At 48.2% G+C, this 71,542-nt stretch overlaps 1 protein-coding gene across 1 annotated transcript; it reads right to left on the bottom strand.

The window, feature by feature from the left end:
- Nucleotides 1–61,149: 61,149 nt before the first annotated feature.
- NRN1 (neuritin 1) lies at nt 61,150–70,414 on the bottom strand. The gene is made up of 3 exons (XM_081144610.1): nt 69,814–70,414; nt 65,396–65,540; nt 61,150–62,342 (listed from the first exon to the last, which is right to left on the bottom strand). The coding sequence occupies exons 1-3, from the start codon at nt 69,866–69,868 to the stop codon at nt 62,114–62,116; spliced, it is 429 nt and encodes a 142-aa protein (XP_081000736.1). The 5' UTR covers nt 69,869–70,414; the 3' UTR covers nt 61,150–62,113.
- Between the last annotated feature and the right edge of the window lie 1,128 nt (nt 70,415–71,542).

Below are 71,542 nucleotides of genomic sequence, written 5' to 3'. Positions count from 1 at the left end.
AGCAGCACCTCCTCAAGGTATCCGAGATGATGGTCCCAGCTCATTGGTGCTCTCAAGCAGCCCCTCCAGGCTCTACCAAGAGGCACCTTATAAGAATGATGAAGTCCCCGGTTGTTCTGAAGGAGCCGGGGCCACATCCGATGATAGCTTCCTAGTGAGCTGAGAGGAGCTAACCAGTGAGGCAGAGGAATAAGTGGGCTTGACCCCGCTCACTCCCCCAAATGGTGTCCCCATTGAAGTAGACCCCGGGGGGGGGGACTTCCCACTTGTACCTGCCACCAATAAACCTATTGCACCACAGATATTTCTACTAATATCATCAAACAAGTAAGAAGGAGCACGTTTATTCATGGGGGTCATTCATCAGGCCACACTTAGACTTCTGCTGTTTGCTATGACCATTTCTTTCTCGCCCTGGAACCTTCCTCCTCTGCTCCAGCCAGTCTGCCTCACAGATAACGTGCCTGCGTCTCACGAGCACTTGAGCTTCCTACAAGGGGCAGCTCCTTGAAAAGCATTTTCCAAGTAAATAGATAGAAGTTGGAGATTTGGCTCTGTATACACGGTATACTTTCTGTGTGACTTGACTCCAATTATTTAACCCCTCTGAGCCTTTACATTGGGGATAAGGATCTCATTTGCACACCTTTGCGAGGGTTAGACAAATATAAGAAACAGCACAGAGTAGGTGCTCAATGAACATTGACCTTCCTTTTGCTCCTTGCATTTCCCTCCTTTTTTCTCTCTCTCCTTTCTCACTTCTCAGGAGCACTCAATAGTTTCATGGACAGGCCTCTAATTGATGGCCTTGCTGAGAGCTGGGCTAAAGTTGCCCAAACAGAGGTCATGAGTAGGCCTATATTCTGTGTAAGGCAAATGAAATTGAGCTTGTCAGAAGAAAAATACCTTATATAGGAGGCAAATGTTGAAGACACTGTGGAAATATAAAGGAAACCAACTCTTCAGGGAGGTACATCGATGCTCAAGTTCTAAAGAACTGTTAGAGGTGACATCCCGGACAGTGCTCTTGACACACTTTCCTGGTTTTCCTTCTTCCCCTGGCTGCTCCTTCCAGGCTCCTTTTACAGCTTCCCCTCCTCCATTCAACTTCAATGGTTCCTGGTCCTCGAGAGCAGCCCCAGGCCCTTTGCATGTCTCACTTTGCGCCCTCTCCCTAGGCAGTCGCGGAGATGCAGGTCACTTCAGTTACCAGGTAGTTCCGATGCCTTTCGCATTCCCCTCCTCGGCCCAGCTGTCCAGCCTGTGAGCTCTAGACCCATACACCCTACTGCCTACATCACAGCTCCGCTCGGAGGCCTCAGAGGAGCTCAGGTGCAACTTGGCCCCACATAGCTAGGGTTATTCCCCCCCTCAAAGCTGGTCTGCTGTGGTGTTTATGAATGTGCCTGCTTCCAGGGAGTTGCCTGGAGGTCACCCTGGACCCCTCCCTCCTCCCTCTCACCACCTTGACCTCAGTCAATCACGAAGCCAGCCACAAATTCCAATTCCCAAGGCGCCATGCTCTCCCTTGGGGCTATGGCCATGGCCCATACTTGATTTCACGTATGCTCAGGCCCCACCCAGTCCATTCTCTGGACTCTAAGTAGAAATGCCTTTAAAATAGTTCCTCTCACGCATCTTCCTCTCACCCTTCTGCAACCACCTTCTGCTGAAAACATTTCATTGCTCTCTTAGGATGAAATTTTGCATCCCTGACACAACTCGCAAGCAGTTGTACAGGAAAGGATAAGCCCTGTCTATCAATTAAATACAGCCCTGCCCCCTCTCCCCTGCCCTGGGCATCAGCCACACTGAGATTTTTCATTTCTGGGAACGCGCCCACTTTCCCCACCTCTGAGCCTGCACACATGCTCCCCCTCTCTTTAGGACACCCCTTCCCTTCACTCCTTTCTTTGCTTAGCTGGTGCTTGAATATCCATAGATCTCATCTTAGAAACTACCATACTTCATTGATTTTAAAACCTGTATTCCACCCTTAACTTCTCTGAAATTGGGGTGCATCAAATCGGGGAGCATTGGCTGTTGGCTGGCAGCAGTTGAGACTCGGCTGTCCATTGCCTGTGCATGAGCACACAGCAAAAGCGCCAGCATCCAAACTTGCAGGATGGGGTGAGAGGCTTGGCATGCTTTTAACCCCTAGGCGCCCAGGGTTGTGCTGTGCGAGTGGGGGAATGCTGGGTCAGGTCTGTTTAGCAGCATTCCCAAGCAGGAGTCAAAAATATGTTAGCTTTACATCATTGCAAATTTGGCTTAAGAGGCAGTAACAATAACTTCGAGTTCTTTTATTGATTCTTTTAGGAAATATCGAATCCCCAGTGCTCTTCATGGCACCCAGAGAGAGAATGTGTGAAAAGGCACAGATAACAACTCTGAGGGGCCTCTGAATATAAAGAATTTTAGGAATTTCTTAAGAACCTGTTTTATTTATATTTTCTGTCTTAGCTGTGCACAAAATGATATGTAATAAAAGTCTATGTCAAATTAAAAATAAATATTCTACTTCACAAGAAAGCCTTGTGTCATATTTAATTGGAAGCATGATTTTTCTTTCTTAGTGTGCATAGAATGGTGTGTCTTGCAATTGGTGGTATCTCAGATTTAATGAAATATAGTAGTTCCTAAGAGCAGCCTTCACTGGCACCCTAAATTAAGCCATTCTTTTATATTCTCTTATATCCCAGTACCTCTTTATATTACCGGTAGGAACTGTAATAAATAGTAAATTGTCTAATTAGTTATTTAAAGTCCATAAGAATGTAAGCTCAACATGAAAAAGAACCGTGTCACTCACATCCACTGCTTCCCCCGGGGAGCCAGCATGGGAGGTTGCTCAGTGTGTTTGAATGAGCCTGGCTGAGAGGGTTCTCCCTTCCTTTGGGTGGCTAGAAATGACTCTTCCAAAGTGCTTATGCCTGCCTAGGCCACAGACGGGTCAGGGAGGAGCGAGGCTGCACGAGCCTCGGCCTTGAGCCCCACTGAGGAGAGATGAGGCCTCCTGCGGGGACAAGAGCTTCTGCAGCAGTGCACCCGCACCCGGGCGCATCACCTCCCAGGGCCTCGGCTCTGGTCTGCTCGCACCGCAGGGCACACTCACAATGTGTCTGGAAATGACACAATTCCTGCCCCTGGGAATTCGGGCTTAAGAGGGCCTGGAGACACAAACAGAGCGACACACTCCATAGCTAGCCTTTTCTTCCCCTTAACCTTTCCGAAGAGGCCCGTTTTGAAGGGGAAGTTTTGGGAAGGAAGGCGAGCCATGTACAGGGCTCCAGCCGCGGCCCTTGGACAGAGGCCCTGCCCTGCTCCTCGACGGCTCGGTCAGGGCTGGGCAGGACGGGGCGCTGCAGCTCTGGCGGGCTCCGAGGCCCCGCTGAGCAGGAAGGGTGCCAGGGGCCTGCAGCTCTGGCTGCTACAGCCTTCCCTTCGTGAAGGCAGCCAGCCTGTCTGCCTTCCATCTCTGCGTATGAGAAGAGAAGTTACTCGAAACTGGGCCCTCGGAGAGTCTCAGTTGGAAACGCGAGTCCAGGGAAGGAAAGAGCAGGACAGCTGGCCCTTGGGTGTACCCCAGTCGAGGCAGGACCCCCGTCTGACATTCAGATGACTAGGCTCAAATCCGCGCCACCCGTGGGGGAGCCCTGTGTTCTCCCAAGCTCTCCTGGACCCGGGCAGGGGCTCACCCTCTCCTCACCACCCTGGGCCCTGCTTCTGCTCCCCTGAATAGTTCCATTAATGGGTTTCGGGCCTGTGAGAGCAGCTCCAACACTGCATGGCTGCTAGACCCAGGCAGCCAGGGGATCTCAGCTCTTCTCTTGATTCCCCACAACCACTCCCCACTCACATAAAGGCTTTTGTTCCGTGTGGGAGCTGGAGGAAAAGTACAGCGACACCCAACCGTGGGCAAGGGAATACCGAGAATTCCTTTTGTTAAAAACTTCAGCCATCTGGACTTCATGCCTCCCTTTACTTACCAAAGGGCCCAGTGCTTCAGAGCACCCCTTTTTCGCCCCACCTGGCTCTGCAAGGCGATAAGGGAGCCCTGAGATTCGTTGCCCTCTGACACACCCTTTGCTCACCTTAGAAGGCAAATTCAGCTCGCAGGAGGTAGGGTTCTGCATATTTTCCCCTCCTGCTTATACACAGATATGCAGACCATCGTTGTCGGAGCTGGGGAGGACCTCGGAGGTTTTCTATACAACCCCTCCGTGTGCAGATGGCAAAACAGAAGCGCGGGTTGTGAAGGTGCCTCGCTCACGCTCCCAGTGGAGTAGGGGCTCGGCCAGCATTAGATGCAGGTGGGCTGACTCGCAGTCTGGTGCTTTTTTGACTTTTCCATGGTACAAAGCAGAGGTCTCAACCCACATGCTTGCCTGGAGCGGGCAGGCAATGGGAATGACTGGGGGGGGGCTCATTCACCCCACTATGTGCAGGCGGGGCTGAGTCAAGCCAGAGAGCAGACACCTTTCCAGGGAGTAGCCTCTGCGTAGCTGCAGCAGCGTTTTGCCATGTGGGATGCGTACCTAGGACTGTAACATCTTTTCTTTTCTCCCCAAGAAAAACTAGAAATCTGGAATTTTAAAAATTATGTAATATCCTTACTAATTCAGATTTAAAATAAACAATGTGCAGGCCCGATATGACACATGTGTAGGCCAAATTGTGGGATGGCCAGTTTGTAATTTCTGGTGTAAAAAGATATTATTGCAAAAGGACTTCCCCGAGGGTCTCTCTCCTGACTGCTTCTGTGCTTTTCTCCTGAGGTCTCCCACTGCTTCCTGCTCCCCTCCCCCTGCCTCCCCACCACTCTGAGCCCACTCCTCATGTTCCTCTCTATAGCCTCCCAGATCCTGCCTCACCCAGCTCACAGGAAAGGGGTCCCCAAAGCTCTAGCCTAAAGCTCCCTATGGTCCTGCCTGGCTTTATTTCCTCCCCAGCTCTCATTCACATTGCTGGTGAGGTTGAAAATGAGTCATTAAATTGTATTTCTAAATTCACTGGGACCACACTAGAGCCAACCACAAGTCAACCAAATGCCTTGGCACAGAGGTGCTGTCTTAAATGGAATCATATGGAAATGATGTTTTCCTTCAGTAGAAGTTGTCTAGATGGTAATCAGAAGTAAACAAAACAAAATTAAACTTATAGTTTGAGAACAGCTTACTTGCATTAAGAAAGCCATGAGTGTATCTGGCATGCTTTGCTACAATACTATGAGAACAATTTCTACATATAACCAGTTTCTTGCAGAATCCTCATTAACTGCTGAAGCTACAGGTGGATGTCACTAGTGTAGCCCCATCTCCTGCAGGCCTTTGTCTGAACCAGGAGTCACACATCCAGATGCCTAACAGGACCAGGCAGGGAAGTTACATGAATCCAGTGGGCCTGGAGGGGCTACGGTAGACTGAGCGTCTACCAGGGGCAGCCATTACTGACATCTAGCTGACGATGATTGCAGGCCCTGAGTGGCCATAGCTTCTGATATTTCATGAGAAGTTGGAAATATGGATGTTTGTGTAAACTCTTTGGATAATTAAAATTTAACAACTAACCTGGCCGGGAGTGGCTCAGCGGTTGAGCTTCGACCTAGGATCCAGGTGATCAGGGTTCGATTCCCGGTCAGGGCACATGCCCGGGTTGCGGGCTGCAGCCGATTGATGACTCTCTCATCATTGATGTTTCTATATCTCTCTCTCCATCTCCTTTCCTCTCTCTGAAATCAATAAAGATATATGAAAAAATAATTTAACAACTAATTAAATAAAAACAAAACGCCTTTCCAACCACATAAAACCCTCTGAGGGTTTGATTCAACCATGAACTGCCAGACAGCAGCATCTAGGTTGAAGGACCAGGCCAAGAAACACTCAAAAGGAATCCAGGTAGCTTAAGATGTGGTTCCCAACTGCTTCTATGGAGTTACTCACCCAGGACTTTAGATTTGCGCATGGTCACAGAAGGCCCAGCTGTTCAAAGGCTTAATCTTCTAAACCTCATTCTAAATAAGGATGCCACGTGCCACCAGCACCCTTTTGTAATATGTGACAAACTCGATTGGACAAACGCAAAGGAAATGGTAAGTCCAGTTAAAGTCCCTGGGCCCCATCACACCTTGCCCCAAATGCACGCTGAAGATTGCCAGCAGCATTCAAATCATCTCCCCGCCTCTTCTGTCTCACCGCCATTCACTTGCTTACAACCAGATTCTTTTCAAAGCTGAAGTCCTTAAACTAGGTCGACAGGTCATGCGACAGAACATGACATGACCCTCTGCCTACATGTGGTCACTGGGCACATCCACTAAAGGCTGAGGTATCTGTGCTTGTGTTTTATAGTTTGGCTTGTGTTTTGTATCCCAATATGCTGTCATGCTGTCAGTCACATGAAGACGGGGCTGGTCCTTGTCCAGGAAAACAGAATGAAAAAGACAAGCCTCTGGTAGCAGGAAAAGAAATTCTGCTCCCCTCTAAAGCAAGTTTCCTTTCATTCAACAGCATTTGTTGAGTGCCTATAACATGCGTCAGGGACCATGTTATACATTGGCCATCACATTCTTGAATTTAGACTTGGGGGCACACTTGTTTTTCGGGCCGCTCTTGGGTGGAGGAGATGGCTATGGCCTTCACAGAAGGAAGAGAAACTGAGAAGGCCCAAAATGGAAGGTGAGGAAACCATAGTTCATAGAATAGATTATCAAATTCTTGTGACTACCTATACTGCTTTCATTTTGTTAAGCTAAAGCCTTCAGTAAAATTCCAGCTCTATCTCAGCCAAGATACTGGGTATTAGTGGCAATGTCAAATTTACTCATTTGAGTGAGGAATTTTTTTACAGGGTGAGCAAGGTCCTTCCCCAAGGTTACGGTGGTGGCTGCAGTAATACGGAGAGGCCCATGGGAAAGGGAATTTTAGGGGACTAAAACCAAGTCTTTGGAATCCAGCTTTCCACTTGTGAATAGATTTTTGCTCTAGTTACTGGCCTTAGGGGATGTAGGTTTATTTTTTATTAAGTCATTTGGAAATTTCCTATGCACAGATGAATCACTCTTGTAGGAAACATCAAAGAATCATTCTCTTTTTTCAGCATCTATGTTTTCATGGCCCAAAGTGAATTTCTCATTTTTAACTCCAGGTCTGCTATGCCTCTCATGTTGCTATCTCAGTTTTGATGTCATCATCCAGTTAATTACTCAGGATAAAAATTTCAGAATTGTGATCAACATCGTCCTCTCTCTCCCTCACCCTTCTCCCTAATTCTTTAATACTGTATTCAAATGTTTGCAGTTTTGTTGAGATAAATTGCCCAAAATGATGCTCCATGAAACACAAGAGGTGCTATTGGAGGCATTATGAGAACAGTATTTGTATTTTTTGGTCAATAAGTTTGGCAACACTACTTATTGTATTCCCCTTTTAGAGATTTTCAGAGAATGTTAGCATATTAAAGGCTCTGAGAAGTTCTGCAATTTAGAAATCGATTTTAACTTTATCAAATGCAGAACGTTCCACATTTCTCAACCATATGGTATTTCTCAGTACTCTTGTTAATATTCTACATAACAATAGGCCATTACTAACTTGGAAAATTCTATTTTGTCTCTGGAATGTCTCTCCCAGAGGTGCCTATTGCTCATTTCTTCTGTGATTTCCCACTTACCTAGACCACCGTACCACCCCCTTACTTATGATCTCTGCTTTCGGTCTCTACCGATTTTAGCCCATTCTTTTCTTTACATTCAGTTATACTTTTGTAAACTACAGTTGTTAAGGTTTTCTCTTACTCAGAAATTATACATGGCCCCTATACTGCCAGAAATATAAAGTTTTAGCTACTTAGTAAGTATCTGCAGCTCTTTTGAGGGGGTCAGGTCAATGCAGATTAAAAACTGGCTGCATTGCCAAATATTGAAAGTGGGCTGGGTAGCAAATTACCAAGAGCAGCTTGAGCCAGAGATAGTTCAATATAATAAACAAAGAGAGAAACCAATTTCAACCTGAAGTCCAGCATTAAAAGTATTGGGAATAATGACCAATATTTTTCCAATAATAATGACAGATACCAAGCCAAAGATTCATAAATCTCAGAAAATGCCCACACACTTAGGAATATTGTACTCAAGCTACTGAAAACAAAATACAAAGGGAAAATCTTGAAGGCAGACAGAGGGAAAAAAAGGACACATTGCTGATAGAGGAACAAAAATAAGTACTACAGCAGACTCCTTGACAGAAACAATGAAAGCCAGAGGCAATGAAATGACACCAGAATTCTATATCCAGTGAAAATATCTTTCAAAAATGCAAGAAAAACTTTCTCCACCAAGCCAAAGCTGAAAGACTTCATTGCCAGAAGATAGTAGCTACGATAAATGTTAAAGGAAGTTCTTGAAGCAGAACTTCCGGACAGCAATTTGGATTTACACTAAGAAATACAGTGTGCTGTCAATGGAATAAATGAAAGTAAAATAAATTCATTTTCCCACTATTTTTAATTGCTTTAAAATATAGCTGTCCAAAAATGCTCCGGGGGGAAAGCAGATAAAGAGCATGTAGCTTTTATTCTTGGAAAAGGCAAGAGATGAAGCATCAGGAAAATAAAGAATAAATAAGGGAGATAAAGTATAAACTTGAAATGGTTTGTAAATTAGGATTTAGGCCTTGAACAATGCAGGGAGATGGGGGCTCCCAGGCCATGGGCGTAGGGCCTAAGAAGGGGTGACTGGTTTATGTCCATAGGGCCATGTTTCTTAATAAAATTCTCCTCTTCTCAATTTCAACCCTTCTTTCCAGCTTTGTTTCTCAGCACTTCTTTCTCTTTACCAACCCAAGTTTTCAGACCTAGGGATGGCTTTCTGGTGCCCACATGCTTTTCTTTTTGTGGCCCCACCCATTACATTATTTCCTTCACTTCTAGTTCTTCCGATTGTATTCTTTTCCTATTTCAACATTCAATTAAAATTATATCTTATCAAGAAGCTTTTTATAGTCCTCCAAATTAGGGTGGCTTTCTCCCATCCCTGTGACCAGGACACTTTTATTATATCTATATAATCTAACTTATATGGCAATTAGTTATTTATGTGATTTTCTCAAGTTCATGATATGCTCCATGAAGGAAGAAAATACAATTTAGTCATTTTTGAATCCCCCTCTTTTCATCCATTCCCCACCCACCCTATGTTCAAGTACATTTAATGAACAGATTCTGACATATACAAGCTCAGCAAAAGTTTCTTCAATAAAATTAAGACTTGGGACTTTGGCTTTTTGTTGCCCATGTTATTTGAAGTAAGGTAAAGAATAAGCCCAATATGAGTGCAGATACAGGGCCTTTTCTGCTCTGAGGTCTGACTTAAGCAGGGTCTGCTCTCCAAAGGCCTTTTAGAACTGGGCAGGGTCTCATGGCCATTCCAACACGGGAACTAGAGTGCTAACAGGCTCATAGCCGTAGTGGATATGGGGCTCCTCATGCGCCCCTCCCCAGACAGTGTGAGCTCAGTCACTTGTCAAGACCAAACCTAGTTGGGGTGGCTCATTCATCAAATATTCATTCCACAACAGGTGGCCAGTGCAGGTGGAGCAATAGCTAACAGAGAAGTGGAACCTCAGTGAGAACTAGAGTCGAGGCAGGAAAGCCTTGAGGACCGAGAACAAGCTTCGTCTTCAAGATTCAGCTTGACTCCCTATTGGCAGAGAGCTCAAGTGTTCCAGGAGCTAGAGCTAACTTTGCAGGTCAATGAGCACAGTGGGTGGACCAGTGAGGAAACCAGGATGACAGGAGCAGCTTTCTGCAGTGGAAGAGTCAGAAAAATATAGTCCTGGGAGTCAACACATTTTGGTGTGAAAGCATTAGATCTTGGTGCTAATGGATCAGACTTGCCATGGAGGGTGGGGTGGTAGCTAAAAGGACATTAGTCCTGAATAAGCTTCACCCTGTGGCTTGAACACTGACTGATGGCTGGAAAAAGTTATGAGGACACATGCCCCTATCAATATGGCTGAATAACACCAGTACCCCCCAGGGCCATGTCTTAGTCCACTCAGGCTGCTATAGCAAAGTACCACAGACTGGGTGGCTTATAAACAACAGGAATTTATTTCACACAGTTCTGAAGTTGGAAGTCTGCCATCAGGGTGCCACTGTGGGTGTGTGAGGGCTCTCTTCTGGTCTTAGATTCTCTTTGTATCCCCGTGTGGAAGGAAGACTGGGGCTCTCTGTGGGGCTCTCTATTGGAAGGCACTGATCTCATTTGTGAGGACTCTACTTTCCTGACTTAAGCGCCTCCCAGAGGCCCGCCCCCCTCCTGATACATAACCTTTGGGAATTATAATCTCAATATGTGAATGTTGTGGGGACCGAAACATTCCAGCTATAGCAGGGCAGGCCGTCATTCTCATAGACTCTTCAGCAACTTGATGCTCAAAATAATACACATCTTACTTGTAAAAAACAATCACAAGTTATTTTCTGCCCTAATTGTTCTAGACTGACTTTCAAACTAAGAAGACTCTAAACGCTTCCAACAATATCACCTCTCCTTTCTCACAAGTATATGGCTCAAATGATTCCTATGTAAAAGAGAATTTCTACTGTAATTATGGGAGCATATGCCCCGCTAGTCCCTATCTTTGCTCCTTTGGCAAGGTGCTCAGTTATCACTGTTTGAATTCAGTTCAGCTGTGGGACCTTCTAATGGTAGTTTGGACCCTGGAGGGGCAGGGCCTTAATGGGGGCTGCCTTCTCCATGTCCTGCAAGGGCTGCAAAGGTCCAGTAAGTCCACTTTTACACAATGCTTGGGGATCCACAAGGTCTATTGGGGCTGTAAAGGTGCCAAAGACAAATCCTCAGTTGTTCATCACTGGTGTGGTGGCTCAAAGTACATCCAATTTTCTACCTTGGTACCTTATTAAAAAGTTAGGAAATCTCTATCAGGGTAAGAAAGACAACTTTTACTTGTTCAGTGGGTGGTTTTTAAAAGCCTTAGAGATTCATTCTTAACACAGGTCTATTCATAAGTGTCAAAAGCACTTATCATTTGCGCACACATGCAGGGAAGGCAGGAGACAAAATATAGAAGAAATGAGAGGCTCCAGGGTGAGAGGAGGAGTTCTTCTCATTTGGCAGTAAGGGGCCCTTCACACACTGCTGGAGCAGCGCCGAGAGAAAGGTTGTAACCCATCTCTCCACACCCACTCGGTGGGGAAAGGAGACAGCCTCAGGGTTGGCAAATGTTCAAGTTCTCAACAAAAGCTTTCTTAACTCAAAGCACTGACGATGGTCTATATGGGGCAGTCATGGTTACAAATCATTTGCCATGCAAAATCAAAAAACTACAAAGCAGTTCAATAACTAGGTAGCTAAGCAGAAGGCCACTTATCTTTAAACATCCACTCTGAGTTTTAACTCATGGGCCAGACAAGATGTCCAGCTCCCATCGATGACATCGATGTCCGAGCATTCACAGTTCTCTGCTAACATGGTGAGGTCATGGAAACTGGTCCTTGACATCACTGGCCAAGTTTTCTCATACTCTCTACCTTGCAGGTGACCCTTCTGGAAAGCATCATTAAACTTTACATCTCCTGGCAAGCTGAGGGGACTGCCCACGACAGCCCCTCCCACCTAATCAACACCTTACGAAACAATCTAGGTTTTGTTCCAGTTTCATCCCCAGTAAACTCCTGATCTTGATTTTTTCTCCACCCTCCTGAAGTTGGTATTTGAACTTTGACTTTTCCTCCTGCACGCTTCTGCTTAGCTAGCTCTTCAACATTCAGCACCCGGCCACCTGTAAAGGTAGAGAATTCCCTGCTTTCACTCTGACCCTACAGAAAACGACCTTGACCTTAGCTGACCAACCTCAGGCCCTATGAGGGGAGGTCAGTGACTATGTATATTGGGGCAACAGAGGCAGACCCTCTCTTTCTTTCTCTTCGATACCCCCTTCTTTTCAACTCACTACTAGACTAATGATAAAATAGACAGGCTGCAAGTACGAAGACCAGCCAGACAGGTGGTCCTCCCAGGGCTCTGGCAATGAGCGCCCCCGAGATTCTAATGTAGGTCATGTTCATGTCCTGTCAGCTGGTATTGCAGCCCATCAAAGGAAAGCAGAACCTGGGAGTGTTACGCTTCCCATACTGATTTACCTCTATGCCAGGGAGAAATCTCATTCCAAAGGGTAATTTATTCAAAAACCTGCAAGTGTCTGGGAAAAGGGACTTCTAATGAAAGTGCCTTTTTAACCATAACTATATATCATGTTCTGACATTTATAATGAAGCCTAGAGCCAGAAATAGATTCTTCAGGAGCACAGATATGTCTAAACAGCTAGATTAAGCCTATTTGCTTAAATCGTGCCTCTGCCTGGGAAGAGTCTAGGGGTTTCCATGTCAGCATGATTCGGGGGGCTTCTGGAATTGCCTTTGGTTTGCCCATGAGCAACAGGCAAACACACACATGTGAGCTCCTTCATGGGCAAAGCAGAAAAGAAGCAATTGCCCCCATTTCTAAGCAAGGCAGAATGTTAGCCTTTCACTACCTGTTCTAGTCTTCCTGCAAATTTTATTGATCTGGTCTCTCACTTTGTACTTAAGAGAAGATTTAGTTAGCAACTGAGATGCGATGCTCTTATATTTATCATTGTTCTTGAGTCCACCTTGAAATCCCTGGGCAGAGAGTTGGAACGTTTCGGAAAATTAATTAGAAGGAGACTTAAAAGATTTTGTAGCTTGAAGAAACCATGACGGGTCACAAAGGGGATCATAGGTCTTTATTCAGCAGGGAAGTAGGGACATTTTCAGAAGGGGAAAAAACACTTGTAAAGTAGGCGTGAAAAAAATCGTTACATAATTTGTCTTAAACATTACGGTTTTCTAAATGTCTTATAGAGAAGACTCGGCATTTAAGAACGTGTTTAATGTAAACTGGAGGCACTAGAGTAGAGAATGACCTTTAGAAACTTGGGTGCTCAATGCAAAACAATTCAACTCGAGCTGAGATTTAGAGGCACACAAAAGGGTGGGTGGTAAAATGGTTGGTGACGGCCAGGGAGATATTTTTCTGATTGAAAGCAGCTACCACAGGCTTTTATGCTGATGCAGGAGAGCAGCCTTCTCACCTAGGAGATATATGGGATGAATTGCAGGACACAGGGAGGGGTGAGGCAGATCAATTTCACTTCTCTTGGCAGGGAGGAAGCTGTGCACAGAGAAAAATTAGAGAGAGGCCATCACTCACGCACAGACGGTACCCATCTTGGGAGCTGGGGTGACACCTGGTTGAAGTGCCTCCAGTGGCCAAGCCAGCTCTGAAAAGGGAAATGGAGGGGCCCGATTGGAGAAAGCAATCCCCCAGCCTGCAGGGGGCAGTGCTGCTCAGCCCCAGCCAGTTGTCATAACCTACAAATGCAGGTCCAGAGTAGCCAGATCTCCCCATGGCTCAAGAAAAGCCAGAAAACTGGATTTTGATTTGAAACCTCACCTCCTATAAAAGGTCAGCTACACAACTAAAACATTTTCCTGAGAACTTTTCTGAGATTGGCACTTTGCCGTCACCTATAAAAAGCTCTCATTAAGGCGATGAAAGAAGGTGATGCCTTTATTATTTAAAGGCAATTGCAAATTGCAAGTCATTGGCAAGGGTTTGTATGAGAAAACTTCTCTAAAGCCTCAATGTTGGAACCAAACACTGAAAACGATGCACAATCGCAGAAGGTTTCTCACCTCAAGCCTGGAAGTTAAAAACTAGAGTTATATTAAGTAGTGATTAATAACAGTCGAATCTGAATATGAAATCACTTCTACACAGCAAGAGGTTAAATATTTATGCTGTTATTTGAATCAGAAGTTACACTCTGGTAGAAAATTTATGAATGACTGAATTATGTGTTTTATGCCTGGTCTCTCTGTGACTTGAGTGCTTAACCATTTGGTCCACATTAACATAAATCAAGCACCACTGCTCACCTGGTAGCAGCTATTGAAATTCTGAACGTAACATCTAGAGAAAAATAACAAGCCTTTTTAGAGCAAGACTTGCAAACTCTAACTTATAAAATGATGGGAATTTTCAGTGGGATTGGAATTTCTTTCCACACTCTGCTGAGTTTGAATATTGCTTCACTCACAGCAATCTTGCTTGAGGTAGTATGTTCATTCCCCCATCTAGCTTCACAAGCTATAACGATGCACCCCGAGGAGTTAAATAGGGAGAAAAACCACTCCTATTATATCATTGCGGTGGATCAGATTATTGTCCAGAAATATTCATTCCCACCCTACCTTCTTCGTGTATGTGACATCCTTACCCGAGCTTTGACTTCGGGCTTGGCCTTGGGATTTCTTTAATCAATATAATGTTAGCCGACATGATGTGACCAAAGGCTTGAAAAACACTTGTGTGACTGGCTTTTTCTCTTGTTTCTGCCATCTCCGTGGGGCATGCTTTCTCAAGGCGACCGCTGGCCCTTCAGCCGGGTGAGTGCACGTGGAGCAGAGCCACGCCAGCCAGGCCCAGTTAAAGCAACAGGCAAAGGGAGCCCAGCTTACAGGAGCTGCCCCAGCCAACCCCAGATCCAAGAGAGCGAATGAATGTTCTTTAAAGAAACTGAGGTTGGCGGGGAGATGGCTTTCCAGCATTATTCTAGCACTAGCTAATTAATTAATGCCTTTTAGTTGGTCCCCACAATTGATTTGCTCAGCTAGAGTGTAAGCATTTCACTTAGGATGTGAGTAGTAGATATTTTAAGGACTGGAAGAACTGGACAATATTCACAGGGTCTAGGTTCAGCTATGGGTCTACTCTGAGGCAGGATCCTTAAGGTCCAACTGCCACCATCAATTAAAAACCAGGTAAAGCAGAACCTGGGTGTACTCTCTTCTTAACCCTCTCTTCCATCTCGCCTATTATCCATCCTCCGACCGTTCCGCCTTTGAATCTTGTCGATTCTGCTTTGTACACACATCTCAGGTCTTTCCAGTGTCCTTTGTTTTCACTGCCAGCAGTCCTGGGCCAGTTCATCATCTCCTGCTCGTCTCCCCTTGCTTCCTCCCTCCCACCAGCTTCCTCACTATGGCTTCCAGGTTCCTTTAGGGTCTGGCTCCCACTTTCCTTGCTAACAGCCCTCACCACCTGTCCCCTAATGGGCCCCGACCCTCGCATTTGGCCTCTAAGATCGAGCCCCATGGAGCTCCTTTTTGCCCCTTAAAGGTGCCACAACCTCTTTGGACTTGCACATTTCCACTCGCATGACTCTTCTCTCTTTCTGTTATTTCAATTCTCACACTCACAATGAGTTTATGGAGTAGCCTGAACTCAGAAAAGTAAAAACATGAATGGATTTTCCCCCATTGCTTCCCCAATTAAGACAAGCTAAATTTCTCTTTCCTACTCCACGTTGAGAAATTGGGGAGATTCCATAACTACTTAAAAAATTCTGTTATCAAAAACTTTATCTAGTTTAAACCTCCAATCTCAAATTTAATTTCAGTTTCCTTCCCTTCAGCAACAGCAGGGTTTCAGCATACAAGTTGGGGTGTGGGAAAGCCTGTGGTCTCACCTTGGAATGGAGGGGTCAGACACCTTTCCCACCCCTCTGGGTTCCACAGTATTGGGCTGAGATAATGGATGAGAAAAAGAACAGTGTCACCCGGCTGGGAGCTGCTCAGAGCTGAGCATTGACCTCGGACCCAGGAGATCGGGGTTTGATTCCTGGTCAGGGCACATGCCCGGGTTGCGGGCTCGATCCCCAGTGGCGGGCATGCAGGAGGCAGGCAATCAGTGACTCTGATCATTAATGCTTCTATCTCTCTCCCCCTCCCTCCTGCTCTCTTAAATCAATATATATATATAAAGAACAGTGTCTCTTCTTTAAACAGCATTAAAGCCAATGCGCTCCGCAGAACAGACATCAAAATACTGATTGTTTTGGGGGTGCATATTGCGAATTTATTGGAGGCTCCTGTAGGGGAAACATCCACCATATGTTTCCTCTAAGGGGTCCACCTCTAGACCTCTCTTCTAAGCCCCTCAGTTCACCCCCTCCTGCAACAGAAAACCCCATTGTTTCTGGGGCAGCTGCTGGGGGGTATTTTCACCAGTGGACTGCCCTCCTGGATGAGGTACCCAAAATTTTAGCTAAATATTTAAGTAACTCTACTGAAGCTGTGTATAAAAGAAAACTGGCCAATGATCTCTTTTTTTAAAAAAATTATGAATAAATTTTGCTAACAAATGGTTTGCTGGTAAGTTTTGTTTCCTATCTAAACTGGCTTATAATAGCAACAATCAAATGGTTAGTAAGACATTTGCCTGATAGTGTTAAAAAAAATAGGGAAGCAATTTTAGAATAATTTGGTTACTCCTTTCTTCCCTTCCCACAGTGCTTAAGTTTTCCTGATTTCAGTTAAAGGGGGTGAGCATTCTGGATTGTTTGTCCCATTAGCAGACATTCGCTAAAAGGCCTGAAGTAGATGGGTCTTAATTGAAGCAGACTCTTTGATCTCCAAGGCCCTGGGAAAGTAGGACAGGGTGTTTAAGCAGCCTTCCAATGAATAGCTACCTAAGTAACAAGAACCCTGGCTGGGGAAATAATGTTCGCCTCTTCTGGCTTCTCACCTCTCAGATGCTGGCAGGTGAAACAAGATACCATGCCTGTCTGGTGTTTGGCTCTATGCGCAATTGGAATTACACCCCTACAAACTGCCGGACCACGAGGCCGGTCCCTCACCTGCAAGCTGAAGATCAGGTTCGTGTAAACCTGTGCGGAAGAGCGTGTCTGAATCCACCTGTCTGAATCACCCCCTCTTTTCTTCATCCTGCCGGGGCACCCACCTCCTAGGGCCCGTGTGCTGAGATGGGTCCCTACCCAAGCAGGTGGCACGGCAGATGTTTCCCAGACCTAACGTATTTTGTCTCTATCCTCTGGTCCCTTTGGTCCTCTCAGGGAGGTAGACTGGTCAGACTTGCTCTGCCACTCACTCCTGGAGCAATCTTGTTGAGCCTCAGTTTCATCATCTGTAAAAGGGGGATAATTATAGTGCCTGTCTTTTAGTGCTGTTGTGAGAATTAAATGATTGAATGAGTGAAAAGCACGTGGATCAGTGCCTGGCTCACAGAAAGAATCACACACGTGTCAGCTGTTCCTGTTTCTGGTCCCTTTCTGGACTTAGTCCCACTCTGTGCTTGGCCCTGATCTGTTTTCTCCTGGCTCTTGACCACCAGTCTGCGTCTCCCGCCTGAATGTCAGGTAAGCCTCCTACTGGCCGAACCCCGTTGAAAGCCAGAAGGCACAGGAACCCAGCGATGTGTCCATTCCCAGGTGAAATTTAGACTTGCCCAAAGTTGCATCGAGCTGGTTAATGGCAGAGCTGCGGCTGGCTTGGGTTGGCTTCTGTGGAGCATTCAGCAGAGCTGCCTCGGTGGAGTTTATCAAGTCCAAAGTGGTCAGGATATCTGTCCCCCACACTTTTTCTTTCTTTCTTTTTTAGGAAATAAAAAATTAATTATTTCAGTATATCCAGCCTTTAAAATTGATCCATGTCTCTCTGGTTGGAGTCTAAATTTGTACAATCTCTAAATGAAGGCAATTTAGCAATATTCATCAAAAGTCAAATGCCTGAACTCTTTGAGCCAACAATTCTGAGTTCTAGGAGTTTATCCTATATAAATACTTGGAAATATGAGAAATGATCGATGTACAAGGTTATTCCTTATTAGAGCATTGCTTGTAACAGCAAGAGGTCATAAGCAATCTAAGTATCCATCAAGAGGAAAATATTAAATAAATTATGGGACATCTGTACAATCGAATTGAATATAGACATTAAGGAGAAAGAGGCATCTCTTTTTGTACTGATACAGACTTATCTTCAAGATGTATTGTTAAGCAAAATGAATAAATAATATGTAATACATATTTTATATAAATATATGTATATATTTTCTTATATGTGCATAATATATCTCTGGAAGGAGACCAAGCAATTCGAAGTTGTCTATGGGGAGGGGAGCTCAGGAGGAAAGTTTTACAACGTGATTTTTACTTTGCAATGTTGGAACATGTGGAACGTGTCCCTTATTCAAAATTAAGTAAATGCATTTACCTCTAGTGAAATCATGTGAGCGTGTGAATGATTGGTAAAGATCGGAGGAGCCTGCTCATGACTCTGGAAGCTGGTTGATAGCTCAGCTGAAGCACCGAGTTACTTTGAGATTCTTGAGCACTGTATGGTTTTGTATGTTTGTAATCTTTGTCAAATATTGTTCAGTTATTTACACAGTGGACCACTAGCTAGACAGAAAGCATAAGAAACTAATGAAGAAATACAACAAATTAATGAGAAGCATAAAAATGACATTAATTCTACAAATTTGCCTCAGGAGAATCAGTACCAGATCTGAAGATGTAGTTCTCTGAGCAAAATTCTTCACAGCACATCAAGGTGTCTCCAAGAACCTCAAACACTAATATTAAACAGACGGCATCTAAATGATGACCTCATCCAATTTAGCTTTTCTTTTATTGGGGCCTGGCTGGGCTTACCATGCTACACGAAAAAATCTGTGTAAGAATTAGATTCTATTAGAATCTGTGGAAGAATTATTCATGAACTAAATAAATTTCTACTACTGGTCACCCAGCAGCAGCCCTGGCTTCCCAAGTGAAGGGGTAGCACCCGTGTGAATTAACTTTAGCAACTGGGTGACTTTTTTCTATTGATTTTTAATTTGGGGCTAATGGCTGAAATCACTGCTTTCCTCTTTTTCCAGTGCAGTTCATCCTAGTACATACAACATGTCACTTCTTCCTGGCGATCAGGGGGGTCCTCTAACTTGACCTGTTTCTGCTACTTAGGAGAATGTCTGGCTCTCTGTCAGTTTTCCTTAGGTGCCCAAATGGAATTTTGTCCATGCCATATGCTTATATTTTAAGTCATGTTATCCCAAACATACCCTCTGAACTTAGTAATAATCTATCTAGTTGTTTTTATATGATATAATAGCAGGCAAACCAAAAATCACAATCTGTATTTACATAGATATCTACCATTTACCACGCAACGAATTATTTCTTTTTTTCTTATAATTTGGAAACAAAGCTAAAAATTACATAAATAAATCTATTTTGTCCACTTTAATGCTATAACACATAGTTAAATTTCAATGTACATGCAGCTCCAAAACATAATGCAGACAATTTTATAGTTTATTTGTTAACAAATAAATTCATTTAAAGACTAAAGCACGAAAGTTCATTTATTAAATGCTTAAAGAGAGGATTTGAAAGGTTGTAGCTAAAATCTCATGATGCATTTTTAGTTAGTTACAAATATATTTTTTAACTTAAAATGATTTTTCCTAATCCTATGGAAATACATGATAAAGTGACGCTAAAACCCTAAAGGAAGTTTCCTGAGCTTATATTTTTCTTGGAAAAAAGTTCATGAGTCAGAAACAAAGGTGCACAGGGGAAAGTGCCTCCTGCAGGAGGGAGAGAGATGTGCCCAGGTTCCGGGTGTCTGGCGACATCCCCGTGGAGTGAAGGCCCCCCTTCCCCCCCTCTCTATCTGCCTTATCTGTGCTGGCCCACAGCCACCAAGACACAGATGTTCCTCCTGCAAAGGCTCTCTTTTCAGTTTGGTGCTCTCTAGAGTTTGTTTCATTCATCCTGGCTATTTATCAATTAAATAACAAGTCTTCCTAAGCACATATTCTGGGTGGATGCTTGTGCAATAACATGAACGACAGCTGTCACTACCATCACCTTCGAAAATCCTGCCCTCTGCTAAATACATAAATAAGCAAATGTGTTCCTTAAGGAGGGAAAGCAGAATTGGTGGCGAAAATGAGCTGGCTGGAACACAATCCTATGGGGACAAGAAGAAAAGTGACAACCGTGTGGCATTTCCACCCTGTCTGCTCAAAGGGAGGCTCTGGCAGGAGCCCAACTCGGGGGCCCCCAGACGTGCCCATCTCTGAATTGAGCCTAGACCTTTGCTTTGGCCCCCTGCTCCGGGATCTCTTCATGAAGGGATGCTACCCAAATGCTCAACCTGTAGAAGTGGACACGTGAGCTCCTCCCTGGAGTCTGCCCACCGTTAGCCCCACAACCCTGGTGTGAGTTTCCAGGAGGCCGCATTCTCGCCCTTGCTAGAGAGAGAAGCTTCCCCCTGCTTCTTCTGGGAAGTGACCCATCCCTCCCCTGCAGGCCTTCCCGGCACTTGTGGACCCCAGGAGTCTGGCCTGGGGAAACCCGAGTGTCCACTGAGACAAGTGAGTTACTGCTGTCTCAGGCCAATGGGAACCGGGAGCAGAAACGCATCTTGCCAATTAAAAAAAAAAAAAAAGAACCTTAAAACCTTTTAGAAATGGCTGTTTGCTAATTATTTAGGCTGTGTGCACAGACATGAGACAAAGAGGAAATGGGGGCCGGTCCTTGGAATTACTAGTCATCATTGTAAACGCTTAGCAATGGCCTCGTGCACTTGCAGTGATTTCCTCTAAGGGAGCAGGGACCTCAAAACAGAGTCCTGAAGTGCAAGGAGGCGCCCTGGAAAAGATCCTGGCTAGTGGCACAACTAGGCAACCAGATAGTCTGAAGTTGAGTTGGTCGTAACGTTCCAATACACCATGGTAACAATTTAAGATGTTACACAGTAAGATCTTAACATCAGGGAAACCGGGCAAGGGATGTACAGAAACTATGGCACTATCTTTGCAACTTTCCGGAAAAACTAAAATTATTCTAAAAGAAGAGGTTTACTTTAAAACACACACAACTTAAGTCTGGAGGTGGCTTCCCCATTTGAAGTGTCCAGAGATGGCCCACTCGCTCTCAATAGGGAAGGGAGTGAGGCGTCTGGAGGCACCCACAGCCAAGGAGAAGTGACAGATGGGCCACTGTGCAGAGAGGTTGACTAAGGTGGACAGCCAGTCCATTTTCCACGGGGTTGACATTTTGAAAGATTTGGCTTTTTAGATCTTCTTTCCCTTCAATTATAAGATTTTGGATTGGGCGACAGCAATTCTAGTTCACGTGGGCATGTCGGTGGGCACAGCGCTGGCGCACAGCAGGCTGCCAGTAGATGCTTGAGGAACACCCGTTTGTAGACCACATGACACACGAGTTGATCGACTTTTCCAGTGGTGACATTTGGTGCACGCGCTTTAGCTGCTTGCGTCTCCGCTGTGCATCCCTCCGCCCTCTGCCTTCACTCTCAGTCCTTTCTTCCCCGCATTTCTTCCCCTTTGCGGCCTGGCCAGCACCGGTTCCTAGTGATTCCGCTGAGGACTGCAGAGGGCTGTTTGTGGGAGAGAAAGGCCTCTGCGGCGCCAGGGACCAGGCTACAGCGCCCTGTTGTGTCACTTACGCATGCCCTCAAAGCAAAGGTTCCCCTCAGACACCAAAGCCACATTGAGAGACCAAAGCAGAGAGCCACACTCACACGGGGACGAGATGAGAGAGAGCCATAAACTCAGTTACAGAGGAGAAAGGGAAGGCGGGTCACCCGAAGCCAGTGACAAGGTCTGCCTGTGCCTGGCTGGGGAGATTCAAGCCTTGTCCCTCCATACGCCCCCCCCCCCCAGGGACAGTTTGAGATGCAGGTCACTGTGAGCGAGGCTTACCCCAGAGGCGGCCTTAGCACCCGGCTAGCAGGCAGGCTACAGGGGCCCAGTGAACGGGAGCCCGCTCAGCGCTGGGCAGGAGATGGGGAAAGTCCCCTGGAGTCCCCAACCTCAGGCCCAGGTCACCAGGAAATGCTTTGGAAGGAAGGGGTCCCCAGCAAGGGGCAGCCACCCCTGCGGGCCACTCTCCTCCCACGTCTCTAGGCTGCTATATGACACTGTCCTTCGCAAACAAATATGCTGCCACTCACCACTTCCGAGGGGGGGGCCGCCGCTGCAGCGAGAAGCGGGCCCTGGGCAGTTAATTAGAGAAGCAGCCGCCGCAGAGGGAGTTCTCAGTTCAGGTCTCACCTTGTCATTGGCAACTTGAAGACTTTATACCCTCACATAACATGAGGGATCTCAATTTCCTCAGCTATGAGCAAGACTCCCTAAGTTGCCTTATCTTCTATTTCTAGCATTTAGTAAATGAATTTGCCGGGTGGGACTGGAAATTCGATATCCTATGTTCCACCTAAGATCCCCCATTAACTTGAGCAAGACATCCGCTTTTCTGACTTCACTTTTTCCTCCCATAAAAATAGCAGTTGAATTTTTAATGTACAAAAATGAATTTCTAGGTTGATTTACCTTTGACTTTCACCTAGGGCAGCAAAAAAGGTTAATCTTGAAGAAAGGGGTATTTTCATTATTTTTTCCTGTTCTTTCTTCCCTCTGGTGCTGTATGAAATTGGGGCAACTAGCTGGTTTTCCAGGTGTGTCTTGAGTATACCATACAGAGAAATAAGTCACAAAAGTCCCCTACACTTATGATTCTAGTATTTAAAGTGCCTCACTCTTTTGGGCCCCACCAGCCTGTTAAGTAACTTCCTTACACACCCTGCATTCCGAGGCTCTGGACAACCTACTGGAGGCTGCCTTCCTGTCTCAGGCCCCAGGCTTTCTTATGCTTGTCTTCAGGTTGAAATATCCTTTCTCCCATCCTCACGCTGCTCATTTTTTCTTCCACGTGGGGCATTCTTTCCAGAACCTTCTCATGTGTCAGTTCCTGAGTAATCTTTTCTCAACCTTCCCCCCCCACCCTCACCCCCAACAGTTAGGAAGAATCAGGTACTTCCTGGCCTGCCCTCCCCTTTCCCATTCTGCGGTCACATCATGATATTTATTATGCCCCGATGCAGCTGGTCACTTCTGGTGCTTCCTCCGACAGGCTGGGGGTCCCTTCTGAGCAGGGCTTTGTGCCCCAACGTTTATCACAGGATCTCGCCAAGCCACTTTGAATTAAGGGCGAGTAAACACAACTTACGGTTCAGTGTGAAACAGTGAAGGTAAGGGTCAGGGCGAGCTGAAACCAGTCTTCCCAAGTTGGCCAAGGCTCCTGCGGTAAGACCGCCCAAACCCAGCCTGCGGAGGTTGTCCCCTCTCCTTTCCGTGCCTCCTAAAAGGGACCAGGGGCCTCCAAACAGTGCGCTTCGGAGCTGAGCGCGGAGCAGATGCACCGCTTCCAAACCCACGTCAGGAGCTCAGAAAGAGGAGGCAGGTGCTGACCACAGCCGAGCACTGAGAGGCAAGCTGGCGCGTGCTGTCCACGTGGTGCAGGCACAGAGAGTGCCACTGCCTGGCTCACGGGTGACATGGCCCTGTCTGTCACACACGGCCCCAAATAGCATGTACGCAATGACAGATGTGTGTGTCAAAGCGCAACAGAGAATAGCCTGGGGGAGTGTGGGGCAGCTTCAGCAGAGCTGAAATAAGACATCAAAGTCGGCCCTGGAAGCCGGAGCATCCCGGCCACCAGGGCCACGCCGGCCTCTGCTCTGTGCCTCCAGCAACCAGCTGGGCTGGCACCACCGGCACGTCAGGGGCGCTCCCCTCCACCCACCGCACGCTGGAGAGGGTGAGGCTGTGGGGCTGGGGCCTGCTAGTCCTGATGGGTGCGAAAGGGGTCCCTGGAGCCTGGTGGGGGGTCAGGATGCCAGATGCCACACCCTCCAATAGCTGGCCTCTTGCCTGGAGTTTCTGAGGGCTGGTCCAAGGGCGAGGGGGTGGAAGAGGGACCGGCTGCTTCGCTGTTGTGCTCACAGCTCTGAGCACCTTCCCTCCAGAAGAGTCACTGTCATCTGTGTGGTAGAGCTCACAAGGACTGAGAGTGTACCGCATGCCAGGGATGAGCTGACTTAATCCGCACACGACTTAGAGGATGGGTGCTATTACTGTGTCTATTTTACAGATGAAATGATTGAGGTCTAAATTTGTGAAGTAACGTGCCCGTGTTCACTCAACTAACAGGCAGGACTGATAAGCCCTCATCTCTACTCAGACCCAGGCTTTCCTGTGATTTTAGCCGCACTGTGCTTTGTCTACCCAAGAGATGGAGAGACAACGGGAAGCAGGGCCAAGTGGAGTCAGGTCAGGCCAGGTGACCCAGAATTTCCTGGGGACGCCAGCTCAGAGGTACCCCTTGTTCGTCCTTGATCCAGACAGCAAAATCCGACTGGGGCAGCTTCTCCACCCGGATGGAGTGTTTGGAGTACAGGGCTCACGTGAATAGGGCTCTCTTGGCTACCGTGGGAAACTACCCAAACTCGAAGAAGGGGCTGTAACCTTAGCAACCGTGATATCCCTCATCTCTACCTCACAGAAAGAAGAGAGTTTGATCTTTAAAAATGACTGCCAGGATAATCTGCCATTGACATTCAACTTGGGTAGCAAAAAGCCAGTGGAGAAACTTGGTGACTGCAGTTCCACCCAGAGTCTAGAGTTGTAAGCAAAGGGGAGCTTGAGATGGGGTAGGCCATTCAGCTCTCCTGCCAGGAGCCATCAGGAGGTTTGAGCCATTAGTGGCTCAGTAGGTTTGGCATCTGTCGGCATCGCCCTCGCCTTGTCATGTCCTGTTGAAAGCGGCAATTTCCTTCCTCTTGCACTGGCTCATTTTCAATGTTAGTAAGCAATTTAAGAAGTGAGTTACACTAATTTTGTTTATCTCTGAAGTGTGAAATTTTAGAGATGGTGCCAAATGAATGATCATGCATATTTCTCAGTTTGTTCGTGCCTTTTTTAAAAAAAATTTGTTCATTAGCTTGTTCATTCTTAAAGATATTTCCCTGCTTTGTAAATTTCACTAAGCAAAATAGAAGGTGAAAACAATTATAAAATTACCTTTAAAAGTACAGGTTTTGAATGCTGATAAGAAGGAAAAACACTCCTAGGATCAATAAATGCAGATACTTTTGTCTACATAAATCCTAGGCTTACTGTTCATTGTGTAAAGAAATCAGCTTGAATATAAGCTCAAACAAATTGGCACAACTTTTACTTATGAAACAAGACTGAAACAACGTTTTCATTGAAGGTAGGATGGAATCTCATACATAAAGTTCAGTCTAAAGCCAATGCATTGATTGTGAAATTGAATGTTGTCAAAGTTATCCTTGAAAAGTCTTTAATTATTCCATAAAAACAGTCTGTATGACATGACGTGTGCAACCTGTATCAAGTAGCTGTAACCACAAATTCACTGCATGACAAACAACCCCATGATCTCCACGGAAAACAACAGTAACATTTATTTATTACTCATGTGCCAGCGGGTCTGTTGCAGTCTTTCTGGTCCATGTGCCTCATTCCGGGACTCAGGCTGGAGAGACACTAGCTCTCTAGGGTACATTCCTCCCATGGTAATGGCAGATGCAGCAGAGAATGAGCCCAAACACATAAGTGCGTTTTAAGCATCTCTTTGTGCTAAGACTTGCTGACACTCCATTGTCCAAAGCAAGTTATGGCCAGGCCAAAATCAAGGTGCAGGAAAGTACACTCCAAACACCATGAGGCCATGGCCAAGTGTGGCCCAGCCAGCCCTACTACTGAAGGGCAAAGAAACAGGACAAGTAATTCAAATGACCACAAACCTTTAAGGTATAATATTTTTAATTATATAAAAGACAGGGTTCTAGTTCCATCAGGGCCAGTTCAATCTGTGCATGAAGCTCTGCACAAAGACAATATATTTCCTCAGCTTTGGGGTCTGTTTCCTTGTTATACATGCCCTCTAATGGCAGAGAAACGTGTCTGTGAGACTGACCAGCGGCCCTCGCAGCCAGCCTCCCCACCCAGGGGCTCTCTGAAAAGATCTTTCTCCCCATTGTTTTTGATGAGCTTCCTGAGCTCCGCTTCTATGTGCCACCCTTGCTCCTTGCTGCCAACCTAACCCTCTGGTTCCCTTCCTGCTCTCCCCCAACTCCACTGGACCACAGGCCTTGGGCCTGCTTGGGTGGGACTCTGTCACCCCACAGGAGCTGGACAGCTCCTCCCCCGCCTCCGAGACTGCCAGAACCCAGGGACTCAGAGTCACCTGGAAGCCAGGTTGGGCAATGCAGACCTAACAATCCCACTTCCCTCTAAAATGTCTAGTAAGGCAAAATGGTCTAATAGTTTAAGATCTATTTAGTAGACACTAAATATTTCAAGTAGAAAAAAATTTAATTCAAAGAAGTACATGAGTGTGGCGTAGGGCTGGGGAAGTCAGCTTCCAGGAAATCTGGAGAAGCAGGAATCCCAGGGGAGCTGCCACCCAGGCTCCAGCTGCCTGAGCACCAAAGTGGGTGGTTCTCAGGGGGCGTCTCAAAGCCAAGGGCAGCTGCTGCGACAATTTCAGTTGCCTGCCTGCAGTGCGTGGTTCTTAGGGAGACCTCCTCTCCCCCTAAAACCACACAGCAAATCATCTCAGGTGCCTGGCAGTTATTTCTACCCACTTGTCATTGGAAAACTTTGACTCTGAACCACACTGGCAAAGAAATTGCAGATTTTTCTCCAACAATGAAAACAATAACACAGAAGGGGATAGAGATGATGCTGGGTTGGCACAGACAGGACAGAAAATTCATCACACCCCTTTCCCACATTAAAACTTCCAAACAGCAACCACCACACCATGCTTCTGCCCAACACGATGCAAGAAAACATGTACTCATAGCGTTTAAAAATCATCCAGATGGCCACATTAGTTCTGGAATTTATATAACACTAGTAGACCCATTTACATATTCATTTATCTAAACTGAATAATAATATTTATAGTTAAGGAGTATTTTACTTGACTTCTATGTATTTTTTTAAATCTATTGGAGTTTTATATTATTTCAACTGAACTCAATAGAATATCACACTGAAATTTTTACGATTTGTGCTAAAACCTGAAAAAACTCTTTCTTCCTAAATGGAGGAAAACTCTTCTGCCATTTATGTTCCTCCTATATGGTGTCTTGCTTTTGTTCACACATTATTTCGCACTAAATAAAGTCATACACTCTAGTAACAAATCCAACTGAAAAATCTTAGTGACCATAAACAAAGCTTCCCATCTCATCCTCTCCAGTATTAGAAGAATCTATAAAACATATAGAATATGTTTGTAATATAAAGGGTATGATTTTATATAGTCCCCAAGGAAATTCAGTGATTCTTATAAAGTGAAAGTTAAGAAATTTGAGTTAAACTCTCTTGGATCCTGGAATGTAACCATCCATTTGTTTACTCATTTCTCCAATGAGCACACTGAGTATTTACCCTGTGCCAGGTAAGACTGTGTATGGGTCCTATCCTCAGGGGGTCCCCGCCTGGCAGAGGAACTCACCTGCTGTAACATCTGCTCACAAAAACTCCCTTCTCAAACTGAATTGGAGGAAATTAGCCACATCACCAAATAATTCTTAACTTTTCCAAAAGAGCCACCAAAGAGCTCTTTCAAACTGGTGATGCGATTTTAATGATCCAAACTGGTTACACTCAAGTTTGCAGAGGAAGCAATATTGCCAGCAGGGGGCTCCAGCAAAGCCATTTGGCGAACTGAAGGACAGGGCGCACTTGGTCATTCGCTGGGGTGTCCCTCCAAGTTGCCTGGGTTTTCAGGGGAACAGGGGGTCAAGTGACTGGATGCCCTTTTTTTCAGAGGATGTATCTGAGTTTTGACGATTTTATTTTTTCAGGAACATCTTACTGAATCAACTTTTAAACAAGAGGTTGATGTTAATAAATGCCATGGGCTGGATTCTGTGAAATAGAGATGAGTTACCATTTTAAAAAGAGGGTAATGTTATATCCAACAACGGCACCGTAAACCATAGAGCCAGGGCACTCCCGAGAGTTGCTAACTACTGCCAGCAGCTGTCCAGAGCGAACCGCAGACGGTTGGGGCTGCAACACATCTTATATTTAGGTCAGGAGGCTGAGACCTGGGAGAGAGAACACTTACTAATGCCCCCACGGGGCGGGAGTCTGAGTGGGCCCGGCTACAGGCTGCTCGGGGGACGGACACCCCTACAGCGCCGCGTGGCCGGGAGAGACTGCCAGCGCCCAAAGATCCTGAGGAGAAACGGCTCCCAGTCATCACTCCTTTGCTCCTTAACCGCCACTGACTACAAATCTATTTGGAACACACCCGTGATGTCATTTTACACATGAGACAGCTACCAGAAATACCGCACTACAGTGTATAGTAAAAATTCTCCGATATACAAGTCTTAAAACAAAGCTCAGAGGAAATGCTGTTAATAGCTGTAATGTGTAAAGTACATTAATGTATAAGTTAATCTATAATTTTTATTATTGAGAGTCCTAATAATATAGTTGAGGGCTATGAACAAGCGTAGTTAATGTTCAGATTAGATAGGTTTAGTTTCAAATGCGGTTTCTATCATACACCAACTTGGATACTTGTACAAGTTAACCTCTCTGAGCCTCAGTTGTCTCATCTATAAAATGGGGGTGTCATAATGAGAGATAATCTATATAAAGTACTTAGCCAAGTATTGCCATATAGTACCCACTAAACGTTAGCCACAAAATATGCACCATAGAGTAAGTAAATGGTCACTGTTTGCAGCTGACAAGGCCTTAAGTGGTTAATTCCAATGATCTCGGCCATCACACCTGGTGGCATTTCCAACGTGTTGATATAGGCTTTCTTAAGGTGCAGGCCCCTGCCTCTGGGTTTCTCTAGGTGTGCAGGGAACCTGTCCTCAGAGCCTAACATAGGAACTTCTGACTGTCACAAAAGTTAGGTTCGTTATTGGTATTATTTTCTAATTTTCTTTTTTTCCTGAGAAAAAAGAAATTATGGGGCTTCAGTACTTTAGCATGTGGAAAACTTAAGAGACCAGGGGATTTTTTTTAGTTCTGAGTAAGTACAAGCTGAAATAATATAAATCAGGGTGATTTTGAGAGGCTGGCCATTCTAGCTGATGTAACCACATGGGCTCTCCTGTTCTCTTGGCCACCAAGACTCTAAGCTGGGCTGGCTGGGAAAGACCAGGATGGACAATCAGGTGAGGCCTGTGGGTGCAGCCACTTCTGAGACTTAATTCAGGAAGACGTGGCTTCTGCTAGGAGGAGGGGCACATGAGCACAATGGGTAGGAAGTGGGAGACGGGGCTAGTTTTAAAGGTTAAGTGAGAAACCTGCATCTATCCAGCTCTACTTCCTACTGGTTATGTGGCCTTGGGCAGGACACATAACCTTGCCAAGCCTGAGCTTTGTTCATGGTAAAGGGAGACAAACTTAGCCACATGCATAGCCCAGAATAAAAGCATAATAAATGTGGGTCATTATTGTGACTAAGAGATAACCCAGTGAAGACCGAAGCCTGCATACAAAAGCGCCCACAAACCAAGCGGCAATGGGCAGAGTGAGCTCCGCACAGAAAGGCCAGGCATCCTGGGGCCGGCTCCCAGCAGAGAAGGTGGGGCCCCTCCTTCCTGCCCCCACACCCAGGCCTCTCTTACTCCCCCGCCTTGTTTCCGGCCCTCATCCTCTCGCACTGGACCCTCAGGGGCCTTCTGGCCTCCTCCAACCATCCCCACTCCAATCTACTCTTCCCAATGCTACCAAACAGTATTTCCTGCAATGAAAACCTGACCGAGTTGCCAGGTTGTCTGTTAAAAACCCTTCGAAGGGTATTTTAGTAAGAACTGCCCCAGAGTCCTTGGCATGGCCATAGCCTTCTATGACCTGGCAAGTCCCTCTATCTCTTGCCTCACCTGCACACAGGAGAATTCTGGAAGCCAGAGAAAAGCAAGCTTTACTCTGTGGCTCCCAGCCGATGAGATACCTGCTCGGGGGCAGAGAAACTGCGTTTACCTAAGTATTTACCCATGTCAGTTCTCACCTCTCGCTGCACTGTCACCTGGGGAGTTTATAAAATACCCCAATGCCCAGGCCACACTCCAGACTACTCATATCAGTCCCTGGGGCGGGACCCAGGCACCAGTATTTTGAAGGTCCTCGGGCCATTCTGACATGCAGTCAAGGTTGAGGGTCGCAGCTATACACTCATTCCCGTCTATTAAAAAAAAAAGAAAAAAGGAGTCTTGTCACTTGTTTGAACTCCAAATATGTCAGCCTCAAATTCTCTTATCAATCACCTGCTAATCATGGCTTACTTTGGGGGAAACATTGATCAATTTGAGAAAGGGGATGTCAGGGAAGTGAAGACGCATGATCAGTTCAGAGAGTGGGAGGCCAGCCCAGGCTCCCGCAAGGCCCGTGGTTTTACAAAAACCCTCCTGAATGTCAGTGAGCATGAGTCCTCGGGGCCTGGGCAGCTCTCCGTGAACAGCCTGGTGCCATCCAACTTGGCACAGCAGGACCAGCGTGGGGAGGGAGGAAGTGACTCAGGGTTGTCCTCTCTCCCACAACAGGGCCAGGCTGTAACCTTTTGTGAAAGGACAGGTAAAAATAGCAGCAGCACTTCAGGAAGAACTCGGAATTTTTAGATCCTGAACCACCTGATTATGTAACTGAGGTTAAGTGATCCAAGGAAGGGCAGGTAATAATTATGCGTCATCTTTTGCATGTCCGGAGTTAGATCCCTCATGTGAGTCTTCTGTCTTAATTCTCACAAGGGCCCTGTGTGGTTGGTGTTGTCATCTCCTTTATATAAATTAGGAGCCAGCGAGGAGGGATGGCACGTTGGCATCACCCAGCTGGCAAATGGCAGAGAGGGGACGAGTACTGGCACCTGTGTGCAGAAGGCACGCTGTGCCTCTTTGATTGCTGGCTCCTCACATCGCCTGTCCAACCACGCACGCTCTGGCCTGCCTCCTGGCTCAGCCTGGGTGCTGACGCTGAGGTGGGCATGGGCATGGGCATGGCATTCTCCAGGAGACAGCACGCTGTGTGGCTGTGCTCCAGTGTTCATGTAAGGATGTGCTGAGGGAGGAGAGCAGGGCCTGACGCAGGTGGCCTTGAGTTCCAGGCTAACCTGAGTGGCTGGTATCCTGTAGGCCGTAAAAGCTCATTAAAAGGTATTAGCAGAGGGAGGACATGTGCCATCCAGGTTTCAGGAAGATGCACCTGGCAAAACTGCCTATGGTGGATCTATGAAGGAGCAAACAAACCTTAGAAAATAAGTTGGAAGACTCTTCAAGTGCTCAGATTGTGGTCTTTAAATACCTTTCAAAAATACTATCAAAAAGAACCAGGGATTCTTATAAAAGTGGCCATTTCCAGGTGTGAGGCGAAAATTGAGACAGAAAGAAAAGAAACAATTAGACCACTGAGGTCATGTCAAAGGACACAGACACAGACTTGAAAATCTCCCACCCGCTAGAGGCGTGACAATTCCAATAAAGAGGGTTAATGACTGAAAATGATTGAAACGTGTCAAATATATAAAAACCCATGAGTTTGTAATAATATACCATCCCTTCCTCCCTCCAAAACCCAGAAACAAAAATAAAAGAAACCCAGGAAATACAGTTGACTGGTTAACTGCTATTGGAAATTGCTGGGGCAGTAATTCTTTATTCCGAAGATTGACAAGTGAAGGGAAAGAATGAAGCCTTCACTCTATTTTTCCTGAGCTAATTCTTTTAGGGCAATGAAGTGATTGAAGAAAAAACGGCTTTCTTTATAGAAAAATCACAATCAGTGATTAATGGGGGAGGAATGTTAGAATTAGGAAACCACCAATTTGCAACTCTTGCTGAAATAATGACTCCAGGCAGCGATCGTCAATGGCCGCGAAAACCACGAAATGAAGGTTGATCGGGTTAGCACGTGAGGCGGGCAGGGCCTCCCAGAGGGTGACAGGCCTCAGCCGGCTCCAGGGACCGGGACCCTAAATAATTGTACAATAAAATCAAGAAATGCCAAAACTGTACACACATTCTGTGGTGATTTTCAAGCATTTACGTTTAACCCTAAGCACCTTATAATACACTCCCACCGTGACTGTATTATAAGGAAATTTGGAGATAACATCCTTCACGTAGGGGGCATCCTACGCCCTTAGCCCAGACCCCATTGCAGACCGCTGGGCCCTCCTCAGAAGACTCCCCGGGGGCAAAGCAAGAGAGCCAATGCCTGCTTCCAACCCTGCCCCGCCCCAGAGTGTAGCTGTAGGGACAGTGAGGGCCAGACAAGTGACGGTTTCCCCGCAGTGATAGCTGCCCCGCATCTACCCACTCTCCTTTCCACCCACGACCTCGGGTGACCTCACCTACGCGGTTATCACAGCCAGTGCCACCACTTCACACCAAATGACATCTTCCCTGGCAAACCCAAGAACGTTATTCCAGAAATTCTTTGACTACATCGTTATTTTCCCTTCTCTACGGGATCATTAACATCAGCAGAAAATCTGCTTATTAACTCTCATTAAAAGTTCCTTTTTCTTGAGCCCACTGCTCCACCGACTTCCACCAAATTTCTTAGCTCCCTTTTCATAGAAAAGCCCCTTCAGAGACTCACCTACACTTGATGCGTCTAAGTCTTCCCCTCCCGCCTTCCTTAAATGCATTCTGCTCCCATCCCATCCTTGCTGACCCCCCTCCTCTCTCCAAGGACAAGTCCAGCCCTCATCTTACTTTATCTGCCAGCAGCAGGCCGTGTAGTTCACTCTCTGCTCACTGAGGCACCTCCTCTAGGCCTCTAGAACCCCACACTCCCCAGGGTTGCCTCTCACTTCACTTGTTGCCCTCCTGAGCCCCTTTTGGTGGTTCCTTCTCTCTTTCCAGCTTCTTAATGATGGGGTGCGATAGCCTGAATATTATGATTTATAGTTTGACTGTATAACTAGTCATACTTATTTCATAGTATGATGTATGATATATTGTTACAAGCTTTTCTTTTCCAGACCCTTGGTGTTCCCTTTGAATTCAGCAGACCGGTTTATGGTTGGACGCAAACCCACAGGGCAATAAGAAAAACAAAGCCATAAATCTAGAGGCACAGAACAGTCAGAGGCATGTGCTGACCACGAGACTCAGACACTGTTTTGTGCCTGCGTAGCCAGATTGGCCAAGAACAACAGCTGACGTCTGCGGACCTCCGGGGCTGCACGTAGCTGCGCTCTGTTCCCAGCCTCAGCTTGCCCCATTCCCCTTTGTAATTCCATTCCTTGCGCCATGCTGTGAGACAGGTTTGGGATGTTTGTATGCCCCGTCTTCTTGGTTGCTGGCCTTCTGAATAAACGCCTTGTCTGATTCAACCCTGCCTCTGCAGAACTGCATACAGCGACGGGCAGCCAGAACCCACCCGAGGTTTCCTGGTCACATTAACATGGTGCACTGGGGCTCAGTCTTTGAACCTTTTCTTGGTCTAGGCATTTTCTTGACTCTCAATCATAGACTGATTCTCCCAACTTTAAACCTGAGCCCAGACCCCTTGAACCCCAGCCTGTGTAAGGCCCACTCCCCGTCTCCCTGGGTATCTAATAAGCCTGCTGAACAACCTGTGGAAAGCTGAAGTCTTGATCTCTCCAAAACCTTTTCCACCTGCAGCCTTCCCTGTCTTAGTTGGAGGCAATTCCATTCTTACGGTTGCTCAGGCTCAGTAGTGTGGACCCCTCTTTTTTTCACAATCCACATCCAGTCTTTCAGGAAATTCCATTGGCTCTACCATGAAAAAATTTCCAGAACTGACAACTTCTCAAAACTTCCACTATGAACGCTCTGCTATTTCCGTTCATCAGTTCACGCCTGAGTCACTGCACGCCTTTTGTGGCAGAGCCTGGCCAGATGTTCACAGAATCCGTTTTCTCTCCTTCCTGGGCACACATGTAGACCACGTTCTCCAGCCACCACCTCCAGGCTGGCGTAAAACCTCCCACCAGCGTGATGCAGACTGGTCCACCTGCTTCTGGCCTAACCCCAATGCAGCAGCCAGAGTGATCCTTTTAGAGCATAAGTCAGGTCATATCACTTCCAAACCTTTTTCAACGGTCCCCATTTCCCTCCAGAAAAAGCCAGAGTCCACCAATGGCCACAAGGGCCTCTATGATGGGCTGCTCTGACCTTAACCCCTCTCCCTCCATCCCACCACCTTGGCCACACTGACCTTGTGCCCCCACACGCCAGGCCCGCTTCCACCTAGGCCTTGCCTGGCTGATTCCCCGGCCTGAAATTCTCTCTGCACTAGCTTCCTCCCCTCCTTCAAGTGTGTGCTCAGATATACTCTTTGTGATGGGATCGATCCTGATTAGTCTGTCAGAACTCACCACCCTCATGCTCCAGTATGCTGATCTTCCTTTTCCCACTCTATTTTCCCTTTCCGTGGCACAGAAGTGACCACTTTCTAATATACTATATAAGTTATTTTTTGTTTGTTATCTTTCTTCTTGCTGCTCTACCAGTCCTTCTAGAAGGCAAACTCCATGGAGGTCTTTGGTTCAATGATGTATCTCAACCACTTAGAAAAGTGTGTGGCCCACAGTAGGTATTTAATAAGTATTTGTAGACTAAATTAATTAATCCCATAAGTATTATTATAGGATTATTTCTATTTTATATGATTACATGTATTATTCATATAATTGTTTTTATAAGATAATTACTTAGCACTTACTACGTGTTTAGCACTATGGGGATACAATAAAGGACATATTCACATTCGCTGTGTCCATTTTCTCACTTTTAAAAAAAGTTTTTTATTGATTTTAAAGAGAGAAGAAGGAAGAGAGGGAGAAACATCAATGTGAGGGCAAAACATCGATCGGCTGCCTCCTGCATGGGCATGGGCCCTCACTAAGAATCGGACCGGCAAGCTTTCGGTGCATGGGACGACCCCCAACCAACCGAGCCACACCGGCCAGGGCCCTCACTTCTAATTCATTCCCTCACTCATTCCCCATCATGAACAGAAATTATTCTTATCAAGGTCACCAGTGACCTTCAGGTTGCTGGATCTAATGAGCATTTTCAAGTTATCATCCTAATTAGACATTTTAGCAACATTTGCCTGAACACTCAGCCTCATACTTAGAAGCACTGGGGCTCTTTCAACAACACGTGCCATCCAGCACCACCGTCTCAGGGGAACACGCTGGCCTTGGCTTCTTCTGAATCGCCATGCTCTCCCAGTTTCCCTCCTACCTCCAGGCTGCGTCGCCTCAGCCCCTCAGAACACACGCTCCTCTACCCAGCCCTTAAATTATGGTTTTCCCAAAGATCAGTTTGAAGCACTTAATGCTTTCCAATGACTTAATCTGTACTCACGGCTTTAACTGACATCCTTTGCTTATAACCCTCAGGTGTATCTTCACTGGGCTTGGGACTCACATGCAACTGACCCTGTCAGCATTTCCACTTGGATGTCTCCAAGTCACTGTGTCCAAAGTTGACCTCCCCCCCTGTCTTCCACACCATCCATCCAAAGCCCAGACCAGAGACCTGGGAGGGAGTGTGACATTCACCCCTCGCTCCCGCTGCACTTCACCCTGCACAGCAAGCCACCGTGTCTCCCCTAGTCCATTCTTGCATCTCCTATTCTGCTCTAATCCACTTTTCACAATCAAAAAAATCTTTTTAAAACTCAAAAAATATGACTGTCTTTTCTGTATTTAAAGTTCAACGTCATTGCTTTTTTTTTTTGGTTTGGTTTTTGGGTTTGTATTTTTTTTAGAAACTGTGTATTTTCTGTCAACCTTATTTCCACTTTAAGAGTCTGTGGGAGCAATTTAAGAGCGCTCCCTGTAGTTGTTTCTACCCATTCGGTGGCCTGAGCAGCAGGGGCTGAGCAACAGTCCTCAGCGGCAGGCTGAGCGCCCCGTCTTCGGTAGGAAACTGCCGAATGGGCAGAGGGCACCGCACTTCCAGACCAGCCGGCGACCTCGGGCTGAGCAGCAGTGAACTCGGGGGCTGGCACAGCCCATTCACCCTGAAGCTCCTCCTCGGCCACAGCCTTCCCAGCGGCGGCCTGCTCTTCCTTTTGGGTCCCTGTAGAAGTAAAGAGCAGGCATGACCGCCCGTGGGTGCTCGGAGGAGCTGGGCGTGAGCACATGTGCGGAGCTTCCTGGGCCAGCAGCCACGACAGCAGGCCGCTGAGTGGGCCCCGCCTGCTGCCGGCCTCGCAGCGTCCACACAGCGCAGAGGAGCATCTGTGTTACACGGAGCAGCGGTGGCAGGTTCCCATAAGACTCGCCCATGGGAGGCCGGGGTCAGCCCGGGCGTCGGTCACCCCGGGAGGCCGCCCGGGCCTGGCTGGGGAAGGTTCCAGGAGTGCCGTGGCCGGCGGTGGCTGCAGCAAACCCCGGCACAGCTCGAGGGCCAGTATTCCTGGAGGACGTGTCGCTGTCATCAGTGGCTTCTCAATGGCAACAATGCGCGAGCTGCCGGCGGCAGCTTCTCCCAGGGTCTCTTCAGGTTTCTGACGCACAGGCCATCCCTCTTCCCTTTGTAGGTGAACCGTTCCATTTGCAAGTCAAGGTTGGTGCCACCTAAGTGGGTTCCTGCTACAAGGAGTTTGAGGACACCCTCCTCCGTCTGCAGGACATCAAGGGCTCTGGACATTGTGGAAGTTCCCCTTTAAGTTACGTGGGAACCGAGAACAACACCACATGGGGCCTCTGGGTATTGCAGAAGGCTTCCTTTGTTTTGTTTTGTGTTTTTTTTTTGGAAGGGGGGGATAAAGACTGAACGTTTCACATGGTCTGCAAAGAATATGGCCTTGGGCCCAGGCCACTCACCTCCTTGAGTTTCCTGCAACCACTTCTTCCCTCCCCCCGCCACCCAGGACTCTCTTAGGTCCTCAAACGCTCCTAGCTCAGGACCCTCACAAGCTGTTCGCTCCTGGCTGGCCCCACTCCTGCTTCATCGCCCTTCGTAGTGTAGCTTAAGCATTGCTTCCTTAGAGCGCTTCCCCTGTCCTTCCAGAGAAGTCCTCGGTCCCCGTCTTAGTTCAGGCTGCTACAGCAGAGTTCAACAGACCAGGAGGGTTAAGTCACAGGAACTGATTTCTCACAATTGTGGAGGCTGGAAGCCCATGACCCACATACACAACATGGTTATAATCTAAGTATAGATTTATTTTAAAAATCGAAACATTAAATTTAGCAGTTGGGTTTACCAGACAATGTCTAACAAGCTAGCAAATCAAAGTATTTACAAATGCAGCTACCAACTGCTCAACTTAGATAATTTAACATCTCTTAGTCTGGGCCAGGCAAAACACTCAAGTACACAAGAAAAGATCAACAGTTGAGAAACACAAATAAAATTATGTTTTCTAGAATCTGTGTTCTTCCTTCCATTCAACAAATAAAATTATGTTTTCTAGAATCTATTTTCTTCCTTCCATTCAACAAAAGGCATAAAATGGTTCCACATTTTGGTCTGCGAGAACGTTGAATGGCACTTGGGGAATGTCATGGCATCTAAGCTTCAGACCAAATAGAATTCTTTTTTCAGCAGAGCTTCTATTTAAAAAGTTAGTCTTCTGACAAAAAAAGCAGTGGGACCTAACCTCTGTGTGGACAGAGACATCTGGAACAGGAACATTCAAACACAGGATTGCTGAGACCCCATGAAGAGAGAGAAGTCCTTGTTTGTGACCTGGTCAGAGGCAAATGCAGGGCCACCATCTCCCTTGAATTCTGCCTTTGAATCAAGACTCCTAGAACCAAGCAGTAGCATCAGTTGACCCACAATTAAATTTCTTCAGCTCTAAATGATGCCTTTTACTTCAAGACATCCATATTGGTATGTAAAAATTCCAAGTTTCAAATATTTGATTTTATCTGGGCCTACTTAGTAAAGAATATCTGATAAAAGTTGTGGTTGTTTTCTATTGTTTCCATAGCAAATTAACACAACATAAATTTATCTCCCAATTCTACAGCTCAGAAGACCTAGATGGGTCTCACTGGGCTAAAAATAAGGTGTTGGTCGACTGCCTTCGTTTCTGGAGGTTCATTTGGATTCTTAGAAGAATTCAGTTCCTTACAGTTATAAAAGTAGGTCCTGGTTTCCTTGCTGGCTGTCAGCTGAGGGCCATTCCCAGGTTTTAAAAGCCACTGTGTTCTTGGCTTGTGGCCCCCTTATTACATATATATTTTTTTACATTAGCAAATTTTATTTCTTAAATCTATATCAAATCTTCCCTGCTTGCTTCCCTCTCTACTAGCTGATGCATCCATATCTTTAAAACCTACAGTGGTGGGCTGAGTCTCTCTTATGCTTTCAATCTCAATTCCTTTCCCCCTCTCATCTCCTTGACTGCAGCTGGGAAATGTTCTTCATTTCTGAGGCCTCATGTGATTAGAATTGGTCCACTGGGATCATCCAGGATAACTCAAAGCCCTTAACCTCATCTGCAAAGCGAGGGATCATATTCCAGGGAGGTAAACATCGTTGGGGGCCCACTATTTCGCCTATCTCAAAAGTGTTCGTTTGATTTAGGTGTGGTGGGTGCTGAGGAGATTCTCTTTAGAACTTTGAGTGAGCTTCTCTGTGAACCAAAAAGATACCCTCATAAAGCCTCTAGCATTATCCTCCTGATGGGTAAGAGCTCAGCTATTCCCATTTCTTGGAAGAAGACTTTATATTTTAGTAAACTCTCAAAGGACAGTTTTACACAGAGCCTCAATATCATCATTTTAGTCCTCAAAATCCCTGTTTTGCCTTAGTCAACTATAACATGAGCTGTGTTTCTTTGTTGTATCTATTTATTTTAGTTCTTAGGTCTTTTGGAAAGGGCCCAGATCATAAATTTTCCCTGTTTTATCCAGAAGGGAAAAGAAGTGTCCAGGGGAGGGGAGTGTTTTCTCACTTGCCCTCCATTTCACTTTGCTAGACTTTCGAATTTTTACACAGTCCTTGCATCCTGATTTTTCCATAAGAACACTTTTAAACAAAACCATTTGTATAATTTCCTTGCATCTTCACTTCGTATTGTGAGTATAACCATAAATTTTTAGAAAATATCCAAGAATATGTGTTTCCCTTTATATTCACTGAATTCTTGCCGTCGATACAATTCAGCCATTAAGACACTGAAATAACAGGACTCAAAACAGCTGAGTTAAGAAATACATCAATAACCTGATCAATATTTCAGTTGTGTGATGTCCGGATGTTTTAAGATGTGACATTAAAGAAAGAAAAAAAAATGTTTGCCACATTTATCAGTTTATTTAATTAATAGACCCCAAATTTTAGTTCCCATTTGTCATGTTCTGCATTCACCCATGGTGTTGTCTCTTTTATATCTGAGGAAAAAGTGAAGGAAAGCATTTAAAGTATAATGCCAGGTGAAAATTACTCATACAATGTGATTTTTAAAATATATATATTTCACAATATAATTTTTCTATGTATATAACAATTAAAATATGGAATAGGTGTGTGTATTATATGTACACACACACCTGAACGATACTGCGTCAAGATGACAACCCGAACTCAATCTTCCACCTTCCCTCCAATCCTGAATCTACTGAATTAAAAAAGTTACATTTTCAAAAGCATGAATTTACAACAACCCAGGAAAACACAAAGTGAAGCTGTCATCAAAAAACCAGAAATGTCGAGACATTCCTGGGGCAAAATATCGAAAACAGATAACATTTATAAAGGCTGTGACCAGAAGGCCACAGCCCGAAGCACTTCTAAGAGAGGAAGGAATCCAGGAACATTCCAGGCTTGGAGAGAACAGTGGGAAGGGAAGGAAGAGCCCGGGGCCAGTCCTTAAGGAGGGCCAAGTAAGTGCATTAGAACCGAGAGGGCCCAGGGCACCCACCCTCTCTCGGGTTATGCAGACAAAGCGTGTGTCTGAGTCTGTGCTGAAAGCCGGGAACCTCACTCCAAAGAGAAGAAAGTGCCTTCCGAGGAGCCGGGAGGATGGAAAGGGGAGCCCTGCGGGCTGCAAGCGGGCGGGAAGAATCAGAAGGGCGGCTCGGTGGGAGGGAGCCCCATCGCAGGCTCACCCCAGGGAGGGAGCCCCATCGCAGCCTTCACCCCAGGGAGGGAGCCCCATCGCAGGCTCACCCGCAGGGAGGGAGCCCCATCGCAGGCTCACCCGCAGGGAGGGAGCCCCATCGCAGGCTCACCCGCAGGGAGGGAGCCCCGTCGCAGGCTCACCCGCAGGGAGGGAGCCCCGTCGCAGGCTCACCCGCAGGGAGGGAGCCCCGTCGCAGGCTCACCCACAGGGGGGGAGCCCCGTCGCAGGCTCACCCCAGGGAGGGAGCCCCGTCGCGGCCTTCACCCCAGGGAGAGAGCCCCATCGCAGCCTTCACCCCAGGGAGGGAGCCCCATCTCAGCCTTCACCCCAGGGAGGGAGCCCCATCTCAGCCTTCACCCCAGGGAGGGAGCCCCATCACAGCCTTCACCCCAGGGAGGGAGCCCCATCACAGCCTTCACCCGCAGCAGGATGAAAACATTGCCAGGGCGTCTTGTGGCAACAGCGTGGCCATGGAAAATATGGTACCTGTTTGTTTCTCTTTTTATTAAAATTTTATAAAAATATATCTTTATTGATTTCAGAGAGAGGAAAGGAGAGGGAGAGAGAGATAGAAACATCAGTGAGAGAGTAGTTGATCGGCTGCCTCCTGCTTGCCCCCAACTGAGGATCGAGCCCGCAACCCGGGCATGTGCCCTGACCGGGAATCATACCCCTATCGCCTGGATCCTGGGTCGATGCTCAACCGCTGAGCCATGCACGGCTGGGCTCTCTTTTTATAAATATAGCTGGCTTTCTTCTCTTTGGAGAATTCACTAGAAAGGTTCTTTCAATCTGACAACTCATGCTTTTCTTCAGCTAGGGAAATTTTCTTCTCTTATGTCTTTAATGATTTCCCCTCTTCTCGCTACTCTCCTGGAGCTCTCATAGATGAATATGTGTGCTCCTGAATGAAGACTCCACGTCTTTTAATTTTCTATCATATTTTTCTTTAGACTGATTTGTTTTTTGTTCTCTTTTCCTGGCTCCCTGCAAGAGCAAGTTTTGAATTTTGTCACCTTTGAGAGCCAGTGCATTTCAATGCTGCTGGGACGTTTGAGAAACTCTGTAGAATGTGTCTTCGAATTGTCCACCCAAGGAAGGGAAGAGGGGAGTATTTAACTCACCAGCTTTCTGCTTTCCACTCATAGAGAGACTATATATGTGTGAGTGCTGGGTGGGATTTTCCCAAACATCCCTCACTTTGCAGTCAGAGAAGCCCTAGAGCAGAAGGAGAGATGTGGTGCTTGCCCACTTACACCTGCGTAAAGGTGATTGCCCCGGCATTGCTGGAATAAGGCTGGCCGAGGGATGTGGGGAGGGCTTGTGAGGAGCTGAATACACCATGTGAACATGTTGCTAGGGGTTCCCAGCTAGCTCCCAAGTAGGGTTCCTAGCTTAAATTCTCTTAGCTTCACAATAAACCCACCTCTGACAGACACATTGTACATGCATGAAAATTTGCTACAACCTCCATCTTAACCAAAATCTGTAATTTGGCTTTGGCCTTGGCCTTCAGAAGGCCAAATAATTGAATGTCAACCTCTGTGTCATTTCTGACATTCCTGTCCTTGTGCATGATCAATAAGCATGTGAGTACCTAGGTTGTCACATGTAATCTGCATAACAACACAAGTAGGCTGGATAAGACATCCTTGCCTATATTGTTAATACCTGAGTAGCCAAGAAGAGGTAAGCATTCTGGATACGACTCCAGCTGAAAAGTCTTCTTATGTGCTTTATATGTTGAAGTTCCATTATCAGTTGATGCATAAATAAATATTATTATAAGAGTAAAATAGTGCATTACTAATGATTCCTTTGGAAACTCTTAATTTTACATGCAAAAATGATTTTAAAAATCTTTCCAATGAACCCAGCTGATGCGCCTTGAGAGTGCAATTACAGCAAGTCCTCACTTAACGTCGAGAGGTTCTGTGACCTTAAGCAAAGTGATGTGCTGTATAACAAAACCAATTCTATCATAAGCTGCTTGATAAAAACAAGACTTAAGTCCCTACAGCATCTCATCAGCATTAAACAAATGGCATTGAATGAAACAAAGTTATTCAAGGACCTGTTGTATTTGAGATTAGAGGAGACTAAGGAGACATGACACCAGATGTAGTACATGATCCCACGTTGCATCCTGGCTTAGGGCGAAATGCTATGAGAGACATTATTGAGACAATTTGCAAAACTGTTTTCACTCTTGTCTTTAAGTCCTCACCTGAAGCTGTTGGCTTTTTCTTTGCTGAAACTTCCAAGGTGACTATAATTCTTAATTACAGACTTGCTAATCATGCAAAGGTTTATCACAATGAAAAAAAAAAATAAGGCTGAATTACCACCCACAGGAGAGGAATTGGGGAACTACAGGAAGATAATAATGCTTGACACTGATCAGCACTCTGGAAAGGAAGTTTATAAAGTCTTAACTGCTCTTAAATACAACATGTTAGATTCCACTAAAAAAACTGCTAGAACTGAAATATTAGTTCAGTAAAGTAGCAGGACACAAAATAAATATTCAGAAGTTGGTTGCAGTTTTATACTCCAATAATAAACCATCAAGGAAAGAAATTAAGAAAACAATCCCATTTACATTTGTATAAAAAAATACCTAAGAATAAATTTAACCAAGGAGGTAAAAGACCTGTACTTGAAAAATTATAAGACATTGAAGAAGGAAACTGAAGAAAATACAAATAAATGGAAGCATTTACTGTACTCATATAAAAGGTTTACATTCTTAAAATGTCCATACTTCCCAAAGCAATCTGTAGATTCAGTGCAATCCCTCTCAAAATGCTATTGGTGTTTCTCACTGAACTAGAAAAAATAATTCAAAGATTTATATGAAACCACAAAAGACCCCTAATAGTCACAGCAATCTTGAGAAAGAAGAACAATGTTAGAGGTGTCATGCTACCTGATATCAAACTATACTACAAGGCTACAGTAGTCAAACCAGCATGGGCTGGGTCGGTGTGGCTCAGTGGTTGAGCATCAACCCATGAACCAGGAGGTCATAGTTCAATTCCTGGTCAGGGCACATGCCCAGGTTGCGACCTCAATCCAGTAGGGGACATGCAAGAGGCAGCTAATCAATGACTCTCAACATTGATGTTTCAATCTCTCTATCCCTCTTCCTCCTCTCTCTGAAATCAATAAAAACATGTTAAAAAAACAACAGCCAAGCATGGTACTAGCATAAAAACAGACGCATAGACCAATGAAACAGAATAGAGAATCCACAAATAAACCAGCACCTATATGGCAATTAATATATGACAAAGGAAGCAAGACCATACTGTGGAGTAAAGAATCTATTCAATAAATGATGTTGGGAAAATTGGACAAATACATGCAAAACAATGAAACTAGACCACCTTCTTACACCATATAGAAGAATAAACTCAAAATAATAAATGTAAGACTCAAGACCATAAAACTCCAAGAAGAAAACAGGCAGTAAACTCTCCAACATTTTTCTTAGCAATCCTTTTTTCTGATATATCTTGTCAGGCAAGGTAAACCAAAGAAAAAATAAACAAATAAAACTACATCAAGCACAAAAGTTTATGCACAGCAAAGAAAACCATCCACAAAACGAAAAGACAACTTATTGAATGGGAGAACATATTTATTCACCAATGATACATCCAATAAAGGGTCAATATTCAAAATTCACAGACAACTCAACACCAAAAACAAACAAACAAACCAACTAAGAAATGGGCAAAGAACCTGAATAGACACTCCTCCAAAGAGGACATACAGATGGCAGACAGACATATGAAAAGGTGATCAACATAACCAGTCATCAGAGAGATGCAAATTAAAACCATAATGATTTATCACCTCACACCTGTCAGCATGGCTGTCATCAATAAATCAATAAACAAGTGTTGGCAAGGATGTGGAGAAAAGGGGAGCCCTCACGAACTGTTGGTGGGAATGCAAATTGGTGCAGCCACTATGGAAAACAGTATGGAAGTTCAACAGTAAATTAAAAATGAAGCAGCCTTATGGCCGAGTGAGTCTACTCCTGGAAATATATCTAAAGAAACCCAAAACACTAATTTGAAAAGATATTTACACCCCTATGTTTACTGCAGCATTTTTTACAATAGCCACGATGTGGAAACAACCCAACTGCGCATTAATAGATGAGTAGATAAACAGTGGTGGTACATGTATACAATGGAGTATTACTCGGCCATAAAAAAGAATGGAATCCTATCATTTGCAACCACATGGATGGAGCTAAAGGGCATTATGCTGAGTGAAAAAAGTCAGAAAGTGAAAGACAAATGCCATATGATTTCACTTACGTGTGGAATCTAAAGAACAAAATGATTGAACAAACAACACAGACTCGTAGATGCAGAGAACAAGCTGATGGCTGCCAGGTGGGAGGGGGTGTGGGGGAGCCGGGTGAAAAGGTGAAGGGATTGAGAAGCACAAACTGGAAATTACAAAACAGTCACAGGATGTAAAGTGCAGCATAGAGAACATAGTCAATAACATTGTAATAACTAGGTATGGCGCCAGGCTTATTGGGGAGATCACTTTGTAAATTATATGATTATCTAACCACCATGCTGTACACCCGAAACTGATATAAAATAACATTAAATGTCAGCAGTAATTGAAAAATAAAATTTAAAAAGTCAACATGTCATCCATAGAAAGAAAAGGAAAGAAAAGAGTATGTCAGAAAGCCTTTTGTTTCTTTTTTCGTTTGCTTTTTGCCTACTCAGAGACATTTGAAACATCCGATTCCCTGTATTACTAACTTACACCACATGAGGCATTTATCTTTTGATGGAGGAAAGCCAAAACATTCTTAGAAAGTGGTTTGGGAGGGAGAGGTTTGGGCTTGGAGTTCTGCTAAGAACCAGTGTCTCTAGCTCTGTCTACACTCTTCATCTCCCTCCCTGCGAGAAAGTTCTAATGAGAACGGGGGGGGGGGGGGTTTGGAGCAACAGACTGACCCGGTGTTTGCAAATACCCTCTAAAATAGCCGGTACATTAATTCACTTTTCACAGCAGGACACAGAGATAGGTTATTACTGTTAGCCCATTCATTCATTCACATTCATTCATTCATGCTCACAGCAATCAGCATTTAGCCTCTTGTATATGCAAAGATCCTAGCCAGGTGCTGTAAGTGTGGAAACATGCCAGAGGTGGCCTTTGCTTGTAAGAACAACCAAGGAGTCCCCAACCGTCTGAACTCATTAATTCAGCAAATATGACTTGTCTACTCTAAACCAGGCAATGTTCCAATAGCTTATGTCCTATTTGGAGCAGATAGTCAAGAATTAAACAAATTAAAAAGGTTTTACTTCATGAAGAAAACCAACCTACTATGCGGGAGCCATGTAATTGCTGTTATAGGACTATGTGGTGCTTAAAATACACTATCTTGTGGAGACACTTTTAGCAAGATATTAAAGTCAACCTATAAAACCTATTTAAGCCACCATGCCTGAATTACTCAACAACATTACCAACCAAATTACCAAAGACATCATTGGTCATGGCGGAGTTTCTCCACCTCAGCACTCTTGCCATTTTAGGGTAGCTAATTCTTTACTGTGGGCTGTCCTGGGCATTGTAGGGTGTTTAGCAATCCCTGGCCTCTGTGCACTAGATTTCAGTAGCACTCCTTCCCCAGATGTGACAATCAAAAATGACCAACCAAATTACCAAATTACTCCAGACTTTGCAAATGTGTCCTGGGAGAAAACTGACCCTGGTTGAGAATCACTGATCTCTGGGGAAAAGTCTTTCAAATTTCAATTAGGGGCCCTAGAAACACACATCCTCTCCTCCTCCAATGTGCTCACCCAATAGTCTCAGGAAGCTCCTTTTCCTCCCTGTTCACCCCTTGTCTTTCTCTAATCTCTGCCCTGTATCAGGGATTTCATCTCCCTCTTCCCCTCAGCTCCCTCTGGGAAGAAAACCCAAAGAGAACTCAGGAGCAGGTGCTTTCCAGTGGGGCATTTTTTAGTGAGAGGAGGTGGGAACTGAGAGGCTTTGCCTTAGAGAAACTGCCTCCTGAGCATTTTGCCAAGCATCTTGACTGCCCCAGTGTCACTCTGTGCAATCATGGGCTGGTGAGCTGATGGCAGGCCATGAAGAGGCAGTTACATGGGCTTACTTTCCGCTCTTCTAGATGAACAATTAACTGCACTGGTTTTATATTTTAAGACAAAGACCTCATTGTCAGTGTGTGTACATATCTATTGAAGAGAGTTGAGCTTTATTTTATTGACTTCTGATATGGTGGCCTGTGGAGTGGCCCTGGGTTTAGGGGTTGGTTTTCTCAGAAGAAAATGATCGGCTCAAAGAGAAGAAAGCTCATTAGGTAACGGAAACTCTAGCTGGGTCAAGTGGGGCTGTGAAGGTGAGCGAGCGATGGCTCCCTGAGCTTGGGCTGTGGGCTTTGAATCCAGAAGAGCTTCACAGCGTCCCTGGTTGCAGGGTTTCAGCAGTGGCACATTTAGGAAACTATGGGTTGAACGATCCCAATGGGTTTATTTACTGAGGACTTTTAGAAGACTTCAAAATGCAATGCACATTTTAAAGTGACTGTCAAGACTGGGAGCAAGAAAGTGAGCGTCCCAAACCTACTTGACTGGGGAAACTTTTGTGTTTTAATTTTAACAGAGCTTCCTTTGAAATCACTGCCCTTTCAAACTGGTGCTGTGGGGACCGGGAGCAGAACGTTGGACTCCTGCTCGTCTACTTGGATGTTACTCTCTGTGTTCACTTTCCTCTCCCCAGGTCTTTCATAGCATCTTTTCAAAACGATCCTGATCTTGTTTTGTCAATGCTGTTTAATGGAAACTAAGGATGAGTTGAAGAGCTGTATCTGTACATTTAAGGGAGCGACAAATTCAACCCTGGCTCTGGCCCAGAATCATTAGCTAGGTCCATGACCATCACTGGATTCAGTAGTACAGGAATAGGGTCTAGGCCAGGCTAACCTGCATTTTCAAAAATCCAATAAAACATACCCCAGGAGACTATGAAGTGTAGCCAAGGTTGAGAGCTCCCCGGGGGCCATGTTATCAAAGAGGAGGCAGCTTCCTTCCCCACCCCAAGCCAGCCTGGTTGTGGCCAAAACACTTTCCCAGAGACCGGCGTGGGAGTAGTGAATCCCTGGGAACAGAAGTCAGGTAGGTGAGGTCTCCCTCGCTTAGAAATTCTCCCTCCGCTGTCAGCTCTGAAGGGGCGGGGTTTGATTTTACTTAGGAAAATAGCAGTTTGTTATATCACATTAAAAAGAGATCCCTTGCTTTGTCCAGTGCACCAAAAGGTTGCCGGTTCCATTCCTGGTCAAGGCACATGCCCAGGTTGTGGGCTTGATCCCTGGTAGGAGCTTGCAGGGAGCAGAGGATCAATGTTCCTCTCTCACGTCCATGTTTCTCTTTCTCTGTCTCTCTTCCTCTCTCTCTAAAAATCAATAAAATGTGGGTGTTTTTATTTTAAAAAGAGAGATCCCTCATTGGAATGACGTTTGTTAAAAAAGTAATCATTTGAGTTATCTCTAAGATAGTATGATTTCCATAAAGTGATTATTAATATATAAATACCACCTTGTCCTTGATACCTTCTATGTTTGTGTGGATGACAGTTGGATAGGGGCCCTGGGCCGGTGGGAAGTTAGGCTGAGCATAGTCTGGAATATTCTACTATAATCAGACGTCGATTTCTGGGGGTTTTGACGGTGGTTGGGGTGCAGTGATGGGACCCCCATGGTGGTTAGACATTCAGCTGTACCCCTAGCACCAAGCTCACCCAGGAGAGACCAAGCCAGCCTGCTACTGTCAGTCAGCTACGGCCTGCGCAGTTCCCAGGGAGGCCACACCTGATCTCCGGAGAGTGCTCAGGACTTGTTACTCTGTTCTATTGAGACCTACCTTCTGTTAAAACCAAGAGAGACTGAGTTTGTGAGCTGAATGGTAAATATAAAATCTAGATTTTGACTGCAGAGGAGCCAATGCAGGGCTGGGAGCAGAGGGGAGGCCTGGAGGTGAAGTGCAGGCTCTTTGAGAGGGAGAGAACTACACAGATTATCTGTGTGCCCAAGGACTAAGGCACAGCTTTGCTCAGGGCCTCAAAGCTTAGAGGATACAACTGTGTTTTAGACAGGAATTTATTAAATTGTGCACATGTTAAGTACTATAAATAAAGCACAACCAGGCAATGTAATAGTCTGCTTCAGAGGGTTTCCAGGGAGGTGGCTATCATTTTGCAGTGGAAGGTGAGAGAAGGTGTCTCTGAAGAAGTGATATTGAAGTTGAAACTAAATGACAGAAGGGACCTTTCATGCAAAGATTTTAGGGAGAGGCAGAGGAAAGTATGAGTACAAAGGCATTAAAGCTGATAAGCTGGGGCGTCTGGGGCAAAGATCTGATAGGAAGTGAAGTCAGAGAACAAGGCAGATGTTGGGTCAAGTAAGACATGCGTCTTATAGAAATAGTGGAGGTTCAAAGCCCGATGGGTCTGCCCCCTTTGCTTTGCTTTTCTGTGGCAGACATGCATCAGAATGGCATATTTCACCCCATTTCATCGTGTTGCCCCTGGTTCCCTGTCTGGATTAGTGAGCTCTTGGAGCTCACTGGCCCGGTGCCAACTTCTTCCTTTTCATGTTGACAGCTATAGGATGAAAAGACCCTAAAAAGAGAGAAACAAAACTAAAAAAGGCTACCCTGGGGCATGTAAGTGTGAGTGTGGAGTGGCCACCTCCCTGAGCTGGCTGTTTGGAAGGAGGCGTTTTGCCCTGCCTGTTCCTTGAGCAAGCGAAGATGGCTCATTCCTGCTGGGATGCAGGTCAGCAGCAAAGATAGTTGTTTTTTTGTGGCAGGTCTGTACTTGCAAAGAAAGAAACACATATTCTTTCAAATAACTCATTTTTATATTGGGAAAGTATTTTTATTTTTCTGAATTAATTGTTCTTTCCTCATGCGTCTGTTCATAGCCACACAGACACATGGCTATCAAAATAATAGGCGCTTTTTTCCCCTTTTTTACCCAATTTTTCTCCTCTGGCCATGAGGCAAAGGGGAACCTGATTGGGGTGACTATGAAGCAATGAACATCGCCCCCCCCTAAACTGTTGGAAACTAGTCTTTCACATTATAGTTTCATCCATGTAACCCTTTGTAAGTGTCCACCTCAGCGTTGTCTGTTTCAGATGCCCCTCCTAGGGGTCAGCAGTCAGGTTCATTTTGACCACTTGTACAGTGCAACCCAACACACAGGGATCCTTGAAAGGGCCTGGGGGCAGCTCCGGGGTTAAGTGGACCCTGCCCTTGCACCCTCCACGGGCCCTTTCCATTAGTTCAGAAGAAGCGTTAGTGCACCTGACTAACACTCAGCAGGACTCACCCACTGCTCTCTACCACCTGACATTGTTTGAGAATCCACGCATCCCACTGCCGTCCTTCTGCTCCTTTTAAAAGCACTTGGACCTAATAGGTAGGGCCAACTTGTGGTCTCCAAGAAAGAAACTGCATCTTCAAAAAATAAGGTCAGTTGGTAGAAGGGTCTCGTGCTATATTCAATGATGTGTTCCACCCTGGGTCTCCTCTATTTAGTCTAGTCTCTCTCAAGCAATGATGACCATGTCACAGATTATTTGAAATGGTATGAGTCACCAGCTGTTTAAAAACAAGATAAATCCCCAACACATGAAAAAATAAAGTTGCCATAGATGCTGGAATGAAATTTCTGAAGAAACAATCTCTTCCTCCTTGTTATCTTTCTATGGAAAGGAAAAAACTGGGGAGAGCTAGCTGAACTATCAGCTTCAGGTTTTTGCATGGGTACAGGCTGGCAGGAAACACACCCCACGTTTAATGTTCCCCATGGCCTTGCATCACCTCCCACGACATGGCTCTCCCATTCATAGGCCCTCCCTGGGCATTGGTTATCAACCCTCCTTTATGCTTGGGTTGGATATTTCCAGACTAAGAAAGTCTCTCAGAGAAACTCAGAACAAGAGCTCCAGATAATTCGATAACTGTGGTCTTTCTAATTCTAAAAGAATTCCTGGCTTGTGCTGTAGTAGAGGCAACATTTGGACAAACTGAGTGAAAAGTGAGCCCCATAGCTCAGGGCTTGCGTTTTTCTTTTTCACAGATCTTGTCTTTTGATCCTTTGAATATTGTTAATCTGAGTATTTGGGGCATCGGTACAACCAGGAACGAGTAGCTCCCACATTCCAGGGGAGCTGACAGAAGCTCAAGGGGTAACAGAGTGGGCTGGTTAAGCATACGACCCGTGAGGCCAGGCTGCTATGTTGGAACCCTGCCTCCTCTGACCAGTGTGACTTAATTCCTCTGGGACTGAGTTTGCTCACCTGTAGAATGGATCACACACAGTAGGCCCAACTTTATGGAGATGTGGCAGGGGAGGAGACAGTTAATGAGTTAGCAATTGAAACGCAGTTGGAACAGTGACTGGCCCTTACTATGTGTTCAGCGTGTTAGCTCTTCTTGTTACAGGTGCTCTTCTATAATTAATAAAAAGAGCTTTGGTGTGGCAGCTCTTTTGAAGAATTTAGAGTTTTAAAACTGTAGCTACTGGAACATATGTGTGTTTTTTTTAAATCCTTATGTGAGGACATGCTTATTGATTTTAGAGACAGGAGGAGGGAGAGAGACATCAATAGGTTGCCTTCTTGTATGCGCCCCAATAGGGAGTCAAACGTGCAACTTACCCAGGAATTAACCCACATTTCAGTATGCGGGAGATGCTCCAACCAACCGAGCCACACCAGCCTGGGCTGTAATATATCTTGAAAGATGAATGTGAGAGCACCTGCTTTTTCTCTAATCGCAAACCACTTCCATATGTTGAATATTTTATTTTTGAGTAGGGCCTTGTCAAATATGTACATCTTTATTTCTGTCATCTCTGTTATTGTTCCCAGGGACAACTGGTATCCATTAGCTCTCAGCTTCTCAGTTCCCTGTATCTCTTCTCTGTTAGCAGGACAGGAAGCTTGCAAACTACATTTCCCAGACTCCCTTTCCTACTGCTTCCTGTTAGTTTCTGCAGATGGGAGGCTCTGGCAGGAGCTTGAAAAGTGGGAGTAAAGGTGAACAATTATTTCCCCTCCAAGTTCTGGCGTGTCTCTAGCTGTGCAACAGCGGCCTCAGTGTCACAGTGGTCATAGGCTCTGGGTAATGCCAGTTTCCCGTTTGCTCCTTTAGACCTAAGAACTGAAGTGGTTTCCTACTAATCTTTGGATAAAATTACTTCTGTTTACTCTTTCAGACTTTCTAACACATTTTAACTAATCCCTTGTATAAAGTTACTTCTGTTTAAAATGCCTAAACTGTTTTGCATTTTCCTTTTTGGACTTTTATTGATATATTCCCAAACCACTTCTTAGTAATTATAGTTTAAAGTATTTAGATAGTCAACACGCCCCCCCACACCAGAAGTATCTTACTATTCACTCTATAATAGTTAAATAAAGTCATTTCTTGTTTGCGTCTCACAAACAAAATCTATAAACAAATGAACAAATGCTGAAGAATAAAATAAAAGTAAACACCAGATGCACTTTATTAGGTATCTATTGCTGCATAACAAATCCTCCTTAAAAGACAATAATCATTTATTATCTCTCATGGTTTCTGTGGATAAGGAATTTGAGAGCAGCTTGGCTGAGTGGTCTTGGCTCAGGATCTCCATGCAGTTGCAGTCAGGCATCAGCTGGGGATGCAATCATCTGCAGTTTGTGGCGGGAGGATCTACTTTTCAAGGCGGCTAGCAAGCCAAGGCTGCCTGTTGGCAGGACACATTTCTTTCTACGTTGGCTTCTCCACAGGGCTGCTTAAGAGTCTTCATGGGTGGTAACTGACTTCCCCCAAAGAAAGTAACCCAAGGGACCAAAGAGGAAGCTGCAATACCTTTTATGACCTAGCCTTGGAAGTCACATATCATTACTTCATTCGTATTCTGTTGGTTACACAGGGCCAGCCGAGGTTTGTTGTGCACAGTGACTGTGCACAGGCATGCAAACCAGGAGTCCGGGCCGTTGGAGGCTAACTGGGAGCCCGGCTGCCGCGTGCAGAGTCATTGTGTGTCCGTGAGATGATAAGTGCATGATCCAAGTAAAGACAATGAATGCAAAATTCTCTTCTTCAAAAAGGGAGCAGGAATGTTATTGATTTCAAGAGTTGCTTGAATGAGAAGGAGGAGACAAGGGGAGGGATACAAGTCCTTCAGGATTCCCTGTAGCTTATGAAAAATTATAACACGTGAATGAAATGTTGAGTAAGTTGTCTTGAGTGGCATGAAAAAGATATGCTAAGGAGGGTTGCATATTTTCTCTTCCCATCGCCTTGTTTGGCTATCATTCATTCATTCCCTTTTACCATCACAGCTATGGGAATATTTATTCCTTTGCTTCTGACCGCTGGAAGGCACTCCACAGCATGCAGCCAATGATCTCATGCCTCTGCTCTCTCAGTGATGGACACCAGGCTGCCAGGGAGGAGTTTCAGAGAGAAAAGGCTAGTTATCCAGAAGCAGCCCAGAGGAGGGTTGGCATCAGCAATACCTTTATTTATCCTTTGAAAATTAGAATGTACAACTACATATGTGCGAGGCAGAAGGGGCTGGAGCTGTTCTTTATTTCATAAACGTCTGTGTCAGGCACGGTGCTAGGCACTGTAGGAGATTCAAAGATTAAGGAGACATAGTCCCTGACCTCAAGAAACTTGCGATTTAAAGTCAAAACAAATCAACTGACAGCTAATTCTAATACAGAATGAAGACCAGCAAGGGCCAATAGAGGCACAACCCAGTATTATGACCAGAGGGTCAGGAAAGTTGAGCCCGAATAGATCCTAAAGGAGGAGCCGGCTCTCCACAGGTGGAGGGAAGCGAGGGGGTGGAAGCGCAGTGCATTTTAGCCTGGAAACGGGGTGAGCCAAGGTGTTCGCTAAGGAGGCGATGTGTCCGATCACAGAGGAGCAGAGGATTCTACGTGGCTGCAGTGGGGGGGTGGGGATGTGGAGGGCTGTGGGCAGGGAGGAGACTGGCAAGATGAGATGGGACCACATCCTGGTGAGTCTTCAGTGCCACGCAGGAAGCCTGAATCACTCAGCAATGATTCACACCCATGCAGAAAAGAGAGAATTAATACAAGAGCCACTGAGACCAAAATGCGTATTGCTGGTCCAGGAAATGATGGCTGTTTTCATTTCTCTCTCTTTCCCCTGCGGTTGCTAATTTTCCTACACTGACTATAGATTCTTGGTAAATTTCAAAATAGAATATACAAACCCACTTGTATAAGGTAAAATACAAATGGGATAAAAAGAGGAGGCCCGTGAGAGCGGAGGGTCTGCAGTGGGCAGGGAAGAACCTGGGCGTGCCGTGCCAGGGCTGGGGCGGAGCTGGCAGAGAAGGGAAGGAGGAAACTTCATTCACATGTCCTTCCATACTTACCCAGCGCCTCCTTTGGCCTGGGCGCTGCTCCAGGAGCTTGATGGAGAAACGGGTCAGCAGTGAGGGGACAGTGGGGTGGACAAAGGAAGGAGGTTATCTTTCAGGCTACAAGAGATTTGAGTGCGTTTGTCAGTGAAGGGGAAGGAGCATTTGGAGAATGAAACACAGGACGGCAAAGACAATTCAGCGGATGAGAGGCAGGATCTGAGAGCGATTCAGAGGGTGTAGGTCAGGGTCCCAGGTGCAGGGCCCGGGCATGGGTGTTCGAGGCCGTGTGCATCTCTGTGTGCTTTAGAACATACATGAACTAGAGAACATACGAGCTAGAGAAAGTCAGTGTAAGTAGGTATACATGAGTAAACACATTTTGGGTTTGAATTTATAGTAATTCCTGAAAATAAAGACTTGGGCAGAGCCATTTTTTCTTTTCTGTTAACTGTAAAAGTGCTCAGGGCTATTCAGGAAGAGAAAAACCTATACAACAAATTCTATCAACATAGCCATTGAGGACCCACAGCTTGCCCCCCTCACTGTCTCCAAAAGAGAAGGGAAATGCACACAAATGAGGGCATAAGAAGGGCTACAAGGGAAAACCCGTCGCCAAAGGCTGCCCTGCGAAAGGCACAGGAGTGCGCCGCAGGAACCCGCAGCCCCGCCCCGGCCCCGGTCAGCATAATGCCTCCCAGAGGCCGGCTGGCGCCCGGCTGCACTGCGCGGGCCGGCCTGACCCTGACCACATGCCTCCCGCGTGCTCCGACGCTCTTCACCCCCTTCAGAGTTGCCTCTTTTGAAAAATGCATGTGTGACCAGAGCTGAATGAACCACTTTCCCTGGGATTTCCCTCCCTGCCTAAGAATAACACAGTTCAACATACTTCATTCAGGTGAAAGCCTGAGGAGGCAGCCAGAGAACTGGGAGGGTCCCTGGGCCACTCCTCAGTCACTCCCGGAGCTCAGCAGACCTCCCTGAGGAAGAGGGGCCATCCGCACAGCACGGCCCTGGGATCTGCGGCCACCAGGCCTGTCAGTCAGGGGGAAGCTAATTGCCCGTCTGCCACCACCCTCCAGCGGCTTGCTTAGCCTTTCTTCCCCCTTAATCAAGGACAGACTCCTACCGCGGTGTCTCAGTGTAAACAAAGCAATTTGTGACTTGATTAACCCAGATGGACGAGTGTGTCTTCTCCCTTCTCCTCTTTACCAGGTTTGGGCTATTTTAAGAGACTTTTCTCCCTGTGGAGGGCAGTGGCTGCCTGTGGTTTTTCCAGTGATTCTCATACCACCTCCGTCCCCCCAATATTCACAGCAAACGGCTCACCCCGTGGAGATTGGCCCCTCTCCCTTTTGTATTCTGGGTAACCTGCAAGTTGCAAATACCACCACCATTAAAAATCAGGCAATAAGGTATGTAGCTAATATTAGTTGCTGTGATTTATCAGGAGAATAAATACCTGGTGATACATTTCATGAATGTTCCATCAAACCATCTATCACCGTAGCAATGAACTTTTCATAGCCCGAGCACGCCACTGACTGGGACAGAACCAAGGAACTTACCTGCGTGTCTATTAAATGACTGGAGGGGAAAGATGCAAATAAGAGGTGATCGCAGCCAAGAGGGGCACAAAAAAGGGGAGAAAAGAATTTAAAAAGGTTCTATGCCAGCACACTGTAAAACATCAACATAATTTTTTGTTTGTCTTTTGAAATTTATTCCCTAATGTTTTCTTTGTCTCTCTCTGCTGAAGTGAAGCTGACACCTGTCCCCAAAAAGCTCAAAGAAGGGCCCTGAGCAGACCCCAGAGTATAATATATCCTGAGCACCAGGGCTCTCTGGATATTTGTAATGTATCTATTTCTCAGCTAAAATTAGTCTTTATATTATTTTTCTATTTGCCACTGTAACAAATTACCACAAACTCAGTGGCTTAAACAATGCAAATTCATTATCTTGCAGCTGGTTTTGTAGATCAAGTCTGGCCTGGGTGTCACTGGGCTGTCCTCCTTGCTGAAGACTCTAGGGGACAATCCATTTCATTGTCTTCTCCAGTTTCTAGAGGCTGCCCAGGTTCCTTGAGGACCCTTCCCTCCATCTTCAAAGCCAACAGCAGTTAGTCCTTGCCACGTCCCCTCACTCTGACCTCTTCTGCCTCTGTCTTCCTATTTAAGAACTCTTGTGATTATACTGGGCCCTAAGGAGAAATCAGGATAATCTCCCTATTTTAAAGTCAGCCCAGGAGCAAACCAAATCCATCTGCAGCCTTAATTCCCCTTTGTCACGTAACTAAGACATTCAAGGTTCCAGGGATTAGGACATGATGTCTTAGTGAGGCCACCGTTTTGCCTGTCCTAGGACTTCTAGAACTTCTGTTCCTTTGTTGCTGTTTTGTTTGTTTGTTTTGTGTGTTTTTTAAAACTTGTTCTATCTCTCTTTGGGCTCAAAATAGTAACAGATCAAGCAAAGTGAGTCTCAAAACAGATTCCTGAAACAGATCAGTGCTCAGATTTCAGCTCAGCGTTTTATGACCTGCTGATCTGGGGCTAGTTACTGACTCTAAACCTGCTTCTCATACATAAAGTGGGATAATAGAATCTCCTACAGAAATGAGTGCAGAAAATGGGGTGATGTTCACAAAGCTTTAGCATAATGCCTAACATGTAGTAAGTGCTCAATAAAAGTGTGTGTGTGTTTTTAAGTTCGGCAGAGTAAAGGTGGGAAGAGGAAGAGGCAGAGTTTAATCGTGTCTCTCACACACCCCCCCACAGATGGTTCAGTCTTCAGTGTGGTCCGCTCTGAACTGGCAGCCTCTTGGTCTTACTAGGATAGGAAAAGATCAGCCCCACGTTTGCGGCCCTGCCTTGGAGGCTGCGATTTTCTTTCCCTTTGCTGCTTCTTTCCTTTCCTGGCTCTCCACTGCAGACAGGCCAGGAGATCGAAGCCCGGGTACTGACCCGCTGAGCCATTTTCGCCTCGAGGGAAGCTGGTCAATGGAAGTGGGGGAGCAGTGGGGGACTTCTGCTGAGCCTCATCTCTGCCCAACAACACTGGCTCACTTTTCCCAAGTGCTGTAGCACCCACGCCCTCGCTCAGGGAGGCCTTCAGATTAGATTAGCGGGTGAAGGTCAAGGTTTTCAAGAACTAATTACACCGGACTTTGCATAGAGTCCTTAGTGGTGCTCTGGAGAGGGGAAGCCAAAGCCTAGCTGGACCTCCCCTGCCAGCTCTGGTGGGGAGGGGGGCCCAGAAAGACTGGCCTTCCAGAAAGCAGCCAGGTTACCTACAGAGTTGACAAAAACAAAAAAGTGTAAACAGACTGTGTTGAAGAGGATGCCGGGTGGGGGGGCGCACTCTACACCCTTTGGGAAACGGATCCAACAATAATTTTTTTTCCAAATGAAAAGCACACCTACATTTAAAAAATAAGCACACTTTTCTTTCCAACAATCCAACTTTGAGGAATCTATTCTATTGAAGAAATAAAAATACTAGTACATAATGTTTTTTCAACAGGAATATTTATTACAGCAATATTTGTAAAAACAAAAAACAAAAAACAAACAAACAAACAAAAACCCCAAACAAACAAACAAAAACACAAACCAAACTAGGAACACCTAAATGTCCACCAATGGGTGGAAAATTAAATAAACTGCAGTATGGCCCTCTGAGAAATATTGTGCAACTATTTAAAAGGAGTTATTTGTTTAGCTACTGATTTTGAAGAATTTGGCAAGGAGGCATATATATCATAATTTGTAAAAACGAAAGCCACCCTCCGTGTGAGTATATGGTTTATGAGCACAGGGAAAGGCGTGAGGGACCAAGGTCGGCCTATTAACATTAGTTCCCACAGGATGGGCTAATCCCCTCCCCCACTGTGTACTATTGTATTGCCTCGCTGGTTACAATAAATACATTATTTTTTAATTTGGAAGAGAAATTTAATAAAAATGATAAGGGGGGGGGGAGAGACTATAAAGGAAGCTCCAGGAGGAACCTAGTCAGTGCTGGGAGAGCCCAGTCACTCCGGATGGGGGTCACAGGCAGTGAAAGCAGGGGTCTGTCCTGGGCTGTGGCCTCAGGTGTGGCCGGGCAGGGTCTGGGCGCAGTCCCTGTGCAGTGGCTTAGCTCAAAGCTTATCCAGGACATCCTCTGGGAAGGCCGGAGCAGGGTGGAGCGCTGTGCAGCCCGTCGCAAGAGGGATTTAAGCTGCTGGACTATGCGGAAAACCTGTCCCAAAGTGTTAAAGGTCATAATGAAGTTCTCTACCGAGGTTATTGGGAATAGGTTATTTGTAAGACTTCAGCGAGAGCCATCAGAGTAGGCCTGGGGGAGGCGGGAGGAAACAGCAACACCTACCACCAGGTAAGGGGCATGCCCTGGGGAAGCCCTCTGCCTACAGGTACCGCCCCATAGGTAGGTGTGACTACCCCCATTTTATAGAACAGGAAGCTGAGGTAGAGAGGGCTAAGTGACCCCCTCCCCACGGTCAGCGGCTGGTAGCCCAGGTCACCTGGCCGCGAGCCGTCGCTCTCAGGGCCACGTCTCTACAGCAGGGGATCGACCTGGGCAGAAATGTCAGTCCCACTCCTCCTGGTCCCTGGGGCTGAAGCGGGCCCTCGACCTCAAGGGAGGGCCCGGGAGACGCTGATCTTCTCTTTGGGATTAAAACACAAACTGCCGCATTACGGAGCCTCCGAGGCGCGGGCCTGGGGAGATGAGCGGCTCCCGCGGGCGGTGGGTGGAGGGCGCGCGCCCTGCGGTGTCGGAGCCGCACCCGCGGCGCCCACGCTGCCTCCCCTCCGTCCCCTCGCCTCCCCCGCCACACGCTTCATTTTTCTACCTGGAGGAAGGGGCGAGGGAGGCGAGGCTTTGGTTTCCTGCGGTGTGCGGGGAGGAGGGACCGCGGGCCGGGCACCCCGTCGGGCCCCGCGGAAACCCCAGGCGGCCCGCGCGCCGGCGGGAGGGGGGGACGGCGGGAGGCCCCCGCCAGCAGCTCCCCTGGGGCTTGAGGGGTTCGGGAGGAGGGCGGGTGAAGGCTCCTTCCCTGCCTATCCACCCCGCTTCCCCCCAGCTCCTGCCGGTCTGCCCGGCTCCAAGATGCCCCCTCCTGGGGCCCCGGAGGCTCGGGCTGGAGTGAAGGCCCCTCGGGGTCCGCAGACGGAGAACCGGGCGCTCGTCTGCATCTCTGAGTCCTGGAGGAGAGAAGTTCCAGCCTCCTCTCCACGCCCCGTCTCTCGTCCACGGCTCCATCACCTCCAGCTCCGAGTTTCTCCATCATCTCCCTCCGCTAACTCTACTCTGGGTTTGTTTCCCCCACCCCCCGTTTTCCCCACCCCCTTTTTCCAAGTGGCCACCCTTCCCTGGCCCGTCTCCTCCCGCCCCCAAGCCCCTCGCGAGGGCCCCGGCGTGGTCCAGCCGAGCCTGGGCCTCCGCGGCTGGCCTCTCGGACAGTCTCAGAGGACAGGCGAGCGTCGCCCTCAAATTCATTTCTGTGTCTCGAATGCACTGGGCATAGGATGGAGTAAAGGGGGCCTCCCCCCATCCGAGAGCCCCGAGGGCAGAGCCGGGCCTCGCAGCCCTCACGGGCGGAGGCGGGGTCGCTGGCGTGGCGGGTGCCTGACCCTCCCCCCACCTCGGGGCGGGACGTGCGCACCTTTTTAATTTTTCTCTGCGCTGGGAACGGGGCTTACCGCGTTGCTGTTAAAAAAACACAACAAACAAAAACACCATAAAAAACCACTACAACAAAACAGAACAGTACCATCAACTAACATATGGAGATGTCATCGTGATTAAACAGCAGATTATAGCCGAAGACGGCGCGATAATAGCCTAAAACCGTCACCCCCTGAACAAAGTTCTCCAGCTGCGCTTCTGAGACTGGCTGCCCGGCGTCCCTGGGGCTTCCTCCCGCGCAGGGGAGCGTGGTCCCCGGCCCAGGACAGGGCGAGGGAGCCCCGCACGGGATGCCCAGCATTCTCAGGCTCCCCGGGCAGAGTGGGGCGCGGAAGGACCCTCCCTGCGGGCCACCCCACCCGGGAGGCCGCTGGAGCCGCGGCAGGACGGGGTTCGGTGAGAGGCCCGGGTGGGGAGAGGCGCGGAGCGGGCGCCCGCAGTCCCCGCCCCCGCCGCCTGGGCTCCTTGGCTCCCCCGCTCCCGCGCGCGCCTCCCGGGTGCGGAAGGAGATTGATTTCCAGGAGGGAAGCCCGCGCCGAGAGGGGAGGGGCGCCCTCCGAGTGCGAGGGGGTGTTCCCCGCTTCCCCCGCCCACCTCACCCCCCCCAACCCCACCCCCCAAAATCCAGGGGAGAACCGCGCCTGCGTTTTCTTTTGGCGAGCACGGGCCTAGCTGTGCGCCCTGGTTCTTCCCCAGTTTGGGGAGGAAAAGATTCCAATAGGAGGCGGGGCGCTATTCCGGCCCTAAGGACCCGACCGAAGGAGACCCTCCCTCCTTCCCTTAGCTCTCCGCCCCCCTCATTTAATAGATTCGTATTTAAAACAGGCTCAGACATTTAATTTGATTTCCCGGAGTTGAGCTCGGGTTTAGAATCGTGCTGTTTATAATTAGACGGAATATAATCATTGAAACGAAAAGATCAAAGCCACTAGGGTTCCCGCGTGGGTGACCGCTCCCCGCAGGCAGCGTGGGTCTCCCCTGGATTTGGCCGAGACGCAGGGACCCGAGGAGGAGGCGGGCGGCGGGGAAGCTGCTCCTGGGAGCGCGGGGCGCGGCGCGTGCGTGGACCGGCCGCGGAACACACGCTGCCAGTAGGAATCCGCGCCGCTCCCGGCGCTCCGGGCGCAGGGGCGCATGTGTTGCTGGAATTCAATCCGTGGGGGGAATGCAGATTGGGTTGTGACCTCCTGGGTTTGATTTATGAACTGTTACACTGGCGATTGCTTACGCATTGCATTTCAGAGCCCCCGCGCACCCTCCGGGCGGTGACAGGCGGGGTCGACCCCGCGCGAGAGCCCACCGCAGCCTCCCCCGCCTCCTTCCCCGCCCCCTCCCCCACCCCTGCCCCGGGGGACCCCCGCAGCTCCCTCCCACCCGCACCTCCTCCAAGAAATCAGATTTCGATTTCATTGAACCCAGACATACCTTTGTCCCTCCCTCCCCCAGCCTGCTCCGGTCCCGCAGCCCTGGACACCCGCCTCCTCTGCTCCTGTTTACTCTCGAATGTTTACTTCTTGGTAAGGCCATACGGGGCCTATAAATAGGAGAGGTGGAAGCAGGTCCACGGCCTGATCAATAGGGCCCTGTCTCCTCGCCATTTCGGCTGAGCTGTCTTATTAATTATGAAAGCATTCACCTGATCCCTGCCAGCGACCACAGCCTCTCGGCCCCTCTGTCAGAGCCCTTAATGGCGGTTCCTTCGCAAGCTGCCACCGGCCACCGCAGAGGAAGAGGCGAGTCGTGGTTAGGGCTCGGCTTGCGGGGACCGCGGTCAGGGCTCCGACCGGCCTGGGGCGGGGGCTGAGGGCCGGCCCCTGGCGTTCGGTCCGCGTCTGCTTTCTCAGACCAGGGCGCGCACGCTCCCTCCAAGCCTTACCTAGAAAGGATCTCTGCTTTTTAGTTTATTTTTTAAAAATAATAATAATAACCTTCCCTTTCTCTTCTTAAACAGGATTCCAGGGAGATGGCAATGTCCTAGCTGAGGAGGGTCTGCTTGAAGACGATAGGTTATCAAGCGGCACGTGGACAGGTGACCGCACCGCCTGGCTTCACCTGCCCCTCCCTGCAGGTCCCCTTGAGAATTCGGCCAAGAAAGCAGGCTTGGGGCAGGAAACAGACGACACCCCCATTTCAAACAATAACTTTTATTTTATACTTCTCTATACTTTGTAGCAAATCTTTTTTTTGCTGAATTTAATTTATAATAAACTTTTTAAATTACATCTCTCTCTCTTTTTTTTTTTAAATCAAGGCTCTCTATGTCAAAATCTTTTTAAACTATATTTTAGAGTAACATTTAACACTCCCCCTTGTGATCTACACCGTTGGGTATTCAGGTATTACTGTGTGTAACAGCTAAAACAAGAGGGGAGGGGGAAAGGAAGGCTTGGACTTGGAAAGATGCATCAGTAACAGCAGGTAAAGCTGAACCTCTCAGTGACTCGAGCAGCGTTGCTTCTGGCAGCTTTTACCTCTGGCCCGAGGTTTCCCCAGCCCTTCTCCCCTCCGCCTCCTATCCTTAAAACACAAAGCCAACAATCTGCCCTTTCACTTTTCTTGAGGAGAAATGTGCAGTGGACATGGTCAAAACAAGACACTGTGGAAGAAAGACGTGAGCGTGGCTCTTTCACCATAAGCTTCCCTCGTGGACATCTCCCCTGACTTCATCCCCTGGCCTTCTCCTCTCGTTCCTACTAGGAGGAGCCCGTCATTGCTCATGTATTAACATGATTAGTATAGTAGGTGGCCCAGGGCCGTTCCTGAGATTCTTTTGCCAAAAAAATAAAAATTGTTAAAATGGGGCGGGTTTGCCGTTTTCTTACTTTTTTTTATATATTATGAAGGGGACTAGAGTGAGGTCCGATTTTGGCTGTGCTTGCTTGCTTGCTTGCTTGCTCACTGATTGGTAACGTTTGGCAAATAAAACACAAGAGATCAAACGAAATCAGAGAGGATCAGGATTTCCCACAATCCTACATGAGTGTTTTCCGCATCACAGAGAAGCACAACGTCCCCAAGGAACGAATGGAGCTTCCTCTCGCTTCCCGGGAGCGTGGAGTGAGAGTGGGTGGGCGCGGGGGGAGCCGGCCCCGCGCTCAGAAGGAAAGCCAGGTCGCTAAAGCTGCCGAGAGAGACGCCAGGAGCACTGGGAGCGCCGGGAGCAGGGACCCCGCCGCCCCGTTGCCGCTGCCGCAGAGTTCAAATAAGCTGCCTTGGATGTTGAGGTTTTTGGATTCTTTTCTCAGTTTATCCCAAATATCTTTCGCCCCTTCCTGGCAATCCGTAAGGGCTGTGACCGTGCAGCTGTGGAAATCCTCCCAGTATCTGGCGAGGAACAGAACAAACAGAAGAAGCGGGTTCACTTAGGGCGCGGGGGAGGACCCTGGGCCTGCGCCGGCGCCCGTGCGCCCCGGCCCTCGCCGCGCCGCCGACCTCCGCGGGCGCGCCCGCCCGGCCTCCTCTCCGCCGCCCTGGCGCTGGGATCCGGCGAGGTCGGGCCTCGCGGGACCCCAGCCCATCCTAGAAGCCGGAGGTCCGAGGAGAGGGCCTCCCCCTTCGGAGTCTGGTTTCTCCTCCGGGTGCTAGGCGGGGGCACCCAGCCGCCGGGAGCCCGGGTCGCACCGGCTGCGCCCGCTGGCACCCCGGCCCGCGCAAACAGATTGCTCGCCCTCCTCGGGGAAAGCTAGGAAAACAGTGCTAAGCCTTGCAAGCTGCCGCCCATTAATGCCTCTTAGCTTGCAAGATGGGTTGCTCGCTCCGAGCGCGGCCCTCCCCACTGCGCTTCTCACCCCCCCGCCCCTTCTGTCTCCCTCCCTCCCGGCGCCGCGGGACTCTCTCCAGCCTTTGCTCCGTTTCTCCCCCTTCCCTTCCTTTTGTTTCCCGTCCTTCTGTTCCCCCTTTCTCTCCTCTCCCCGTCTTGCCTCCCTCCTTCCCCTCCCCTCGGTTTTCCTCCGTTCAGCTCCCCACTTCTTCCCCCTCCTCCCTGGCTTGGGTCCTCCGTGGCTCCTCGCGCTGGTCTCCACTGGCTCCCAGCTCAGATTCTGTCGGGAGGCTCCGCTCGCCTCGGCCCTCGCCGGGGTCGCGGAGTGTTAGTGCCCGAGCCCCCGAGGCCAGCTCTGTAAACCTGCTTTTTGCAAACCTTTGTGCTCCGGGCCTTGCGCACTAGGTCCCACTTCTTCTCTCCCCGCCCCCAGTCTCTTTCTCGGGCTAGGATTCCAGGAGGCCTCCTCCCCAGAGCCCCCGGGGATAGCGCCCAGGCCCCCAGGCCAGGGCTCCCGGGCTGGCGCGGGCCGGGCGACGCCAACCTCGGCGACACCCACCCCCTGCCCTCCCTTCCCGCCCCTCCCGGACCCCGCTCCTGGCTCGGCCGCTGCTTCCCCCCTCCTCGGGGACCCGGCTCCTAGCCCCGCCCCCTCAATCTTCAGCCGCCCTGCCCTTCTCTACTGTCCCCCTTTCTTCTGAAAACCCAAAATAGATCTCGAGCCTAAATATAATTCCAACCCGTGATCGATTCCTGGGGCGCTGTCTCCTTTCGGTGCTGGGTCGATCTGTGTGTCTCAGTAACTCCGGCGGCTTCCACCCCGCGGGGCCCCGAGCCCCAGGTCACCCGTGACCGCATTCCACGCGGCGTGGTTGTACCATCTCCTATCTCTCCCTTCTGCTCTCTAGCCCGGACTGTCAGCACGCTGAAGGCAGGCATTAGGTTTGATTTAGCTTGTTTCCACTCCCACGCCTTCTTCTGGCAAATAATAAAGGTAAGACGCTCGTTGGATAGCCTTGAGCGATGGCTGTTTTCTAATGAGCTCCTCGAGTCTCTAATTTATAAGAACTGGGGGTCCTGGGGTGTAGGGCTTCCAGGTTCCTCAACTGGAAACAAATAGCGCGACTGAGAGAAACCTAACAGGTGAAGGGACAGCTCCCTGCGTAACTGCCCTTCAGAGGCTGTGCGGACGCCTCCTTTCTTTACGCAGATTCCCAGAGGGGACCGAGCCTCCTGGGAGAGGGCGTGGAAAGCACAGGCGTCCAGGTGGGGCTGAAAGGAGGTGTTGAGCAACCACTGCACCGACCCGGGTGGGAGCCTCACCCGCAGCTGTGGCCTGTGACCTCTGACCTCTGGGAGGGCCCCACCCCTCATTTCCATTTTTCAAAACCAAATCTTGCTTTAAAAAAATTAAAATAACTTGGAATAACCAAGTTGTGGCAAATGATGGAGGAGTTGGGAGCTTATCTGTACTTAATCCTTTGCTGTATACAGATATAGTCTTACCTATCATCCAATATTTGGAATTACAGTAGGCAGGTATGCATCCCAGACCCAGACTTTTGCCCCTTTCCTGATAGGAAGGTGCCAGCTACTTAGCTGCTGTGGCTCCTGGTGGGTACCTGGGTATTTAGGAAATTGTGTAGCAAAATCGGCCCCTGTTTAAATACTCATAATTTAAACAAATATACACCACAGCCCCAGGAATTAGAGAGAGAGGAAGGACTTCACAGTATAAAAGAGGTGTTGCAGAAAATGGTCACGACAACCTCTGGGGTTCAAGGAACACCTCTCGCCTTGACTTTATTGAAAGGGCCATTACGAGGGGAGTGTCACATCTGTTTTTGAAAAATAAAATAAAGTGTGTGTTATTGCAGAGGATAGGGGTATTTCTAAGGTCTGCAGCAGCTACAGTGTCGCTGAGCCTGGCCATGAACTCCTTCATGGCCCTCCTTGGGCCCTTAACTGTCTTGGCCTGCAAATACCTGTAGACCAAGAAAGAGAGAAAAACAAAAAAGCAAGGCGGGTGACTACCCTAAACCTAGGGAATTACGACAAGCTCGGCAGTCACTGGATGCCCAGAACACGTTCTTCTTGGACAAAGTCGTTGGCAGCCTCTCTCCTAGGAGGAGAATGGAGACAGTGCTGCGGGCACTCGGGCTCTCTCCCTGTGTACTTGAGGGGAGTTTGAATCAGGGGAAATGGCAAAATAGGTGAGAGACTTTCCTTCTAGGCAAACATCATTTACCTAAACCGCTCCTCAAACCAAAACCAACTGTTCTTCTGGGGCACTGAGCAGGCCTCTCATTCAGGCGGAAGGAAAGACTGACAGAGACTGCTGCAAGCAGGGAGAAATTGGTGGCTGCTCTGCCTGTCCCCGGCCCTGGTTCCAGCCCGTTGAAGGACCGGCCTCTGGGTCGGACTGGGCCCCCGCAGAACAGTCCCCCGCTGCCCATTCCAGGCCATAACGTCCCCTTGGGCAGCGCAGGCTCGGCCAAGGCCCGAGGGTGGGAGCCAGAAGGTGAGAATGCGAAAATCTGGGCGGGCACGGATCTCCCATCTCAGCAGCGCCCCCTCCCCCAAGGCCAGGACCTAGCAGGCCGGAGCGGACACTTACGTGCACATGGTCTTGATGTTCGTCTTGTCGTCCAGGCCCTGCGGGTAGTTGGCCACGTTGTCGCCCAGCTTGAGCAAACAGTCCGAAAAGCCCTTAAAGACCGCATCGCACTTGCCCGCTGCTCTCACGGCCTGCACCAGGTACGCTGCGGGGGGAAGGAGGGGGAGACGGGTCAGCAGCGCCTCCATCCCGCCCGGCAGCCCCCACCGCCCGGCAGCTCCCCAACTCGGCGTGGCTCGGCTCCACCGAGTGGCGTCCAGCCTCCGGGCGCGCCAGAGTCAAAGGTGAATGAAAGACGTGGTTCCAGAATGAATGGCCTGCCCCCAGCCACTGCGTCGTCTGCACTGCGGGGCCTGAGCGGGAGTGGGTGGCCAGAGGCAGTGCGCCCATCCCTGTCCAGCAGCTTCCTGCCCTTTCTGCTTCCACTGTCCACTCTTCTCACCCCCTCATTCCTCCTCTCTTCCTCTCTTTCTACCCCCTCCCCCCTGTTTCCCAACACTTCCCCAGCCCGCCGGCCCCGGTCCCGGCCCTGGCCCTGGGAGTGCACTCTTCCATTTCTGCGGTGACAGAGGGGGTGTCACAGCAGAGAGCGGGAGCGAGCCGGGGGCCACGCAGCTGAACCTACCTCCTCACCGTGTGAAAAAAAGCCTGGACTTGGCGCCCAAGCCCTTGGTGGGCGCCCAGCAAACACCGCTGATTAGATAAGTTAGTCAAGTCTCTGGAAGACACCAGCAGCTACTGAACGGGTGGCTTCGTTAGAAAACCCATTCCCTGCTGTGCAGTCTGGGTTCCGAGCGAGACCCTCCCCGCGCCACTGGAGAGGGCCGCCTCGGCGTCCTGGGCCGGGCGGGGGGACAGTGGTCGGGGTCGTCTGGGCCCGGCAGAGTCACTAATGTGCCTGTGCGGGTGACCCTGGGTCACCTCCACGGAGGCCAAATTCGTGAGCCTCGGGCCCCCTGCTTCCTCCGCTTCTGTTCGCTGCTCAGCCCCTCCTTACACTTTTACCCCCACCCCCCACCCCCCTGCAATTACGGGTCACCACTCCGGCCAGTAGCTGGTGGGACCTTTCTTCTCCAGGCTCAGTCCTAAGGCCGAGGGCCCAGGTGGCTGCTGCCTGGGGCTCCAGGTCTCTAGCTCCGGGCTCCCTCCAGAGTGGGGGCGGGGATAGCAGCAGGGGCGGTGGGAGGAGGCGGTGGGGATGGAGGGGGAGGGGGAGGGACCCAGGCCGCACTGAGGTCCAGCTCTGGGCCTCAGGTCGGTCAAACCCTGCAGCGCGAGACCCGAGGGGGGGGCGGGGAAGACAGGCTCCAGACCGCGGACTCGCTGCCTCGTCCATTCCTCTCCATTTCAAGGCCAAGGAACCGGGATAAACGTTCGATGGCGAAAGGCCAAAAACACTCCGGGCGCCAGGAGGACGCGCAAGAAGCGCAGATCTTCGCTGCTGGGGCGAAGGGAGGGAAAAGAAGGGGCGAATCATCTCAGAATCGAAATTGGCCTAAAATGCCCAGGTCCCTGAGCGCCCGCCCCTTCCCGGGCCGCGTTCAAGCCGCTGCGGCTAGTGTGTGAATGTCTCCGGGGAGGGCCGTACCCCTCACCCTCCCCATCCCTCCTCGGTCGCTGGTCCCCTTGAGCCCGGCTAGACGCAGACCAGGGGGAAGGTGACCGAACCTGCAGCAGCTCCGAGAGCGCACCATTTGCAAATTGCTGCGGGCGCAGAGAGGCGGGCCTGGCGCTTTCTAATCCGGAACGGGAAGCTCTGGGGAAGGGACTGAGGTTAACTTCGATCTGGGCTCAGGCTGTAGGTAAACCTTCACAAACAACCCCCGCCCCGCCACGAGAAATGTTAAAAGCCCTTGCGACTGCAGCATCGGTTAGAACGCTGGGGCGGAATAAACGAATGTTTGTTCCAGGAGCAGCATGGTTACAATGAAACGAATCCTACCCGCGTCCTCGGTAGTGCAAGCCACAAAGGCAGCTTTGCAGCAGAGAAACGAAATACAGTGCATCCGTTCCCCCCGGACCCCCGTCTCTCCGTACCCCTTACCTCCACCCCCCAAAACTCGGTAGCAAAAAAGTAGCCCCTAAGATGTATTGACAAAATTTTAAAGAGGAACTGGGGTTTGCTGGGGGCGGGAGGCTCTCCAGTCACGTTATCTCTCCAGGCTCTGCTGGAGGAGACCCTCGTACCGCGCATGTGTGAGTGAGTGTGTGCATGTGTAACATAAGAAGTCGTGAAATTTCCCTTTTTTGCAATTATGACTTCTTGGTCTCTAGTTGGCTGGGGGAGGCCGGGAGCTTGCGATCCGGACGTATTTTGCAGGCTCCTGCATCCGTGCAGGTCGCAGTCCGCGCGCCCCTCGCTGTGGTTCCTGCACCGGACTTCAGGGAGGCTCGGGAGGGCCGCCCCGGCTCCTTCCCTTGTCCTCTCCGGCATCCGCACCTGGGGTCATTTCCAACCGTTCATTCATTCCCTTAACCTCTCATTCATTCCAAACCTCCTCCGGCCGGGTCTTAATTTTCGTTCACTACCCTCCACACCTCCCCGTCCCTCCCCACCCCCCACTTTTCTTGCCAAATGTCAATGATTTGGGACAGCTCCCAGACATGAATTAATAAGGATCGAGAGGCTCTGATGCGGGAAAGGGCAGACATTCGGGAACAAATTTGCTGTTTCAATTCCACAGCCAACCAACGGTCATTTTCGGGCTGAGGTTAGTGTGTTTCAAGCGAATCCCGCATGCACGATCTCTGTCTTTTTTACCCCTGCCCCCTTCCTACAGTAAGGTATTTCCCACCGGGAAAACAGCATCAAACATTCTCAGATTAAAACCCCCATATCAAAATAGGTGCTGTCACCTACTCTCTAAAAATTTGCAGGCCAATTGCAAAATGCCAGATTCGCTTATTTCCAACATTTAAGTGATTTGCTGCAATTAGAAATGTTCCTTATTTATTGCAGTTCTCTGCACTAAGGTAAAAGATTCAAACAAGCAGATTCAAAACATCAAGTCATTTCTCAGGATTAGAGAAAAACGCCAGCATCCTGCATCCGCACACTCTAAAATCCCTTTAATGTTCATGCAAAAGATCAGATACTCAAAATCATGACAAATGCATGAATCCCACTGCAAAGAATCCATTTTATTGTATAGATAACTCCAAACCCTGTTTCCTTCACATTCCTCATGAAGAAAAATGTTATGCACTTTATCTCTTGCCCTAAACCAATTCCCTAAAGCTCTCTCCGCCCCCCCCCCCCCAATACTGCAAGGATTTGTCTGCAAAGAATGTTACAGCCTGAAATGACAGGAGTCAACAATTCCCTCGGTCACCAGAAAACCCCTTAACCCATTGGAAGAGTTTCTATTTTTCTCTTGTCCATTTTATTAATAAGCAGCTTCACTTTCACTTTTAGGCCATCTTAATTAATACCCAGACCCGCAGGAGAAGAGAGCGTTTTCCAGTTCTCCCTTGCATAACGTCGTTCTGGATGGAAAATGTGAACTTTTTAAAACCCCAGGACAGTGTAACTAGGACTCAGCATTCCTTAACATAAAATGGGGACTGCATAAATCCATCTGTAATCAACCCCCAAGCCAACAAAAATAACAGGCACCCAACATAACATAATGCAAACACTTCTTAACCCTTTCCTGTAGATAAAATACAGATGCCGACGTGGCAGGGCACAGGCCAATGCTCATAGAAAATTATCTCCACATGTATGTGACTGAATGCAAGCCCTGCAATGAGAAGCACATTAAAACATTACTCTGGGGTTCCACGTCGTTCTCAGTTTGCCCCCGGCAGGTCTGCGGTGCCCGGTGCAAATGCTGCAGCTAGGGCATGGGGGTGGGGGTGGCGGGAGAATGACAAAGTTCTAAATGCAGCCGCCTGAGCCCCGAATATCTTTGCTTTCTGCACATAAACTTTCCAGTTCTGGCCGCCTAGCCACCTTGTGCCTACATTCACCTTTCCACCCTTCAAAAGAACACCTTGCAGTATCGCAGGGGCCAATGCATTGTCCCAGAACATAGCAAACCTGGTCTAACCGAGAAAGAAAAGCAAAAAAATGGACGTGCGCTTCGGAAAGAAGGGGGGAAAAAATCCCTTCCCAAAGGGGATAAAAATCCCTTCCCAAAGGGGGGAAAAATCCCTTCCCAAACCGGCTGGCCGCTCACATTTCCTGGATAACGTTTGCAGTCTCTCTCTCTCTCTCTTTTTTTTTTTTTTTTTTTTTTTAGAAAAACCAACCCGGGACCTGCAAGTCCCTAGGAACCGATGCCCCCACCCTGGCGGGCTTGAGGGCTTTCCTGCACCCCGGGCGGCTGCGGGCCCGCGGGACCCCTCTGCGCCTCGGGCCGGGCGGCCGGCCGTCTGCTGCCGCCCGCCGCGGGTCTGGCTGGGCGGCCACTTACCTATTTGCACCGCGAGGATCAGTGAAATATATCTGCCGTTCAACTTAAGTCCCATCCTACGTTTAGTCAAACCATTTGCGACCGCAGACCTTTAAATAGTTAGTTTAGAGAACGCGGGGGAAAGCTGAAAAATAGGCATTGCCAACAAGTTCCAGGAGCGACGGAGACTTTATGCACAGGGAAAGCGGAGGGAGGAGAGACGGGGAGCGAGGGAGCGAGCGAGAGGGAGAGAGGCTGAGGCAGAGGGGGGAAGAGCTGGGAATGGTTCACTCCATTAGGAGGGGGCGGAGGAAGCCAGCCTCACGCCCACGAGCAGGCCTGACGTGGGGGATGACACGGAACGATTTTTTTTTTTTTTTAAATAGAGACACCTTGGTCGAGAATCGCCATTTATAGTCATCAGAAGCTGGAATTAATCAGATAGCTCCAATTAACGTGCGATCCGAACGAAATCTCGCCTCCGGGGGTGACCGTTTCCCCCACCCCTGCGGCCACCCCTGTCTCCTCGCAGTTCCCGGGGCCCCCAACCCCGCCCCCTTACAGCGCAAAACGGGGGCTCCCCTCCCTACTCCGCCTGGAGCCGGGGAGTCCTGACGCGCCCACTCGATTGTTTCAGCCGCTCCCCCTCCTCTGCCGGCTCGGCGGCGAATCCGCTCCACCTCCCCGCGACGCAGGGCGGTTTGAAGCGGCGGGGGAGCGAGAAGCCGCCGACCGGCTGGGTGAATTCGAATCCCGCGCCCCTCGCCCGCACCTGCCCCCGCACTCGCCTACCCTCCTTCGCTCCAGCTCAGCCGCGGAGCCTGGGCGCAGCCCGCGGCGCGTGAGCACACACTCACGCGCCAACCCTCGCACGCCCGCGAGCACGGCCGAGCGCCCTGCGTGTCCGCCCGCACACACCGCACGCAACCGCGCGCAAACCGCCCCGGCCTCCGAGGTTTGGTCGGCACGCGCAGGGGTCCTGAAATGCACACGTCGTGGGCCCTCTGAATGTCGCCAGCTCCGAGGGCCCGAGCCCGCGGGAGCCCGCTTCAGGACACACAGCGACACCTGTTTTTGGAGGCGGGGAGAGCGCGGGGGAAGGAACCTCTGCCGAGACCATTTTCGGATACTAGGGACTGACTAACTCGCAGAGCGTTAGGAAACAATCTCTAGTCTGCGGGCTTCTTTCTGATTCTGATGCATCTCTTGGGGTTGTTGGGCTCATACACACGCACACACACGTACATCACGTACGCACACGCACACGCACACGCGGACCCCCGCACACCTGCACTGTCTTTTGATGCCCGGGCACAACCCGAGGGTAGGCGCAGCGTACGCCGCAACCAGGCGCCTCTGCAGCTGCGCCGGGGCTCCGGGCTCTGTGCCCTCCAGGACGGCCTGAGCGGAGAACGAAACATAAACAGGGCGGGTTTCTTTCTAAACGCCGGTAGGCTTTGTCTCCTTCCCTTCTTCACCACCAAAAGAAACCCACCTCCTAGCTTCTTTAAGGAAATGCTGAAGAAGGCACCGGCCAGCTCTAAGTCCGTTAAGGGGGGGGGGGGGGAGAAAACGACTCCCTCAAACCTTCCAAGAATACACGAGAAAACAACGAGATATTAACGAGATATTACATTAGGTCTGGAAATGCAAACGGACTAAGGAGCGATGGAACCGAATTTGCTTCTTCAGGCAGCGTGCCACCCGCGCGCCCACCGGCGGGTCGGCACCCGCACTCAGCCCCTCGGAG

This window comes from Miniopterus schreibersii (genome assembly GCF_964146895.1).
Source record: "Miniopterus schreibersii genome assembly, chromosome: 8".
NCBI classification, from domain to species: domain Eukaryota; kingdom Metazoa; phylum Chordata; class Mammalia; order Chiroptera; family Miniopteridae; genus Miniopterus; species Miniopterus schreibersii.
Note: the sequence above shows the minus strand (reverse complement) of the source record. Positions and strands in the feature narration are given on the sequence as shown.

Excerpts from the sequence above, each read along its gene's own strand:
- NRN1 (XM_081144610.1), bottom strand. The coding sequence starts at position 69,868 with ATGGGACTTAAGTTGAACGGCAGATATATTTCACTGATCCTCGCGGTG. Across the intron at positions 65,541-69,813 it reads GATCCTCGCGGTGCAAATAG|CGTACCTGGTGCAGGCCGTG; the intron begins GTAAGTGGCCGC and ends TTCCCCCCGCAG. Across the intron at positions 62,343-65,395 it reads AACATCAAGACCATGTGCAC|ATACTGGGAGGATTTCCACA; the intron begins GTAAGTGTCCGC and ends GTTCCTCGCCAG.